Raw genomic sequence first — 62723 nt, forward strand, 5'->3', positions numbered from 1 at the left:
GGGAGCCAAGGAGATACTTTGGGAGTCTTGGGCAGTCCAAGGGAGATGAAGCGAGCCCTGGGAAGCCCTTTGGGGTGGGGGAGCCACACCCCAACTCCCACCCACCCTGTTGAAGGAGCCAGGGTGTGGGTCTGGGTGTGAGGGGTGGCAGCAGCACCCCAGGAAGGGGAAGGGCTAAAGTGGGGGGCGGTGCAGACGGGCTGGGAGAGCCATGGAGAGTGGGGGCTGCAGGCACTGAGTGATGGGGCCCATTGGGTGCCAGCGGTACACAGTGCTGCCCCACCACCCCAGGGAGGGCTCCCCATTGTCCCTGGGGGTTCCAGCCCCCCGGGGCATGTCCCCCACTGCCTCCTGTTACCTCAGCAGTGTCCCCCCTTGTCACTAAGGGGGGGTCCCCAGGAAAGGCATCACCGATCACCCTCAGGGGTGCCCCCCAATCACCAACAGGGGTGTCTCCCCCAGTGCCAGGTAGGGGGTGCCCCTCATCATGCCAGGGTGGTGCCCACATCACCTCAAGGGTCTCCTCCCCATGGAGGTGTCCCCACACCCTCCCCCACACTGCACCAAGACCCCCCACCAAATTTCCATCACTTTATTTTGCAAAAACAGAAAAATCCCATGTCCCTGACCCTGGGGTGAGGGGGGTGTGGGTGGCCTGTAAACTTGGCGAGGGGACAGCTTGGACCCTGGTGGAAACGCAGAGGAAAAGTAACAGGTGAAAAGTGCTGCACTGGGGGGGCCCCGTGTAGTGTAACAAGCCCCCTCCCCCAGAGGACTGTGCACCCCCCAAATGGGGGGAGAATTTGGAGCGGGCAGGGAGTCTCCTCTGTCTGTAACAGCCATTTTGGGGTTGGCAGTTACGTCGCAGGGGCAGTCGGGGTGTGACACCCCCCAAAGCTGCTGGAGGGGGTGTTGGGGGCAGGGAGGGTCACAGGGCAGGGCCCCCCCTCCCCAGCATTGAGATCGCTGTGACTATGGCTTGGAACCTCCCCTCCCAGCAAGAGAGGGGGGCTGGGGGGAGGAGGGTGTCACCTCATGTCCCCCGTCTTTGGTCTCTATAGTGTTCTGTGCAGTGGGGCAGGGAGTCAGCAGTGGGGGAGGAGGATTTTGGGGTGTCCCTGCACACCAACGGCATCAAAAAGCAAAACCTGCAACCAGCAACAACCCTCCTTCCCGCTTTATAAAGTTAACCAGCAAATAAATTTCCCCCCCGGCATGGAGGGGGGGTCACACGTTCACCTCAGCAGTGTCTGGTAGTGGGGGGATGGGGGTGCCCCCACTAAATCCACCCTGTTTCAAATACATAAAGTCCTGGACACCAGGATACTGCCCGGCTCAGCAAGGAGGGGGGAGTCCACGCCAGGGGTCCACCCCAGGGGCATCCGGGATTAATTGGAGGGGTAATTTCTGTCCTTGTTGCACCTTGTTGTGAGCTGCACCCCATGAACAGGCCCCTGCAAGCACCCCAAGACTCCCAAACTGTAGGGAACAATTATTTTGCAAATATTATAGGCCCAGGTGGAATTTCTCAGCCAAGCATATTTTAGTAACCATTTTGCAAGACCGGGTGTTCTACTTAAATGTAGGCACATAGAACAGGGCAAAAAGCCCCTGCTCACATCCCCCCAAAAATCCTGGCCACAAATTCCCTCTCCTGTTCCCCATTGGTTGGTACTGCAGGGTTTACAGACCACCCGACGCCTGCCTCAGTTTGCATATTTCATTCATCTAATTCTGACAACCCCTTTCCGTTTATCGATCTCTTTAAAATATGGGGGTTTGGCTCCTTGGCTAATCTTCCCCCTAGATTAACTTTTTGAAATACAGGAATCAGTGTGCATTCTGGGATTACTTTGAAGAGACTTTGATTTACAGTAAGGATTCATAGTCTGATGTCTCGTGCTCATTCCCCCAGCTGGGGTCAGGGGCCAGGTCCCCAGTTTTGTAAAAACAACCTTTCTTTGTTAAAAGTTCCTTACACCCCGCAAGCTTCCCCCTCTCCCTGCCTCGACCCTCCCCGCAGCAGCCCCCTACACCGCTGCCCACTGTGGCACGGCCATCACCTCCCTGCGGCTGGTGCCAAGAGCAATTAGATGCTTAAGGAGACTTGTAACAAGCAATAAATGGCTTCAGCTGGATTCACATTGGATCGTGTGGAGTCCGTGGTTTTCGCACTCGCAATACGGGACGGAGGGGGCCGTTTTGGGAGCCCCACGGGCTTCCTCCCCAGCCCTTTCTCATTGCTCCCTGGGACAGGGTGGGACACGAGACTTCGCGGGCCCAGGAAAGCTCCCAGCCCAGGGCAAACTGACACTGAGCAGGACTCCGGCCCATCCAACCGCTCCCCGGGAGCACCCCCCAGGCCACGGGGACCCAGAGGGGACACTCACTGCAGACAGGAAATGGAGCCGCGTCTCCTCACCAGCATGTCCCTCTCCTGCACGTCAACACAGAGCAAGGACACTTGTCAAGCAGTGCCACACAGTCGGGACAGCTGGAGTTGCACAGTGCCCCCGGCCTCTGCCTTGCACACGAGTATGGGCCACGCGTGGCTGTGAACTCCATGGAGCCCTCTCCCCAGGGGGACCCTCGCTGGCCGGGGCAGGGGCTGGCACAGGCTCTCCCCCTCAGCAGCTCTGCTTCCACCGCCTTCGGCAGCGCAGTCCCCGCTGCCTCTGCCCGCTCTGACCACTGCCGCCTCTGCAAAGCAAGCGGGACACATTGCAGGGAGCCACACTGGGAAAAGGCCTCCCCTCTCTGCTGTCCTCCGCTGGGCTGGCGGGTGTGCACCAGTGTTTTCACTGGGAAGTCTTTCATATCTTAGCTCATTTGCATGTGAGACAGGGGAGGGTCGTGGCTTTCTTCTTGTCTCCTCCCTCCGCTCGCTTCTCACCGTAATTGGGATACTTGTGCATTTGTTCCAGAAATGAGGCAGAGTCAGGTGGTTGTAAGCCCCCCTACCCATTGGGACTGCAGTAGGACCCCGCTTTTGCACAAGCATGGTTAATGCCTTTATTTCAATGATGTTGCCTTTGTTTAGCAAAGAAAGAGCTGGCCCCAGGGAAAAGGTACCGTTCTACCTCTGCAGCACTTATCCCTGTCGAGAGCCTCTGGGGAAGGATTAAGGGTCAGACAAATAAAGCGGATGTTGTTGTGGGTGTCCACTATAGGCCACCCAGCCAGGAGGATGACACTGATGAATTATTCTTTAAGGAACTAAGTGAAGCCACCAAATCATCTGCCCTCGTCCTTATGGGGACTTCAAATTGTGAGATGTCAACTGGGAATATCACACAGCCGGCACCAACAGGTCCAGAAGATTCCTGAAGCATCTGGACGATAACTGCTTGCTGCGGGTACTGAGGGAAATGACCAGGAAAGGTGCCTTCTGAGACCTGATTCTCACTAACAGAGAGGGTCTCGTGGGAGAAGTGGCGACTGGTGGCTCCCTTGGCCACAGCGACCATGAAGCAGTCAGGTGTAAAGTCTTTGCTCATGGGAGGAAGACTGCCAGCAAGACCTTAACACTAGATATGAGGAGAACAGGCTTCAGGTGGCTCAGAGAACTACTTAGTAAGATGCCCTGGGAAGACGCTTTTAAAGGCATTGGCGTCCATCAGTGTTGGTCATCTTTTAAACACCACCTACTAAAAGCACAGGACCAAGCAATTCCAAAATGCTGAAAATCTAGCAGGCGAGGCAAAAAGCCAGCTTGGTTCAGCAGGGATCTTCTTGAAATACAGCAAAAAAGAAAATTCTATGGTCCCTGGAAGCAGGTCAGGCAACATGGGAGGACTACAGAGATGCTGCTCGCCATTGTAGGGAGGAAATCAGCGCTGCCAAAGCTCAATTAGAATTGAGGCTGGCCAGTAATGTGAAGGACAATAAAAAAGGATTTTTAAATATATTAATGGCAAAAGGCGAATGAGAAATAACATTGGCCCATTACTTCATGACCATGGTCACCTTATTAACACGGACACAGACAAAGCCGAGAGCTTTAATGCTTGCTTTGCCTCGGTCTTCAACAGCGAAGATGGCCTCGGGGGCTTCCATAGCCCTGGGCTAGAGAACCATGGCTGCGTGAACAATAAACTCCCAATCAATCCGGGACTTGTACGGGATGTGCTCCTCCAGTAGATCCCTTCAAGTTGATGGGGCCTGATGGGGTTCATCCAAGGGTGCTTAAAGAGCTGGCTCGTGTCATAGGGAGACCTCTGCCTGTGATTTTTCATCGCTCCTGGGAATCTGGAGAGGTCCCGGAAGGCTGGAAGCTGCAAACATTGTCCCAGTCTACAAGAAAGGCAAGAGGGGTGACCCTGGCAACTACAGGCCCGTCAGCCTCACTTCTGTGCCTGGCAAAACCATGGAGATTATTCTGGGAGTTATTGAAAAACATCTGAACGACAACACAGTCATTGGTCCCAGCCAGCACAGGTTCATGAGGGGAAAGTCCTGCTTGACCAACTTAATTTCTTTCTACCCCAGGGTTACCCACCTAGCTGATCAAGAGAAGCACATTGGCGTGATCTTTTTGGATTTCAGTAAAGCTTTTGATAGTATCTCTCACAGTATCCTCCTGGACAAGATGTCCCGCACACGGCTGGATAAACACACAATACAGTGGGTGAGCAATTGGCCGACAGGCCGTGCTCCAAGGGTTCTAGTTAAATGGGGTCACGTCTGGCTGGCGACCAGTCACCAGCGGGTTCCACAGGGATCCATCTTAGGGCCAGGACTCTTTAATATCTTTATAAATGAGTTGAACTCATGACTTGAGGAAATAGTAAGTAAGTTCGTCGATGACACAAAATTGGGAGGAGCTGTTGACACTCTGGAGGGCAGAGAGGCCCTGCAGAGGCATCTGGACAAATCGGAGAATTGGGCAATCACCAACCACATGAAATTTAACAAGGGCAAGTGCCGGATTTTGCACCGGGGACAAGGTCTGTCTTTGTCGTGAGGTGATCCTGCCTCCTCTCTGGCCGCCATTCTGAGTCCTGAGGTGATCTTGGTGCCCCTGCTGCCACCATTTTCTGTTTTGAGGTGATCTTGGTGCCCCTGCTGCCAGCATTTTCTGTTTTGAGGTGATCTTGGTGCCCCTGCTGCCACCATTTTCTGTTTTGAGGTGATCCTGTGTGGCAGATGCACTCGACCCCCGCAGCCAAACCAGCAGCAGTTTGGTTCGGGCTCCAGAGGAGGGAAAGGCCTGGGCTGCAGCCGGGCCAAGAACTCCTTTGAGGACACCCACAAGGAAGCAGAACGGCGCACTGAACACCGATGAGTTGTGGGTGCAGGGAGTCTCGTCCGTACTTTTCCTACTCTAAGCAATTTGACTACAAGTCAACCACTTTATTCTATAAAAAGCACAGCCTGGGTGCGCCTACTTTGAGCACTCTCTGCTAAATAAGTGGGGGGGGTGGCAATGGTTTTATTACTCACAGATCAGTGGAGGAGCCCAATTTAAGTTTCGTATTAATCGTTTAGCTTAAGTAAACGCACAATAAATGTAATGAATCATTTAGAAGTATAAGGTTGTAGGATTTTTAATATACTCCTTTCTTCGCGTTCCTTAGTAAGCTGCATTTGCTAAAATCTTAAGCAGTAGAGTTCTGCTGATATTTCCCAAAAGCAACTACAAACTACACTGAACACTTGCAAGATAAGGTCTAGTTTGCACTTTGCTGGGAAGAACAGCACTGACTGAGGAAATATAACGGTTCCAAGGCTGACACGGAGACGTTACAGACATCTGCAAAACGGGGCCTGTTTTGCACTTCGCTGGGGAGAAAGGATTTATTCAGACCAAAGAGTACCTGCAAGGCTACGGACCATAAACAATGTCTACAGCTAAACAAAACAAAGGCCCCTCTGAGATCAGTGAAAAAGATCCAATGAGAAGCAAGAAGACCCCAGAGTGAAATATCGATATTGGAATGAATGATGGTATGAACGGTCTCTAAAATATAGAAGTCTGTGATAGCTTTTTATATTCAGGTTGGTCCTTGGCACAGGTACCCATCTTGAGCCAGCCCTCCTGCTATTCTACTCCATCTTTTTTTTTTAAATTTTTTAAAAATTTTTTTCCTGAAAATTTTATTTCCTCGAAGTCTGCTCTGCATATGGTTATCAGGCCTAGCCTGAAAGTTTGTCTCTGGAGCTCTAAAATATAGACTGTGGAGCGAATGTTTATCAGGGAAGGAAGATGCCTGAACGTTTGCTTCGTGAACGGGTACAGGCTCCAGGAGAGAAGGTCAGCAGCATCCGGCTTGGTACATTCCCCCAAGCAGTAAATAAGAGAGTGATCCGGCCAACAAACTGTTTTAAGTTGCACTTCTCCTTGAGAAATCTGAACATTGCTCTGCAAGAAGCAGAACCCTAAATTACTCCCTGGCAACATCCTGCCAGTCCTGGTGCCGCCATTTTGAGCCCTGAGGTGACCTTGGTGCCCCTGGGGCCGCCATATTGTGTGCTGAGGTGATCCTGAGCCCGCGACAGCGAAACCCTGGCCGTATATACAGACTGGGCAACGAGATCCTTGAGAGCAGTTCCGCGGAGACAGATCTCCAGGTTCTGTTCCACGGCAAGTTGAACACGAGCCAACAGTGTCCCTGGCAGGCAAGAGGCCAACGTGTCCTGGGTGCATCCGGCACAGCATTGCGAGCTGGGCAGGGAGGGGATTGTCCCGCTCTGCTCTGCACTGGTGCGGCCTCACGTGAGGCACTGGGGGCAGTTCTGGGTGCCAGAGGACAAAAAGGATCTAAAGCTACTGGAGAGTGCCCAGAGGAGGCCACAAAGTTGGTGAAGGGTTTGGAGGGGAAGCCGTATGAGGAGCGATTAAATCAGTGGGTTTGTTCAGCTTGGAGGAGACTGAGGCCTCATGGCGGCTACAGCTTCCTCACAAGGGGAGGAGGGGAGGCAGGCGCTGAGCTCTTCTCTCTGGCCACCAACGGTAGAACCCGAGAGAATGCAGGAACATGTGCCAGGGGAAGTTCAGCTTGGACATTAGGAAAAGGTTCTTCACGCAGAGGGGGGTGCAGCACTGGAACAGGCTCCCCAGGGAGGTGTCACAGCCCCAGGCCTGGCAGGATTCAAGAAGCGACTGCGCAGCGCCCTCAGACACACGGTGTTGATACAGGCCGCGGAGCAAAGGCAGCGCCCGAGGGCAGCCGGGAGGGGCCGGCGCGGAGCGGAGCGCTGCGGCTGGAGTGCGCGGGTGGCCTGCTGGCTGCTCCTCGTCCCCTCGTGTCCCACAGGAGCACTTGCAGGTGACCAGCGGGGAGGCTGGGGTGTGATGGGGGGTGCGGGGCAGGGAGGGAGGGGAACACACACGCAGGTGAACTTGCCCCGTCAATATGTGTCCACGGCGGAGGGACTGGGCCTCTGGAGATCCCCCGGGCTGTTGGCTGCGCTGCACAGGGAACCCTGATGTGGGTGTGCAGGCGCAGCAAGATGGCTTTGGGGAAGGGGGTGGGAGGAGTGACCGTCACTCGTGTGGCTGGGGCCACTGTGTGGGACAGGAACTCAGGCGTGGGCTGCGGGGGGAACACTGGGCGCTGTGACGTTGGGCCCTGGCCGGTGTCACCATGGGGGTTCTCCTCCAGCCCCTGGCCCTCCTGGAGCCGTTCCTGTTCCCTCTCCTCTTCCAGGCAGAGCTCTTTGAGGGGAAGGCAGAGGGAGGCACAGCAGTGTCCTGGGAAGAAGCAGCAGGAGCTGCAGGAAAGCATGGAGCAGCTCGGCATGGAGGTCAGTGTCCCCTCCTCTTCCCGTGTTGCCCCGGCTGTGGTGGCCGGGGCTGTGTCAGGGCCTCTGTGCCTCTGTGCGACTCCTCTTCCCTGAACCGTCCTGTTGTGCGCTGCTTAGAACACAACTGCCAGGAGCTTCAGCAGCTGGAGGGGCATCAATGGACGCCAGGTGACCGGTTGGAGGGAGGCGGCTGTTGCTTTCCTTCTAAGACGCTCTGCCTGTGCACCCGTACTTAGAGAGGACAGGTTCAGGGGAAGACGGGGAGCCACAACAACCACGCTCGCTTCCCATGGTATTCGCATCATGTGGAGCTACCTCACTCATGCCTCTGCGCGTAGTATTTTGGGAAGGCAGTGAGGGCCTGGATATAAATCTCTTCAGCATGAGAGCAGAGGAGTTTCCTTTGAATCAAAGAAGGGCTGAGACTGCCAGCTTGGGTGGCACGAAAAAGTTATTAAGGACATCCATGTTCAGCAGGACCACGATGAGGACGGGGATCTGCAGGAAGGCGAGGAACACAAGAAGTCTCCTGGGGGACAGGAGAGAGGGGTCAGGCAGAGCAGAGGGGCAAATTGGTCTCGAATCTTCCAACCACCCTCTCTGAACGGCACCATGGGACCTTGCACCGTGCTGGGCACAACGCTCCCTGCTCAGGACTGGGGTTCGGGGCATGGGCATCTCTCTCGGTTCTACTGTACGTCTGTCTGCTGGGCCCCAAAATCCCCCCTATGTGTCCCCCACGCTAGGGAGACAAAAACACAGAAACCTTTCACCCCAGACTAGTCCAGAGATACCTAATGCCCTTGGACCACAGGCATGGGCATCCCACTGCCTAGAGAAGAGTCCTGGCACCCCGAGCCCCTCAAGCAACCCACCTCAGCCAAGAAGTTCTCCGGTGCCACCTCGATGCCAGCTGCTCCTCCTACAGACCAAGGCTCAGCAGGGACATGTGTTGGGCTGTGCCAGGTGGGCTAGGTTTGGGGGCTCAGACCCCCTCCCTCATCCCCGCTGACACCCGCACCCCCATTCAATGTTCCCCGGACACCGTGCAGACCCTTCCCTGCCCATGGCCCGCAGCCCGGCTGTCTGTCCTACCAGCCGCACGGCCACCATCTCCTGTAGCAGCGCCTCATCTGGGTCGTTTCCCTGCGCCATCTTCCCTCTGCTACGGACACCACGGGGTTCTGGGCTGTGAGAAGAGACCTCGGCCGGTGTGACGACCTCCTGCTCGGCCAACAGGGAGCCAGGGTGCTGCCCAGCCTCCGCTTGGGGGTCATGTAGGAGAGCTTGGGAGCTACTCAGAGTTGTGCAGAGCTGCTTTTTGAGCAACTCCTGAGTTGCTAAGAAGAGGTTTGAGCCACTTAGGAGAAGACAAGGGCTCTCCAGAGCAGCCTGGAGGAGCATCCAGCAGCCAGAAAGCTGTCTGCAAGCAGCAGAGGTTTGCCCCAAGCTGCTCAGCACACCCCACCCCACTGCCCCCAGATTCACTCAGGGCTTCATGGCCACTCACAGAGCTGTTGGCTGTTGGACACATTCCGATCTCTCCTGGAGGTGCTGGAGCTTCCTCAGCAGCAGCTGTAGAAGCAAAAGGCCCTGTCAATCATCCATGTCCCCACAAATGTGTTGGGTCCCTGTCCCTCCTGTCCCCAGTACCTCCTTGACCTCAACCTGCTCCTGCACAGCTTCTCTCAGCTCTGACCACTGCGTCCTCTGCAATGAAGCGGGACACATTGTGGGGAGCCATGGTGGGAACAGGTCTTGCCAGTCAGTCCCAGGGCACTGGCAGGTGAGCCAGGGCCAGGGCGGCCGGCACCCGGGTGTCTTGGGGCCAGCACCATTGCTCCACAGCTCTGGCCACCAGCCATGGATTTCTGGTGAGCACTCTCCAAACTCCTGCCCAGCACCACGTCCAGTAGAAGCCTTGTTTATAATCATCAGGGCACCTGTGTCACAGGCCCAGGGGAAAAAAGGGGAACACTGGGAAGAACTGTGGAGCCAAAGCGAGCTGGAGGGAGGACTGAGGAGCTCTGAAGTGCCAAGGAGAGCTGTGGGGATGAGTGGGGAGCCCTGTGGAGCTGAGGCAAAGCCTGGGGAGGCCTGAGGGTCCAAGGTGAGGACTGGGCAGCCATAGTGAGCACTGGGGACCTGAAACAAGCCCAGAGGAGGACTGGGGAGCCGAGGCGAACCGTGAGGGAGACTGCAGAGCCCTGGGGAGGTCCTGAGCCAGGACCAGGGCAGCCGGCAGCCTGGTGAGCTGATGCGAGTCCTGGGAAAGACTGGTGAGGTCCAGGGAGCTGAGGTGAGGCCTCGGCAGAACTGGGGAGCTCAGCGCGATGAGCAAAGATCTGCAAACGACTGGGGTGCTCTGGGAAGGAACGTGAGGACTGGGAGCCTTGTGGAACTGAGGAGAGCCCAGGGGATCCAAGGGAAGTCCTGGGGAGGACTTGGATACCCTGGGGAGCCCAGTCAAAATCCATGGGAGGGCTGGGGAACCTTGGGGAGCCAAGGTGAGTCCTGATGAAGAACGAGGTGCCCTGGGGAGACGTACTCCTGTACCTTCTTGACCTCAACCTGCTCCTGAACAGCTTCTCTCAGCTGTGACCACTGCCTCCTCTGCATAGCAAGCGGGACACATTTTGGGGAGCCATGGTGGGAACAGGCCCCTCCAGTCAGTCCCAGGGCACTGGGAGGTGAGCCAGGGCCAGGGCAGCCGGCATTCTTGGGAGCTGATGCGAGTCCTGGAAAAGACTGGTGAGGTCCAGAGAGCTGAGGTGAGGCCTCGGCAGAACAGGGGAGCTGAGTGAGATATGCAAGAGATCTGCAAATGACTGGGGAGCCCAGATGAGCCCTAGAGTAGATTGGGGAGAAGTGGGAACCAAGGCGAGGACTGGGGAGCCCTGAGGATCTGAGGCGATGCCTTGGGAGTACGGGGGATCCCTGGGGTGTGGAGGAGAGCCCTAGGGAGGAGTGGGGAGCCCTGAGGAGCAGAGGCAGACCCTGGAGAGGACTTGAGAGCCTTGGGGAACCGAGCTGAGCCCTGGGGTTACCATGGAAGTCTTGGTGTACCCTGGGGAGCAGAGGGAAAATCCATGGGAGGGCTGGGGAACCTTGGGGAGCCAAGGTGAGTCCTGGTGAAGAATGAGGAGCCCTGGGGAGACGTACCCCTGTACCTTCTTGACCTCAACCTGCTCCTGAACAGCTTCTCTCAGCTGTGACCACTGCCTCCTCTGCATAGCAAGCGGGACACATTGCCTTGGGGAACTGAGCTGAGCCCTGGGGATCCCATGGAACTCCTGGGGTACCCTGAGGAGTAGAGGGAAAATCCTTGGGAAGGCTGGGGAACCTCGGGGAGCCAAGGTGAGTCCTGGTGAAGAATGGGGAGCCCTGGGGGAACGAAGCGGGGCCTGAGCTGCACTGGGGAGCCGAAGTGTTTCCTGGGCGACTTTGGGGCACAGAGTGAGCCCTGGGGACTGGGCAAACCTGGGGTGTCCTGGGGAGCCAAGGAGATACTTTGGGAGTCTTGGGCAGTCCAAAGGAGACGAAGCGAGCCCTGGGAAGCCCTTTGGGGTGGGGGAGCCACACCCCAACTCCCACCCACTCTGTTGAAGGAGCCAGGGTGTGGGTCAGGGTGTGAGGGGTGGCAGCAGCAGCCCAGGAAGGGGAAGGGCTAAAGTGGGGGGCGGTGCAGACGGGCTGGGAGAGCCATGGAGAGTGGGGGCTGCAGGCACTGAGTGATGGGGCCCATTGGGTGCCAGCGGTACACAGTGCTGCCCCACCACCCCAGGGAGGGCTCCCCATTGTCCCTGGGGGTTCCAGCCCCCCGGGCATGTCCCCCACTGCCTCCTGTTACCCCAGTAGTGTCCTCCCTTGTCACTAAGGGGGTGTCCCCAGGAAGGGCATCACCCATCACCCTCAGGGGTGCCCCCCAATCACCAACAGGGGTGTCTCCCCCAGTGCCAGGTAGGGGGTGCCCCTCATCATGCCAGGGTGGTGCCCACATCACCCCAAGGGTCTCCTCCCCATGGAGGTGTCCCCACACCCTCCCCCGCACTGCACCAAGACCCCCCACCAAATTTCCATCACTTTATTTTGCAAAAACAGAAAAATCCCGTGTCCCCGACCCTGGGGTTAGGGGGGTGTGGGTGGCCTGTAAACGTGACGAGGGGACAGCTTGGACCCTGGTGGAAACGCAAAGGAAAAATAACAGGTGAAAAGTGCTGCACTGGGGGGGCCCTGTGTAGTGTAACAAGCCCCCTCCCCCAGAGGGCTGTGCACCCCCAAAATGGGGCGAGAATTTGGAGCGGGCAGGGAGTCTCCTCTGTCTGTAACAGACATTTTGGGGTTGGCAGTTACGTCGCAGGGGCAGTCGGGGTGTGACACCCCCCAAAGCTGCTGGAGGGGGTGTTGGGGGCAGGGAGGGGCACAGGGCAGGGCCCCCCCTCCCCAGCATTGAGATCACTGTGACTATGGCTTGGAACCTCCCCTCCCAGCAAGAGAGGGGGGCTGGGGGGAGGAGGGTGTCGCCTCATGTCCCCCCATCTTTTGTCTCTATAGTGTTCTGTGCAGTGGGGCAGGGAGTCAGCAGTGGGGGAGGAGGATTTTGGGGTGTCCCTGCACACCAACGGCATCAGAAAGCAAAACCTGCAAGCAGCGACAAACCTCCTTCCCCCTTTATAAAGTTAACCAGGAAATAAATTTCCCCCCCCGGCATGGAGGGGGGGTCGCACCTTTGCCCCAGCAGTGTCTGGTGGGGGGGGAATGGGCCCCCTAAATCCACCCAGTTTCCAATAAATAAAGTCCTGGACACCAGGATACCCCCCGGCTCAGCAAGGAGGGGGGAATCCACTTCGGGAGGCCACCCTAGGGGCCTCAGGGATTAATGGGGGGGGCAATATTTGTCCTTGTTGCAAGGAGCCTTGTAACTAGCAATAAATGGCTTCAGCTGGACTCACATTGGATCGTGTGGATTCCGTGGTTTTCGTACTCGCAATATGGGACGGAGGGGGCTGTTTTGGGAGCCCCACAGGCTTCCTCCCCAGCCCTTTGTCATTGCTCCCTGGGGCAGGGTGGGACACGAGACTTGTACGGGATGTGCTCCTCCAGTAGATCCCTACAAGTTGATGCGGCCTAATGCATTGGATCACAGGCACGGGCATCCCACTGCCTAGGGAGGAGTCCTGGCACCCTGAGCCCCTCAAGCAACCCACCTCAGCCAAGAAGTGCTCTGGTGTCACCTCGATGCCAGCTGCTCCTCCTACAGGCCAAGGCACAGCAGGGACATGTGTTGGGTTGTGCCAGGTAGACGAAGTTTGGGGGCTCAGACCCCCTCCCTCATCCCCGCTGACACCCGTGTCCCCATTCAATGTTCCCTGGGCACCATGCAGACCCTTCCCTGCCCAAGGCCCGCAGCCGGGCTGTCTGTCCTACCAGCCGCACGGCCACCATCTCCTGTAGAAGCGCCTCGTCTGGGTCGTTTCCCTGCGCCATCTTCCCTCTGCTACGGACACCACGGGGTTCTGGGCTGTGAGAAGAGACCTCGGCCGGTGTGACGACCCCCTGCTTGGCCAACAGGGAGCCAGGGTGCTGCCCAGCCTCTGCTGGGGCTGGCACCAGGCACCCCCGGCATCCCAGCACTGCACAGACCCACCCCACCAGTCCTGCCCCTGGCTAGGGAGGCATGTAGGAGAGACTGGGAGCTGCTCAGAGTTGTGCAGAGCTGCTTCTTGAGCAACTCCTGAGTTGCTGAGAGGTGTTTTGAGCCACGCAGGAGAAGACAAAGGCTCTCCAGAGCAGGCTGGAGGAGCGGCCAGCAGCCAGAAAGCTGTCTGCAAGTAGCAGAGGTTTGCCCCAAACTGCTCAGCACACCCCACCCCACTGCCCCCACCCATCCCCACTGCCCCCAGATTCACTCAGGGCTCCATGGCCACTCACAGAGCTGTTGGCTCTTGGACACATTCCCATCTCTCCTGGAGGTGCTGGAGCTTCTTTGTCAGCAGCTGCACAAGCAAAATGCCCTGTGAAGAGTCCGTGCCCGCACAAACGTGTGGATCGTGTGGAGTCCGTGGTTTTCATACTCGCAATACGGGAAGGAGGGGGCTGTTTTGGGAGCCCCACAGGCTTCCTCCCCGGCCCTTTGTCATTGCTCCCTGGGGCAGGGTGGGACACGAGACTTGTACGGGATGTGCTCCTCCAGTTGATCCCTACTAGTTGATGGGGTCTAATGCATTGGACCACAGGCACGGGCATCCCACTGCCTAGGGAGGAGTCTTGGCACCCCGAGCCCCTCAAGCAACCCACCTCAGCCAAGAAGTGCTCCGGTGCCACCTCCAAGGGTTCTAGTTAAATGGGGTCACGTCTGGCTGGCAACCACTCACCAGCGGGTTCCACAGGGATCCATCTTAGGGCCAGGACTCTTTAATATCTTTATTAATGAGTTGAACTCATGACTTGAGGAAATAGTAAGTAAGTTCGTCGATGACACAAAATTGGGAGGAGCTGTTGACACTCTGGAGGGCAGAGAGGCCCTGCAGAGGCATCTGGACAAATCGGAGAATTGGGCAATCACCAACCACATGAAATTTAACAAGGGCAAGTGTCGGATTTTGCACCGGGGACAAGGTCTGTCTTTGTCGTGAGGTGATCCTGCCTCCTCTCTGGCCGCCATTCTGAGTCCTGAGGTCACCCCCTGGGGCCCCTGCTGCCAGCATTTTCTGTTTTGAGGTGATCCTGTGTGGCAGATGCACTCGACCCCCGCAGCCAAACCAGCAGCAGTTTGGTTCGGGCTCCAGAGGAGGGAAAGGCCGGAGCCACCCCGTGGCCAAAGGCATTGTGCATTGCTCCAGGGTGGAGACCCTGGCATGACAGATGAAGGATAGAAAAGGTGAGAGGAGAAGGGAAGAGTGAGAGTAGTGGATTTCACACATTGTTTATGTAGTCTTCATCTAGTCTAGCGGAGATATGAGCTGCACAGTCACGCATTCCACAATAGCAATGTCAAGCATCAAAACCAAGAAACAACAAATTAACATCGTAGTAATATCTAAAAGCCATTTTCACCAATCTGTGAGTCCCAATGATTCCAGAAGAGAGCTGAACCAAGGCCCAGGCCTCAAGCTGTGAAACACAGTGAATGACAGACAATCACTCCAGGGGTCCAATTCAATTATGAATTTTACTAAAAATACGTGTTGGAATACTGGTTACAGTGACTAGTGGCTTGGCAAAAGTATTTTATGATATCACAGAAGTTATCAACACATTAACAGCAAAAGTCCTTCTACAAGCAATGTATTGGCAACCATTAGTAGCTATAATATAAAACTTAACAAGAATCCAAGAGCAGAGCTTAAGATGATGTCACTCTTATATGTTCAAAAGGAAAAGAGAGAAAGAGAGTGATAGAGAGGGAAGGACAGCTAAGGTATAAGGAGAGACAAAGAAATAGGGATATAGAAAAAAGGAGAGAAGGAGAGAGCAGAGAGGAAAGAAGAAAGGAAAGGGTGAGGGATCCAGCCACTCTTACGACTCCGCAACGTGGTGTATGATGATGTGTGTCCTCCGGTGTCCCACGGCGAGGATGCTGGGGTTTGTAGTTCAGGAGCGCAGCGTCCTCCGTGTAAGGAACATTTAAGGAAGAACTGTTGTTTTTACGTAACTGAGGACCTGGCACCTGACCCCGGCACAGGGGGAAGGACCAAGAGACATTGGACTATGAATTCTGGATGTAAAACACAGTCTCTTCCCAGAATACATACTGATACCTGTATTTACAAGTTAATTTAGGGGGAAGGGTAGCCAAAGTGCCAGGAATCCATATTGATAAGGGGAAGGGTATTGTATGCTTCGGGGTAGTCTGTAAACCCTGAAGTACCCAACCAATGGGGAACAGGGGAGGGAAATTGCAGCCGGGAGTTTGGGGGGATATAAGCAGGGGCTTTTTGCCCTGTTAGGTGTGCCTACCTTTAGGTAGAACACCCGGTCTTGCAAAATCGTTACTAAAATACGCTTTGCTGAGAGATCCTGCTTGGGCCTCTTATATCTGCAAAATAACTGTTTCCTACAGGTCTGGGGGCTCGCCCGGGATTCGATGTCGTCATCTCGGGGGTCCCTATCGCCGAAGGACGGGAAGGCGCGCCCCGTTGATTTCAACGGTCCTGTGGATCATCGGCAGGGACTCCAGGAGAGACCGACAGAAATCCTGAGGCTGTATTGAAAAAGGCAGATCTCTGCAAACCATAGGGGAAAGGGTAAAGAAAAAGCGGTAGGCACAATACGAGCGACCAGGCAACTCTGTGCACGGACCAAGGTAAGCAAACAGACTGTTAAGTACTACCTTGGTGGTCGGGGGCATTCTGAGAGGAGGGATGAGGCGGAAGGAGAAGCCTTGGGACTCAGAATGGGAAATGTAAAGGAAAAATTCTAGGCCTAAGAAGGATAAATAGAAATTGATAAAGTATTGTGCTCTTGTCTGGACAAAAGAGCCCTTAATAGAGCAGAAGGTATTCCGGCCAAAATACGGATCCGGTTGACGATTGAATATGCCAAGATCTAAATTGGTAAAATTAAAAAAACTGTAGGGGGTTTAAATCTTCCTCCATACCAGGGTGGGTTCAAGTCCCTCCCTTGCTGCAGCATGTTTTTGAGTGCAAAGTGTGTGGCCTGATCAGTGTAAAGTGCACATAAAAGGAGCTTCAAGTCTCTCATGAGAATGGGAAAATATCCTTTAGACAGAAACCGTTGACCAAGTCTGAGACTAGGATTGGGCCCAGCCGCAGCTAAACTCCTCTCTGAAGGAGTTTAGAAAGCAAGGGGGTCCTTTCTGAACCTCGTGACTCAACGGGAGGGTCTTCCTGACTTTTTTAGTGATGGGGAAATAAAACTGGGCATAGAAAGGGGACGCTCTTGGCTGAGGTATTGCAAAATTGGGAAAATATTTATGGTACAGTAAGTCTGTCAAGAAAAGCACGCAATGACCTTATACTGAGAAGACTGGTGAATTGTAACTAAAAATCACCTAGAAAACAGATGTCCTGGACAAACGAATTACTGGTTATGTATAGGATGGTTTGGCATATGACCACCATAAAGAGGATGGTCAAAAACAAGTATAAAAACGTAGAGAAAGAATTTTAGCTCCAGTTGTGAGTAATTTAACTAAGGCGCTTGCAGAACTGGTCTCTGCAACACCCTACGCTCTGCTCTCTGTATCACCTCTTGATTGCCTCCCCAACTGTCTTTGTTGTCCTTACTGCTTTTGCTGGGCTTTACCCTGGGATTGCTAAAGTTATTTTGCAGAGCAGCCAGCAGCAGATGTGTGTGTGTGTGTGTGTGTAGGGGAAGAAGTGTGAGGGAGGGGGGAATGTGCGTGTGAATACCCTCCAGTGCATGGATGCACCTATCACCCCTGGGACCCTGGAGATTTGATTATGTGAGGAAACCAAAGAAAGTTAAGGGAAGATGGGGATCGATGTGCATCATTATTTTCTCTTTTTTTTTCTTGGGATATAATCCATCCTGAGCTGATGTTAAGCTGTTATTGAGAGAGTTGGTCTGTCCAGAAAGATCATTTAAAAGAATGTGGGGTTAACCCTACAGACAGGGGGAAACTGGACTGCCTGGCCCCAAGGTGATTCTAATTGAGGTTATAATAATCAAACAAATGGAGATAACTGCCAAACAGTGGTTAAAAATCTGAGCTTTTGAGGAGATAAGAGTAAACTGAACTGAAGTGCAGGAATGTAGACAGAAGCCAGCACCCACTGGGGAAGATTTTGATAGGCTTTGTAGCAAGTGTGTTTGTGGATCTATGGAAGTATTTCAAAGAGCATGTGCCAGGTTGGCAGGAAGAATTTGCAAAAATTCTGAGTGTGGTCATGTTTGCGTATGATGGTCGGGAAGAGAAGCAAAAAGTTGAAGGAGACTGATTTGTTAGCAGCAGCTTTAGCTAGGAATTTGCAAGTGAAAGATAAAGACTGGAAGGGGAAAAAAACTGCGGAGGAGTTAGATCGAAGTCAGTGATAAAAGTGAGAGAATGAGAGAAAATGGAATGCTATTATTGTGGAAATCCGGGATATTTACCCCTAGGGCAGCAACCATTCGAAATGACTAAAAGAAGAAAACTCAATACACTTTGGAAAATCAGAGGAGCTGGAAATGGTTTTGGTGGTGGTTTTTTTTATGTGGGGAAACTTGTTTAAATCGCAAAAGGGCATATAATTGGTAAAGCAGGAGGTCGTGCCCTTGGACCACAGGTACGGCCATCCCACTGCCTAGGGAAGAGTCCTGGCATCCCCAGCCCCTCGAGCAACCCACCTCAGCCAAGAAGTGCTCCGGTGCCACCTCGATGCCAGCTGCTCCTCCTACAGGCCAAGGCACAGCAGGGACATGTGTTGGGCTGTGCCAGGTGGGCGAGGTTTGGGGGCTCAGACCCCCTCCCTCATCCCCGCTGACATCTGCACCTCCTTTCTGTGTGCCCCGGGGCCCTATTAAAGGCGGCAGATCCCTGCAAACCATAGGGGTAAGGATACAGGAAAAAGTGGTAGGCACAATACAGGCGACCAGGTTGTGGTTTAGTCTGGACAAAGGAGCCCATAGTAGGGCAGAAGGTATTCTGGCCAAAATACGGATCCAATGACGATTGGCTATGCCAAGATCTAAATTTGTGTGTAATGCTTTTCTGGCGTTTCTTCTGTTTCTTGACAAGTCAATGAAGAGGGGATATTTGCTGTCCCGTCTCACTCAGTGGATAAGGGCAAGCTTAACTTTTTCACGCTGTCTGCCGTAACCAGCAGTAACGGCAATTACTCGAGAGGTTCAAGCAAATCACAAATTTACAGCCAATAGTGGCTGGTCAAAACTTGTAACTATACCCTCAAACTTAACAGAATTTCAGCGACAAAACTCATAATCTTATTACCCTTACGTGGGCAGAATGAAGATAGAAACACAGGGAGGAAGAGAAAGAGAGAAGAGAAGGTATCCCCACCCTGAGATCCAGCAACAGTCTCTGCTGTCCTCCGGAGCAGGGTGTGCACCGGCGGCCCGAGTGCACAGTCTGAAATATTTTAGTTCCTTTGCACGTCAGATACGGGAGGGTGGTGGTTTTCTTCTTGTCTCCTCCCTCCACTTGCTTCTCATGGTAATTAGGGTACTCGTGCATTTGTTCCCAAAATGAGTCCGTGGTCCTCTGGGAGTCTCTGGTGGTCGCAATTCCCCGTAGCCGTCATGACCGCAGTAGTACCCCACTTTTGCACAAGCATGGTTAGTGCCTTTATGTCCAAGATGTTGCCTTTGTTTTGCAAAGAAGTTGGCCCCAAGGAAAAGGCACCCTTCTGCCTCTGCAGCACTTACCTCTTCCTGCCTACCAGAGTTGTAAAGCAAGTCATTTGAGGCAAAACAGAGGACACATACTCTGTCTCTCAGTTTGCTACCTGTCTGCGGGTGGTCATTATGACTCCCCGTGTTCTCGTGAACCTGTACTGGGCACACAGAGGTGCACAGGCAGAGCCGTCCAGGGGAGAGCACAGGCAGCAGGGAAAGCAGCAGCCACCTCCCTCTGACCCGTCAGCTGACATGGGTTGACAAGATCACACACATGTCCTGCAATCACCAATTTCTTTATTCTCTTTCAAGATACATTTCCAAAGAATTGGGGATTTGCTGGGCGGCTCCCAAAGGCAGCCGCCAGCTTGGGTGGTAGGACAAAGTTATTAAGGACGTCCGTGTTCAGCAGGACCACGATGAGGACGGCGATCTGCAGGAATATGAGCAGGCGCTTTTTGCCCTGTACTGTGCGACACCCCCTGTTGGTGATTGGGGGGCACCCCTGAGGGTGATGGGTGATGCCCTTCCTGGGGACCCCCCCTTCGTGACAAGGGGGGACACTGCTGGGGTAACAGGAGGCAGTGGGGGACATGCCCGGGGGGCTGGAACCCCCAGGGACAATGGGGAGCCCTCCCTGGGGTGGTGGGTAGCACTGTGTACCGCTGGCACCCAATGGGCCCCATCACTCAGTGCCTGCAGCCCCCACCCTCCCTGGCTCTCCCAGCCCGTCTGCACCGCCCCCCACTTTAGCCCAAGGATTCCCCAGGGTTCACCTCAACTCCCCACAGCTCCCTATTCTTCTCCAGTGCTTCCAGAGCTCCCCAGTCCTCCCCAGGCACAGAAGTGTTGACGGAGCAGAACTCTCTGCATCACCTGAACCTCACCCAGGCTGCGACACTTGAATGCGCTGCATGGAATGTCCATGCACCAGGAGCGGGTGCTGAGAGTGATGCCCTGTTTCTCCGGTGGCCGTGGCTGGACCCCACATCAGCTCTTGGCACCAGCCCCAGGGAAGCAATGGCCATGTCACAGTGGGCAGCGGTGGCTATGTCACCATGATGTCACTGCGGACCTGTGACATGGGTGCCCTGGTGAGCATAAAGGGGGCTGCTCCCAGAGGTGGGGGAGCATTTGGAGTTCTCCTCCAAATGGTGCTGGTCAGGAGTTTGGAGAGTGCTCACCAGAAATCCGTGGCGGGTGGCCAGAGCTGCAGAGCAATGGTGCTGGCCCCAGGACACCCGGGTGCCGGCCGCCCTGGCCCTGGCTCACCTGCCAGTGCCCTGGGACTGACTGGAGGGGCCTGTTCCCACCATGGCTCCCCGCAATGTGTCCCGCTTGCTTTGCAGAGGAGGCAGTGGTCAGAGCTCAGAGAAGCTGTCCAGGAGCAGGTTGAAGTCAAGAAGGTACTGGGGACAGGAGGGATGGGGGTCCAACATGTTTGTGGGGGCACGGACTCTTCACAGGGCCCTTTGCTTCTGCAGCTGCTGACAAAGAAGCTCCAGCACCTCCAGGAGAGATGGGAACGTGTCCAACAGCCAACAGCTCTGTGAGTGGCTGTGGAGCCCTGAGTGAATCTGGGGGCGGTGGGGTGTGCTGAGCAGCTTGGGGCAAACCTCTGCTGCTTGCAGACAGCTTTCTGGCTGCTGGCCGACTGTCCAGCCTGCCCTGGAGAGCCTTTGTCTTCTCCTGCGTGGCTCAAAACACCTCTCAGCAACTCAGGAGTTGCTCAGGAAGCAGCTCTGCACAACTCTGAGCAGCTCCCAAGCTCTCCTACATGCCCCCCAAGCCAGGGGCAGGATGGGTGGGGTGGGTCTGTGCAGTGCTGGGATGCCGGGGGTGCCTGGTGCCAGCCCCAGCAGAGGCTGGGCAGCACCCTGGCTCCCTGTTGGCCAAGCAGGGGGTCGTCACGCCGGCCGAGGTCTCTTCTCACAGCCCAGAACCCCGTGGTGTCCGTAGCAGAGCGAAGATGGCGCAGGGAAACGACCCAGGCGAGGCGCTGCTAGAGGAGATGGTGTCCGTGCGGCTGGTAGGACAGACAGCCCGTCTGCGGGCCTTGGGCAGGGAAGGGGCTGCATGGTGCCAGGGGAACACTGAATGGGGGAGCGTGTGTCAGCGGGGATGAGGGAGGGGGTCTGAGCCCCCAAACCTCGCCCACCTGGCACAGCCCAACACATGTCCCTGCTGTGCCTTGGCCTGTAGGAGGAGCAGCTGGCATCGAGGTGGCACCGGAGCACTTCTTGGATGAGGTGGGTTGCTCGAGGGGCTCGGGGTGCCAGGACTCTTCCCTTCGCAGTGTGATGCCCGTGCCTGTGGTCCAAGGGTGTTGAGTAGCTCTGGACTAGTCTGGGGTGAAAGCTTTCTGTGGTTTTTCCTCCCTAGCATGGGTGACACATAGGGGGGATTTTGGGGCCCAGGAGACAGAAGTACAGTAGAACTGAGATGCCCATGCCCCGAACCCCAGTCCTGAGCAGGGAGCGTTGTGCCCAGCACGGTGCAAGGTCCCATGGTGCCGTTCAAAGAGGGTGGCTGGAAGAGCTGAGACCAATTTGCCCCTCTGCTCTGCCTGACCTCTCTCTCCTGTCCCCCAGGAGACTTCTTGTGTTCCTCGCCTTCCTGCAGATCGCCGTCCTCATCGTTGTCCTGCTGAACACGGACGTCCTTAATAACTTTGTCCTACCACCCAAGCTGGCAGTTGCCTTTGGGAGCCGCCCAGCAAATCCCCAATTCTTTGGAAATGTATCTTGAAAGAGAATAAAGAAATTGGTGATTGCAGGACATGTGTGTGATCTTGTCAACCCATGTCAGCTGACGGGTCGGAGGGAGGTGGCTGCTGCTTTCCCTGCTGCCTGTGCTCTCCCCTGGACGGCTCTGCCTGTGCACCTCTGTGTGCCCAGTACAGGTTCACGAGAAGACGGGGAGTCATAATGACCACCCGCAGACAGGTAGCAAACTGAGAGACAGAGTATGTGGCTTTTGTTATGCCTCAAATGACTTGCTTTACAGCTCTGGCAGGCAGGAAGAGATAAGTGCTGCAGAGGCAGAAGGGTGCCTTTTCCTTGGGGCCAACTTCTTTGCAAAACAAAGGCAACATCTTGGACATAAATGCATTAACCATGCTTGTGCAAAAGTGGGGTACTACTGCGGTCACGACGGCTACGGGGAATTGCCACCACCAGAGACTCCCAGAGGACCACGGACTCATTTTTGGAACAAATGCACGAGTACCCTAATTACCATGAGAAGCAAGCGGAGGGAGGAGACAAGAAGAAAACCACCACCCTCCCATATCTGACATGCAAAGGAACTAAAATATTTCAGACTGTGCACTCGGGCCGCTGGTGTGCACCCACCTCCAGAGGACAGCAGAGACCATTGTTGGATCTCTGCAAGGTGATACCTTCTCTTCTCTCTCTCTTTTCCCCTCTGTGTTTCTACCTTTATTCTGAGCATCAAAGTGTAATAAGATTATGAGTTTTGTGGCTGAAGTTTTGTTAATTTTAGGATATTGTGACAAGTTTTGCCAAGTATTCCAGTAGATAAGTTGCATCCCTGGTTCCGGCCCCCGCAAGAAATGCGAGGCGAAGACTTAGGGAGACAGGAAAGTCTTTGGGGGCACTGCTGACATCCCTGGAAGGAGAGACTGCCTTGGAGATGTGCCAGGCGGTAAAAGCCATTGGCCAGATCTGCTCATGCAGCCGGCTGATTGCGTGGCCCCGAGATCCTTGGAAAGCCCCGACCTACCCTGACTGTGGGGAGTCCTCCCCAGGAGGAGAGCGTGGTGCAAGACTTTGGGGGGACAAGGGCCAGCAGGAGCCCGAGGTGGCAGCACTGGCTCTGCCCATTCTCCCCAGGTACCCATCATGCTGAGGGGGTGTGTGTGGGTGTCTTGGGGGTGAGACTGGGACTGGGGGACCTCAGGATGGGGGAGTGTGTGGGAACCCTGGGGTCAGGGAAAGAGCCTGTGAGTGGGTCTGGGAGACTTGTGGGGACAGGGGTGTTTCTCTGAAGGCTGGAAATACCATGTTGGGGTTGAGACTGGGGGGAAATGTCCTGGGGTGGTGGTGGGGTACCTGGGGAGGCGGAGGTGCATCTGCTTATACTAGTGAGAAAAGCAAGGATGTTCAGTGCCACTGGACCTGCTACTTTGCTAGTCTGGCTTTACCACAACAGATTAAAACTGACAGCAGTCGTGGCTACACTTCCAGATCCACGCAATATTTTTTATTTCAGTGGGGTGTTTTGCATGTCACAGGTATTCCGCATTCTCCCAGTGGACAGGCTATTATTGAATGGGCACACTCCACACTGAAACAGATATTAAAACCATAAAGAGGGAATATGATGCCTCAGGAACAATTAGACAATGCAACACATACTTTAAACTTTTTGAATCACATTGTGCCTCCCTCCTCTATCACAGCTGTGTTCCAGATTCACTGTCTCCAAGACCAAAGAGCAATGGGGCAGTTGATGGCTTTTTAGCACCTTTTGTACCCCACTGCACCTGCCCCCAGTATACACCAGGGTGGAACCAAGGTGCTGACAGTCACATCCTCCCCTGCCCCGGGGCAGGGTGACTTTTCCTCCACCAGCTGGTGGGGCGGGAGGGATGGGACGCTCAGTCAATTGACAGGGTCCTCAACAAAGGAGGTGCCCAGAGTAGCTGTGAAGTTTCTGGACTATGTTGTAATGCCCACTGCCAGACCTGAGAAGACTATAAACCAGGGCTCCTGCTGAAGACACCCTTTGAGTGGTCTTTTCGGAGCTGCGGGTCTGTGAACTGGAGCTCTCTCCTTAGACTGGGACGCCGTCTAAGGAGACTTCCTGGGATTGAGAGCGCCTCAGCTCCTCGTTTGGTGAGTGGTAATTTACTGGATATACCCTTGAATGAGTCCTTGCCTAAACCAGGGAAGTGTGAGCCCTCGCCTAACCCAGGCAAGTGATTATTTCTTGTGGGTACCCTGGAGTCAGAGGGCTCTGGTTTTGTTTCTTGTGAGTGAATACGTGCACGTTGTGGATCCTCATTATTCTTATGTTGTTACACCCCAATAACCTCCTCAACTGAAATCCGAACCTGTATTTCATGTTGTCGGAGTGCTAAATAATTGTACAAACCCTGTTTCTAGTCGGTTTATTTGCTACACTTTTCCAGCTAGAATAAAGTCTGTTTTGGAAGTTGTTGTCCACCTAAAACTGACTTTGGAGTGCCTCTATGACACAGATAAAGAAGGAGTCAAACTTCTTTCTGTAAAGACAACTTCTGCTGAGACTGAAGAGCAGTCATCTCAGGGGAAGAATAAAACTCAATAACTATTCACACCTCTGCAATAAATATATGTGAACCAGCCCTGTTGCGGATAGGAGATGGACAGAACACTTTGGCTACCAGAATAAAACTGCATTGTGATTGGGAATATACTCAAGAGAATTTATGTGTAACACCATTGAAATGGAATTATAGTGTTTATGACTGGAATCAAGTGAAACAACATCTCCAGAAAGCATTTTCAGCTAAGGCCGTGCAAGGCCTGGTTCAGGATTTAGCCAGTGCAAAAACAATTGCATGATTTGCAAGAATTAACACTGCAAGACAAGATGGACGACATTTTCTAATAGTATAAAGTGGTTAGACCCCAAACCATGGTTTTCAGGCCTCAATCTGCATATATGGGGTTTTGTGGGAAGTGGATGTGCTTGTGTAATATTTTTCCTTGTAGTCCTCCGAATCATCTAGAGAATGATACAGAATGTAAAGAAGAATAAAGCCAGGGTCCTTGCTGCGCTCACTGTGAACCCAATGTTCCAAGACAAAAAGGGAGGAGATGTGGGAAGGGCAGGATGTGCGGTTCCAGCTAAAGGGCCTTGGACAGGTTATACAGAAGTATGTTTTTTATGAGTGTAAGGAGTGACAGCCCAGATCAGTGAGAATGATATCTTGGGCTGGAAAACTGCTCCCATATATACGATGTGTGAATGTCGGGCCTGGGCGTGTAAATGAGTGGGTCAAACACCGCCCACAAGATATGCATGTGAACGTGACTGAAAACAGTCACAACGTGAGTGTGGTGTGTTTGGAATAACATTTTTGGAAAAAACATCCCGTCTAGCCTCTTGGTCCAGGCCCATATCTGTAAACCTATAAATTGAGAACTGTTAATAGAAGTCAGCTCAGCATAGCTCAGCTCTGCTCTGCTCTGCCTGGCTCTGCGCTCACTGCTAACAAGAACTCTTTGTCTGTGCGTTTCTGTCTGCGTCTGTGTGCGTTGTTCTCGTTGCTACACAGGATACCAGCCTGCAAATCCAGGGAGTATGAAATTGTGAGCCCTGGGATGAGTGGCCAAGGTGCCCAGCCCACTGCTGCCCCTTGTCATGCAGCCACTGACCCTGCTGCCGCTCTCGCCTCCACACTGGCAGCTCCCCCCCCGATATGGCTCCTAAGCCCTTGCACTGGGTTGGCAGGCAATGCCAGCAGCAGTCCAAGGCACAGGGATGTGGGTGATTGTGGTCTGCGCATAGGGCAAACCTAAGATTTTTGTCTCTCTCCCCTCTCCTCCTAACCTTGCTCTTTCTCACCTCTGGGAAGCACAGGAGGAAAGAACCTGTCCACTGGCCACCCTGACAGTAGGATCTGCCTGCAGCAGTTTGCTGCTGTCTCCAGCCCAACTGGACAGCCTGCCACAGGAGAGAGCGCCTGCATGAGCGAGAAGCTGGAGGAGTTGCTGCGGACAGGGCATGATGTGGTAGCTGACATCTAGGGGGTAAAACTGGCACCACCTGTTGCTGAACATTCGCTTCCCTCCCAGCCATGAAATTGGTTCTTGCAGTTTGAGCAGGTCCTGGACACCGTGCGGGTAATAGCTGTTGCTCTTGGAGAACACAGTGCTGATAGTGGAGGTGGGTCCCACCAGCACCCACTGAAGTGCATGGGATAGGGTCCCCATCCTGCCCTGCCCTGCTCACCCTCCTTTCCCTCTCACTCTCCTACAGATCACAGACGGAATAATGAAAATACTGGCCACAGTGGAAAACAAGTTGGTGCACACAGAAGCCTGCATAAAGCTGATGCAGAGGTGCGAGCCCCCCAGAGACCCTCAGGAATCCCTGTTCCCATCAGGCCCGAGAAGCCCCTAGGAATTCTCCTCCCCTCCATTCCCACCCAGCCAGGATCTCTGTGCCTTCCCCATATCTGAATTTACATCAATAGACAGCCCAGATCAAAGCATGTCTACATTGGCATCTCCTTAGTGCAGGAGCAGGGCCCATCCACCAAGTTTAGCGTGTATCTTTGAATGGTGTATAAAGCCCCACAGGCCCCAGCAGCCTCCTCATTGCACTAAATCCAATCGCCCTGTTGGAAACCTGCAAGCCATGGGGGAATGTCTCCTTGCTGCTGCCCATGGGGCACGGGGTTGTGTGTGTATGTAGGGATGCGGATGAACCCAAGTGGGTGGGAACAGCCTAAGGCAGGGGCACACAGACCCCCCCGCCCCGCCTGGGGGGCACAGATTAATATTGCTGATATGGGGGAGATGGGAAGTGAAGAACCTCATTTTTGGTGAGAACCTCATGCTAGACTAATCCTGAGTGCATCTGGCCCCAGTGCTGAAACACCACCCAGCTGGAGGTAACTGGGGGGCAGCGGCCCCCCCGTGGCAGGGAGGGCCCCCGCAGGTGCCTCCTAGTACCAACCTGTCCTCCCAGCGTGGGAGCTTCCCTGCGGGGCAGGGGCACCGTTGAACCATCCCATGTGGAAAATGGACTCAGAAGTGTTTCAAATGGGGACGGGGCTGTTGCCCTGTGCTTGGAATAACCCTCCACTGCAGTGAAGCCTCTTCCCTGCCACTGCTGGGGGGACCCAGGTGACTGGGACATGCCTGCAGCCAAGACAACATGTGCTGAGGGTGCCTGTGGCCTGCAGCGGTGTGGGAGGGGCTGTGACCCCCCCCCCCAGTCCACAGGTGGGTGCTGGGGCCCTGACCCTGGCACTGTCACATGAGCAGCTTCCTCTGGTGGTTCTCGACAGGGCACCCAGGCCACAGGAGCAAAGCCACAGGCAGGTCCACCTGGGTGACAGGTTATGAAGGAGGTGGACACTTGTGTCTCCCCCACCCCTCCCCCAGTCTCTCTTCCTCTCTTGTTCCCCCCCATTCCTACCCTCTTGGTGTCCCTGTCCCCACTTAAGGTGGGGCCAGCCCCTGGGTTGGCACTGAGTCCTGTTGCGGTGTCTCCAGGTGGGCACTGTGCCAGGAGATGCCACAAAGACCTCTAGGTCAGGTGGGTTGAGGGGATGTGGCAGGGATCCCCATGTCCCCTGTGCTCACCTGGCCTTCCTCCTCCGGCCCCAGCAGAATGGGCGCAGATGCAGAGAGCTCCCCTGTGTGAGAAGGGGATCAGCACGGGGGTCCCCAGTGCCTCCCAGTCCAACCAGTGCCTCCCTACAGTTCCCATGGTTCTGGCTTCACCTATTCCCAGTGCCCTCCCAGTTGCCCTCCACAGGGTTCCCCAATGTCCTCAGTGGGTCCCAGTATCTCTATTACTCCCCCACGGTATGCCCCGCCCCAGCACTCCTAGTGCCCCCTAGTGACACACAATGGCTCCCAGTATATCCACAATAGCACCCAAATGTTGTGCCCAGTGCCTTCCAGTATATCCCCACTGGCACCCAGAGGGTCCTTATATCCAACCCAAGGGCTGCCAGTAACACCCCAGCAAGATCCAGTATTCCTCAATAGCTCCCAGTAGGGCCCAGTAGCTCGATCTTCTCCACTCTGAGCTGCTGCTCAGCAGCCAGCATGTCGCTGTTGCAGCACCGGGCAGGGCAGAGGGCCAAGGGGGATGTGGAAAAAAGTCTCTTCTTACCCCTGTCACCCACCTGCCTGTTGAAGCAGCACTGAGTGCCCCAGACCCCCAGCCAACCCCATGTTGGGGCCTCTACATGCCAGGGAGCCCACAAAGGGACAGTGTCTCCCTGTTGAGCTCCTCAGCCTGCTGACGTTCCTGTTTCGGGGGGAAATGTGAGGTGGGGCACCCCCCCCTATGTCTGGAGCTTCCTAGCTCAGCCTGACAGGGCACAGGGGGCTCTAAGGCACTTGGGGTGCCCTTGCAGAGGCCAGGAGATACAGAGGGGCTGGGGGAGGCTCCAGTAGTGGGACCTAATGGTGTCACTGACTTCTCAGGAGAGCCAAACCTGGGACCCAGCTGTCAAAGGGCAGTGAAGGTCAGCAAATCCCCCATGTGTCCCCCACAACCCTCCTTGTCCCATACAACTCCCATACCTTCCTTCCTGCCCAGCTCATATCTGTGTGTACCCTCCCTGCACTCCCATGTTTTTCTATTCCTTTGTGTCTCCATATCGCCCCCAGGGCCATTATGTCATACAAGCTTCCAAAGCACCCCACCCTCCCAACACCCCTTGACTTCACACGGTCCCCAAGTCCCTCCATTACCCCCTCCAACAACCTTAGCCTTCCCACCATCCTTTCCTGCGTCCTCCTATACCCCTCACAAACTACCGCTCCTGGTCCCACCACCCCCACATCCCCCCAAAAATCCCAGGGCCCCTCCAACCCTCCTGGTCCCTCATGCCGCTGCCCCAGCAGTCCACCTGCAGGCTCTGGAGCAGGCCAGCCAGGGGGCTGGCAGTGTCATGGGGGGAGCCCAGCAATAGTCCCAGGTAAGGCAGTGTGGGAGGCAGCAGTGGCTGATTCTGGAGCCAGCAGGTTGCCTGGGGGGGACGAGGGAGAGATAGGCTGTTACCTGGCTTCCAGGGGTACACCCTGGGCCCCTGGCATGCAGCATGCCCCCATGCACCCCGGAGCACCCAGCACCCTTCATCCAAGCAGTCCTTCCACGAATGCCCAGGGTGCCCCCAAGATGCCCAGTCCCATGGCCCCACTCACCCAGCAGCGTGGTGCTGAGCAAGGAGCTGCCCAGATGGGGCTCTAGCAGGTTGAGATGCTCTGGTGTGTGCTGGGGCTGTCAGGGGCCTGGCCATCCACACACGGGGAATCAGTAGTTGCGGGGCAGGGTGGGGACAGTTAAGGTAGGTGCCACAGAGGGGCTGGCAAGGCTGGACTGCTGGCAAGAGGGGCAAATTGGCGGCACACCCAAGACAGACAGAGACATCCCCAGGCCCCACTGCCAAGGCAAAACCAACCCGTCCTCCTCATCCTCTTCCCATGCCCTGGGGGAAAGCACCCTCCTGAGCTCTCCTCCCCAGGGGCACATAAATATCCCCACCTTTATCCCCAGGGGCAGCTACTTCTCCTCTACCCCAGTCTGGGTGCTAATACCTTCCACCAGCCTCCTCCCTGGGGCACACACCCTCCCTTAGCCTCATCCCTTCTGCAAGTGCCCTGGGGATGATGTTCCCCTGCTACTGCACTGCGGGCAAATATGCTCCTTCCTCTTCCCCAGGATTAAATACACACCCAATACCAGACATCTGTGTGAACAAATCCCACCAGGTACCATCAATCATGACCATGAGCCAGCACTGTGCCCTTGTGGCCAGGAAGGCCAATGGCATCCTGGGGTTTATTAGAAGGGGGGTGGTTAGTAGGTTGAGAAAGGTTCTCCTGCCCCTCTACTCTGCCCTGGTGAGGCCGCATCTGGAATATTGTGTCCAGTTCTGGGCCCCTCAGTTCCAGAAGGACAGGGAACTGCTGGAGAGAGTCCAGCGCAGCCACGAAGATGCTGAAGGGAGTGGAGCATCTCCCGTGTGAGGAAAGGCTGAGGGAGCTGGGGCTCTTGAGCTTGGAGAAGAGGAGACTGAGAGGTGACCTCATTAATGTTTATAAATATGTAAAGGGTGAGTGTCACGAGGATGGAGCCAGGCTCTTCTCGGTGACAACCAATGATAAGACAAGGGGCAGTGGGTACAAACTGGAACACAGGAGGTTCCACCTAAATATGAGAAGAAACTTCTTCATGGTGAGGGTGCCAGAGCCTGGCCCAGGCTGCCCAGGGAGGTTGTGGAGTCTCCTTCTCTGCAGACATCCAAAACCCACCTGGACACCTTCCTGTGTAACCTCACCTAGGTGTTCCTGCTCCGGAGGGGGGATTGGACTGGATGATCTTTTGAGGTCCCTTCCAATCCCTAACACTCCATGATTCTGTGATCCTCCCTGCTAGAGGAGGGAAATAGCTTCACCCATTGCATTCCTCCCTTATTAGGGGGAAAACTCCCCCTCATCACACTCCTCTCTGCAAGGGACAAATAAAACCCCCCATGACTCTCCTCCCTACCCTGAGGTAACCCCCCTGTTCCCAGGGAGCAAAGGGGCTGCTCTCACCAGGGGTCGGCAGGGGCAGGCTCAGGGTGGCCCAGCCCGGTGGCCAGCAGTGTGGGGTGGAGGGTGAGACAGGCAGCGCAGAGAATAGCAGGGGCTGGTTGAGCAGCACCATGCAGCTCTCAGGGTCAGGGGCTGATGCCTCAAGACCCCTCTCCCCTGGCTCGGGAGGCAGAGGCAGCAGGGTGGACAGCAGGATCTGTGGCGAGGGAAGCCAGTTCAGTGTGGGCAGGGAGATGCCAAGGGGCAGCAGGGGCAGTGAGGCCACCAGCAGGGAGAGCAGGCTGGGCCCCTCAGGATCGCCCCCACAGGCTGGTGGGTGCTGGCCCGTGACTACTGAGAAGGGCAGCGTGCCCAGGAGGAGGCCTGATGGCAGGGAGCCTTCCCAGTGCCAGTGCCTGCTCCTGCCCCACAAAGGCTACAGGCTCGGTTTCAGGGGCCAGTGAGCAGCCCACAACCCCCCAGTACCTCCCTCCCCATTACTACCAATCCCTGGGGTCACGACACCTTTGGGGACACCTGGAGAAGCTGCAGCACCTGCAGGGGATGGGTCTGAGCACAGGGCTGCCACAGCCACATACGCTGCAGCCCCATGGATGCAACCCACCGGGTTGCCAGACCCATAGTCATATCCCATCAAACACCAGAATGAACTCAGGGCCAGGTCCCACCACATCCTGCAAGACCCATAGCCACATCCCACCACCCCCAGCATGAGTCCATGGCCACATCCCACTGCATCCCACCACATCCCTTAAGATCCAGGACCACATCCTACCAGGTGTCACCATCCGCAGCACAGGCCCACAGTCCCACTGCCTCGCCCCTGGCTCCACAGCAACAAGGGGCTCCCTGGGGGCAGGAACACCCCCAGCACCACTGCTGCAGCCACCCCAGGGCAGGGTCCATCCCTGGTTGATTGAGAGACATCTGCCACAGCCCTGCTCCCCACTAGCTGTCCAGCCCCACAGGCACTGCCCCACATACCCGGGCCACCATTATGGCCAAAGGCTTTTGACTGCAGGGAAGTCCCTGAGGTAGGTTTGGAAGATGCTGCCAGCTGCCCGAAGACACCCAGGAGCTGCCCGCTGAAGTCCTGGCCAGTGGGCAGGAGACCAGTGCCGGGGCAGGGCAAACTGTTGGTGGCAGGCAGGGGTCCCAGGGGGAGGCTGGACCCTCTCAGGCCTCCCTCCCCATGGCAGCCCTGAGTACCCGGCAGGCTCAGCAGGGCTGCGAGAGGCTGCCCGGTCACTGGGGGGTGCGTCCCTTTGGGGTGCTGGGGCCATCGGGCCCCCCTGCCCGGGGCTTGTTCACTCATGAGAAAGAGCAGCACACTGCGGGGGAGCAAGCAAGGGGGTAAAGTCCTCGGAGAAGGCGCAGGGCTGCCCAGCTGGGCCTTGGCAGCCAAGCTCAGCAGGCTGCTGGCAGGGAAGGGGGTGTTTGCTGGCAGGGAAGAGGGTGTTTGCTGGCAGGGAAGGGGGTGTTTGCTGGCAGCAACACCAAAAAGACCCTGCCCTTGGGGACAGCATCTAAGGACACTGGCAGGTTCTTGATGCTTTGTCTGGTCAAGGCATTGCTGACAGAAGAATCGACTTTGCCTTCCTGTGGGGCACTGGTGGTGGCTGGCAGGCACAGCCATGGCTCTGGCCACGCCAGTTATGGGCTTTCTCCAGTTGCCCCCCTGTGATGGGGCTGCTCAGCCGCTAGACCTGCCTGTAGGGTGCTGGCTCTGAGTGCCCGCAGTGAGAGGCACCCACACGTGACCTGGGGGAGGGGTTCACCACATCTGATGGGGGCAAGCAGAGGCCAAAGCAGGGGTTAGCAGGTGGGCAACTCCTGGGGCTGCCGTTGGCCCCAGAGACAATGTCATGGGACTGCAGAAAGGGTGGGGCCGTGAGACAGGTCCCTGTGAGGGCAGACGTGGCCTTCAGAGTTTTCACCCCCAAGCCTTCCACATCCTGGTGGGGTCACATGCCCCCAGAGCAGGTGCTGCGGGAGGGTTGTGCAAAGGGCCTGGCACAAGACGAGGGCTCCGTGTCCCCCTGCGGTGGGGCGGGGGATGAGCCCTGGCACCAGCCATACGGGGTGGCACGACCGGCGGGTGGGCACTGCCAGAGTGGCCCGTGGGGCAGGGGGTGGGGGGCTGCGCGGCTGGGGAGCCCACGCGGGTGCGTGTCCAGGGCGGCGGGCAAGAGGCTGTGCACCCCGCGGGGGGAGCGAGGGGACAGGGCGTCCCGGCCCGCCCACACCCACCTGTGTTGGTGGCGGCGGGGGCTGCGCTGGGCGCGGCGGCAGCGCTGCTGGGTCCCAGGTTCCCGCTCCGGCCCGGCCCCGCCAGGAACAGACGTGTCAGTGACAGAACCAACCCCGCGCCTGCGCACAGCGGCGGGGGAGCCGATCCCGGCGCGTCTCGCGTGGGGGAGCGCTGGGAATGACCCAGCGATGCTCTGGGAAGCGCCGGGGCCGCACCGAAGCTCTGGCCCAGGGGCTCTGAGGTGGGCCGGGGGCCGTGTGAAACTCGCCGCGGCGCTGCGGGCTCTTTAAGGCGGGGCGGGGCCAGTTTCCAGCCGTTGCATCATCCGCCCGCGTGACTCACCCCTGGGCACGCGACCCTCTGGGGCCGCTCCAGCTGGGTGGGTGGTGGCGCTCCTGACCCCTCCCGCCCGCTCCCATTGGCTCGCACCGCCCTGTGCGTCACGGCGCGGTGGGCTCCCGTTGGCTACGGCCCGCGCGAGCATTGCGTCAGGCAGAGACCCTTAAAAGGGGCGCGGGCGGCCGCGCAAGTGAGACTGGAGCGGCGAGGGACGATGCGGACAAGGATGAGCTGGGGAGAACGTTTGGGCCGGAGCCGCGGGGAACCGGGGCCGCCCAGGAAGGTGCGTGAGGGGGACGCTGGGGAGCCGGCCCGAGTGCGGCCGGGAAGAGGCAGGCGATGACGGAGACGTTCCGTTCGGTCCTGGGAGAGACGCCTGGGTCCCTGGGGAAGCGGGGTATCCACAGGCCGCTCTCGGGGTGCACACCTTCCCCCCGCCAAGCGCGGGGCTGGTGGGACGCTCCTGTGTCCCGGTACGTTGCCCCGCCTCCCATCCCCGAGCCGGTGGCACCACCGGGAGCGGAGTGGGCGCTGGGTACCCGGCACTCGCCGCGCGGTGGTGGTGGGGGCAAAGTGTGACCCTGTTCCTCTCCATCCTCAGGCACTCAGGAGAAAGTGCATTCTTGTCGACCACCACACTTGAGAACAGGTAAGGGGGGGAATGGTGCCCTGAGGCTGCTGGGCCCGGCCCCCGCCCCCCCCGCAGGGAGCAAGACCCGGAGCTGAAGGTCCCGGCCCGACTCGCCCCCTCTTTTCCCCACCCACACAGCGCGGCATTGGCCCGGAGGAATGGCAGCTGAGGGGCTGTCTGCGGGAGGATCCACCAGTGCCCGACCTGGCTGGGAGCTGGAAGCCTGGTACCAGGACTTACAGGAGGTGCTGGCAGCGGCAGAGCCCAGCGGACCCTCCCCACCCTGGGAGGCTGAGCAGGTGAGGGGCCAGCAATGCCCCTGGCAGGGGGGGAACAGGGCAGGTGGCACCTGTCACCTCGAGGCTGGCTCCTCTTCTCTCCCAGCAGGTAGAGCTGTTTCAGCTGTGGGGCACAGAGGGGGCTGGTGGTGGTCCAGAGGGCTGTGAGCTGGATGCTGCCTTGGCTGCTGACCTGCTGAAGCTGCTGGAGCCAGTGAGTACAGCTGGCACAGAGCCAGTGGGACCACCAGGCTCAGCCTCCCACAAGACCTCCCCACCCCAGCTGGGCAGTAAGGAAGATGAGGCAGGGGCCGCTGCAGGGCGTGGGGTAAAGAGGAAGAGGTGCAGCGGCGGGGTGGCAAACAGGGAGCTGGCCAAGCGCCAGGAACAGGCCAACGAGCAGCGGGTGCTGGAGCTGACGGCCCACAATGAGCAGCTCCGGGAAGAGATTCGTCGACTCAGCATGGAGGTGGAGCACACACGGGCAGCCCTCATTGAACGCATTGTGAACCTCCGCCAGGCTTAGGTCCCAGTGCTGCCCTGCAGCCAGTGGGGCAAGGACTCTGTGGCTCCTGTGGACCTGGGTGGCAGCCATGAACTGGAGGGGCACTGCCCCACTGGCACAGACTGACCCCATGGGGAGGGCACTGCTTCTATATGCAAGTGTATAGTTTTTGCATTTTTATTACATCCATATAACCAACAGCCAGCGCGGCCTGGCCTGGTCTTTGGGTAGCACTGGGGCTGCTTCCTCAACACAGAGGAACCAGGTGCTACTTCTTCCGCTTCCCTTTGAACAAAGGGACTTCAGGGCTTTTGCCCTCAGCTAGTAACAGCTGCTTCTTCAACTCCAGTAGCGTGGCTACCTCTGTGTCAACCTGTGCTTTCTCTGCCTTGTTGGCCTTCAGCTGCCGAACATAGTTGCCCTGAGGCAGGCAGGGGTGTTGATAAGGGCTTGGGCAGTAAAGGCAAGACAGAGCCAGTCTTGCCCCACACTGCTCACCTGCTTGGCCACCTTCTCTGTCAGCTCCTGGATCAGCTGGGGGTCACCTGGTGCCATGAGGGTTGCTGGGGCTGGATGTGTCTGTTTGGCCTGTGGAAGGACAGAAATAGGTCCCAATCTCCAGGGCTACAGCTCTGTACCATACCCTGTCCTGCTGGAGAGGGGCAGGTTGCTGCAGCACCCTGAGGCAGCACTATGAAGTTACCTGGGGCTCTACAGCAAGATCTTCAGTCTGGGAAAGGAGAGACAGCAAGTGAGGAGGGACAGAAAGCAGAAGCGGAGAGGCTAGGAGGTGCTCCAGATAGAGGAGCTGTGGGGACAGTGCAGCCCCTACTTACCTGTCCTCCCCCAAAGCGTTTGCGCAGGGCTTCAACCTGGTCATTCTCCAGCTTCTGGAAAAGTGGGCTCACCTGGAGCCAGGAAGAAAAGGGGTCACCCCTGCAGGGCAAATACCCCTGATCCCACCCATGTACTGCCTGGGGGAGGGGCACAGCTTGCCTTCCCCTCCCACCCTCCCCAGCACCTACAGTGCCCACACAATGCCCAGCAGGCAGGGTGCAGGTGAAGTTGTGGCTCAGGATGAAGCAGTCTGGGGGGATGCGGAGCTGCTCCTGGATGGCCAGGCTGACACTAGGCATATAAGGCTGTAACATGACGGCCAGCATGGAAGCCATGTTCACTGCAACACCAGTCACTGTACCAGCACGCTGCCTGTGGGGCACAAAACCATCCATAGCTGGCAGCCACCAGCCCTACCCAACCCCCATCCTCCCCATTCCTCCCTACCTGTCCTTTTCATCACCCTTTATCCGCTTCCAGGGCTCATTCACCTGGATGTACTGATTGCCATGGCGAGAGATGCTAAGGATACATCTCAGGGCATCGCGGATGCTGGGTAGGGGATAGAGAGAGGCTGAGTGCCTGCTGCAGGTCAGGTGTCTGCCCTCCCACTCTCATGATAATTCAGCCCTGTGCCAGTCCTAGGGTTTCAGCTACCCACCGGACTTTCTCCAGCAGTTGGTGGTACTGGCGTAGCTCCAGGGTGACACGGGCCAAAAGCCGCTTGTCATCCAGTGTCAGGACCATGTTGGGGACAGTGCCACCAAAGAACTTGCACACGAACATGCCAGCTCTGGGGACAGAGGTAGAGCAGGCATGAGCACAGCTTGGGGACAGAGACAGCCCCTGCCACTCAATGCCAGGGTGTCCCAGAACCTGTTGATGAAGTTGCCCAGGTTGTTCAGCAGCTCTGAGTTGTTCTTGAGCATGAGGTCACTCCAGGAGAAGGCACTGTCCTGCCCTTCGGGCCGCAGGTACAGCAGGTAGAAGCGCCAGATGTCCGCAGGGATGCCTGTGTCCTTGGCCATGTCCCCAAACACTCCCACACCCCGGCTCTTGGAAAACTTCCCATCCTCATAGTTCAGGTACTCTGAGGCAGGCAGAAGAGACCCCACCATAGAGCCAAGCATGGATCCAGCCCTCTCCCAGGCAGGGAACAGCCCCACAATACAGGGAGACACCGTTAGAGTGTTCATGGGCTCACACTGAGCTCCAAGGGACTTTCGAGTCCAGGAGGGCAAATGCACTTTTGTGCCTGTGCAGAACAGACTGGACCGTTGCCCCTACTGAGGGAAAGTGGGGAAGCATGGAGATCCACAATCCCTGGTGACCCCCCAGTACCTGTAGCAATGAGGTGGTTCACCAGGGTGTAGTTGTCATCAGCACCCAGGAGTGAGGAGGGGAATATGACGCTGTGGAACGGGACATTGTCCTTGGCCATGAAATTGTAGAGCTCAACCTGACAGGTAGTAGTGGGAGGCAAGGGAGGACATCAGTGGGACCCTGGCACCCAGCTCTGTCCCTACCTCTGTCCTGCAGCTGCACCAGGCTCCTACCTGCTGTGGGTTCTTCCACCACCTCTCCCACTGATCAGTGTAGTTGGCTGTAATGGACAAGTAGCCAATGGGAGCATCAAACCACACATAAAAAACCTGAGGGGAGAATGATACATGAGCAGGGCATCCCCAAGGCAGGGCACCTGGGAACAGATGCTGCAACCGAGGGGCCAGGTGGGACCCACCTTGTCGCGGAAGCCATCAAGAGGCACAGGTGTGCCCCACTTCAGGTCACGAGTGATGCAGCGGGGTTTGAGGCCATCCCGAATCCAGGAGCGAGTGATGTAGCGAGCATTGGCTGTCCAGTCCCCTGTGGCGAAGGACTGCTCCAGCCAGGCCTCCAGTCGCTCCTCCAGCTGTGGGGGAACACACAGGGGTGGTCAGTGGTACCAGGGTGTGACCATGCCCTCCCCACTCCCCCAGGGATGAAGCTCACCTTGGGTAGGTCCAGGAAGAGGTGCTGGGTGGTTTTCACCACAGGGATACCCCTGCAGAGCTTGCACTGTGGATTCTGTAAGGAGGAAAAATGTGGTTTAGAGGGAGCCCAGGACAAGGCTAGGGGTCCTAAGCATAGCAAGATGGGTGGGTTTTGGGATGGGGTGGTCCCCAAAGAGATCCTGTCCCACCTTCAGCTCTACAGCATTTATGAGTTTGCCACATTTATCACACTGGTCCCCCCGGGCCTCCTCGTAATTGCAGAAGGGACAGATGCCCTCTACAAAGCGGTCAGCCAGGAACCGCTGGCAGTCTTCACATCGCAGCTGCTCCACAGTGTCTTGCAGTAGGAAACCACGCGCCAGCAGGCGCTGGAAGATATCCTGGGCAATCCTGAGACAGGAGACGAAGAGGAGGGGAACAGCCCCAATAAGCCAGGGAACCCTGGAGAGCCATAGAGCACCCTCAGCCAGGCATGCTGAGGTTCCTCCCAACATTCCCGAGCAGCAGTCCCTCCATATGAGGCCCTGGGGGACATAGCTGCTCACGTGGTCTGGTGTGATGTGGTGGTGCGGCCAAAGTAATCGAAGGAGATGTCAAACCAGCGGTAGATCTCAGCATGGATGGCATTGTACTTGTTGCAGATCTCCTGAGGCGTCAGCCCCTCTTCCATTGCTTTGGTCTCAGTGGCGGTGCCATATTCATCTGTGCCACACACATACAGCGTGTTCCAGTTCCGCAGGCGGCAGTACCTGCAGGAAAGGGCCTGTGACACCCATGTAGGTGTTAGGGGCAGTACAGCCCCTCACAATGATCCCTTGGCCCCAGGCAGCTTTCCCACAGCCAGGTCTCACCTGGCAAAGGTGTCAGCACTGAGCACACAGCCAATGATGTTGCCGAGGTGGGGCACGTTGTTCACGTAGGGCAGAGCGCTAGTAATCAGGACATTCCTCATGCCTTCCACGGGCAGCCTGGTATGGACAGGAACAGTAAGAGCAGGCACTAAGAGGGACCCTACCCGCAAACAATGTGGCATCAGCCTGGGAGCCCTTGCCAGGCCCCTTGCAGGTCTGGGACAGCCAGCCCTAGTGTCCTCTTGGGACTCACACAGGCTTCTGAGGTCGCCAGGGTTTGGGCAGTGCTGCAACACCACGGGCCCAGGCATCCACAGCAGCTGTGATTTCCTCCTCTGTCAGGGCATGCTCAGAACCATCTTCCTCCTGTGGGGAAGACTGGTCCCAGTGAGGGTCTGCATGCCTGTCACCACCAGCCCCACGGTGGCCCATCCCTGGGCCAGGGCTGCACCTCAGGCTCATTGCTGGTGGCTTTCTCCGTGGCCAGGCAGGGTGGAGGATGCTTCTGCAGGTAAGACTTGAACTCCAGCAGTGCTTTGGGCATCAAAACCGAGTCAGCAGCTTTCCTGCAGGCCTCCGAAAGTGTCATGCTCTGGAACCAGGTCCTTAGCGCTTGCAGCTCACCTTGCAGGGCAAGATAGAGTGAGCAGCATGATTCTTACAGCCATAGGAACACAAGGAATGCTCTCCCTTGGCACTCCTATTTCACTCTTACTTGGCAGGCTGGTCTCATCCTGAAGGACAGGGAACAAGGCACCCCACACAACCACATCAGCCACTGACTTGGTATCCTAGACCACAGAAGCAGACAGGCCTTGAAGCAGCCACAACCCAGGCTCAGGGCTCTGCTTCAGGGCAGGCAGCAGTGAGCTCAGCTCTCCAGGAAGAAGGGCCCAGCAGCCTCCCCCAGGGAGCGGGGCACCCCACATCTTGCGGTCCCACTCACCCCCGCAAGGTAGGCAGTGCCTCTCCTGGTCAAGTTCTGCTCTATGTGGTCCAGCAACTGCCCCAGGGCCTCCACTGTCTCCTGCCCCTTCTTGCCGTGCACCAGCTGAGCATACAGGGCAGCTGAGGCAGCCGGCTGGGAGCAGACAGAGACAGAAAGGGTCAGGTAGGCTGGGCCCAGTGGCAGGGGGAGGGGCAGGGATTCCAGGGTCCCCAGTGGCACTGTGAGCTGGGGGACAGGGGCAGTGGGGGGGCAGAAGCACAGGGAGGCAGCATGGTGGGAGGAGGCTGGAGAGGAGGTAGGATGAGGTGGCACAGGGTGGGGTGTCAAGGCACAGATGGATAATGGGGGGCACTGGGAAGGATAAGGGGGGATACCAGGGAGGGCCTGGGGTGTGCACCCCACATTGCCCCCCCACTGCAGGTGAGCCATGGCTGGACCCTTGCCCACCCAAGGATCCCCACAGTTTAGGATCTTTAGGGAAGCTGCCACACCCCCGGGGCCCCCACCTGCAGCTCAGTGGCCTCCCACTCCAGCCACTGGTTGGTGAGGTCGGTGGGCTCCTCCCCGCGCGCGAGGAAGAAGAACCTGGGGGGTTCGAAGGAGGTTGAGCTGGGAGCCGCGCGGCCGCGCCCCCACCCCCCAGTACTCACTGGCAGATGGCGTTGGGGGAGAAGAGGACGGTGCCGCTGTCCAGCTCCAGGGCGGGCACCCACGGGGGGCTCAGCGAGGCGAGGGGCCGCTCTGCAGGAGGAAGCGGCCCTGTCAGGCCCGGCGGTCCCCGCCGAGGGCTGCGGATCACCGAGGCCGGTGCTAGGGGGGCCCTGCTGGGGAGGGAAGCAGCCACCGCCGGGGCAGCCATCTCACCTAATGGGTCACCCCAGACGAGCCGCACCGGGGCAGCGGCGGCCCCGGCAGCCGCCAGCACCTTCAGCGCGGCGGGGCCGCCCGGCGCCACTCGCAGCCGCATCGCCGCCCGCTGATGCAACGGGCCCGCGCGAGGCACGCCGGGAGCCGCGCACTACAGCCCCCACAATACTCCGCGCAGCGGCGGCCGGCGCCGCCCCAACTCTCGCGAGAGCACCGGCCGCGCGGTCGCCATGGCGACACGGGAGCCGGCCCGCCGGGGTTGCCATGGCCACCGGTCGGGGCCGCCACCGCCCGCAGCATCCGCCGCTCCCGCCGCGGAGGGGGGCCGTGGTGTCACGGGACAGCGCTGTGGCGGCGTGGCGCGGTGCCGAAGCTGCCCGGCAGCACGGCGCTCCACGTCACACGATTCCCCCGCGACCCTCCTATGTATAACAAGGGCAAGTGTAGAGTCTTGCATCTGGGCAGGAACAAGCCCAGGTTCCAGTATAAGTTGGGGAACGACCTGTTGGAGAGCAGTGTAGGGGAAAGGGACCTGGGGGTCCTGGGGACAGCAGGGTGACCATGAGCTGGCACTGGGCCCTTGTGGCCAGGAAGGCCAATGGTACCTGGGCGGGATTAGAAGGAGACTGGTTAGTAAGTCGAGAGAGGTTCTCCTGCCCCTGTGCTCTGCCCTGGTGAGGCCGCATCTGGAATATTGTGTCCAGTTCTGGGCCCCTCAGTTCCAGAAGGACAGGGAACTGCTGGAGAGAGCCCAGCGCAGCCACGAAGATGCTGAAGGGAATGGAGCATCTCCCGTGTGAGGAAAGGCTGAGGGAGCTGGGGCTCTTGGGCTTGGAGAAGAAGAGACTGAGAGGTGACCTCATTAATGTTTATAAATATGTAAAGGGTGAGTGTCAGGAGGATGGAGCCAGGCTCTTCTCGGTGACAACCAATGATAAGACAAGGGGCAGTGGGTACAAACTGGAACACAGGAGGTTCCACCTAAATATGAGAAGAAACTCCTTCATGGTGAGGGTGCCAGAGCCTGGCCCAGGCTGCCCAGGGAGGTTGTGGAGTCTCCTTCTCTGCAGACATTCAAAACCCGCCTGGACGCCTTCCTGTGTAACCTCATCTGGGTGTTCCTGCTCCGGAGTGGGGATTGGACTGGACGATCTTTTGAGGTCCCTTCCACGCCCTGACATTCTGTGATTCTGTGATCCTGTGTCGTGCCTCTCCTCCAGGGCGTGGACCCAGGGGTGGACAGAGGCGCCCCCCGCCCCTGCCCGCACCGCCTCCCGGGGCCGAGGGCAGGGACTCGAGCGCCCTGTGCCCTGGTCCTGGAACACTCCCAACTCGTCCCGCCAGCAGGCCCCCACCCCGCCGCGGGACCCGGGCGTCCTAGTGCCCGCTCCCGCTTTCCAGCCGGGACACTGCTGATTCCCGTCCCAGGAGCCGGGAGGACACCCCGCTCCCCGTCCCTTCCCGCCGCGGGGCGTGGACCCAGGCGTCCCGTCTCGTCCTGTCACATGGCCTGGGGAGGGCCATGAGCACATCCCTGCTGCCCCCGCTACGGGCGGACCTGACCCGCCACTCCGGCAGCACCAGGTGGGTGGGGGACACCGGGGGGTCGCGCCGGGAGTTCGCGGGCCTAAACGGAGGATCCGTGCAGGGACAACCAGACGAGCGGCCCCTCCCAGTCCCGCCGGCCCGTTCGCCGGCCCGTTCGCCGGCCCGCCCTCCCGGTGCCCCAGGAACCGGTGATGCAGAAAGAGCGAAGTGGAGCAGAGTCGGGTGTCAGGAACGGGGTGGGACAGAACCGGCCTGCGGTCCTCCCCTGAAGCAAAGCTGATTTGCCCCGCCGGGGCAGTGCAATTACCCCAGTTGCCCTGCCTTCTCCCCCACCCTGACCCCACTGTGTGGGCAGAGCTGAAAGGTCCTTAGGTTCAAGCAGGGCCGTAGGCTCTGATCCCCACACCCCATGGGTGCTCAGCTGGCTGCATGCAAGCAGGACACCAGGGTTCTCCACCTACACCCCATGGCAGCCCCCGTCATCACCTGGCCTTGCATCAGATCCTGCCCACTGGCCCCATAGTGGTACTTCCAGAGATGGTGAGTACATCTCCAGCTGGGGGGCCAGGCTTGGGGGCTGTAGAGCCATGGAGCTGGGGAGTCTGCAGGTCTGGGAGCCTAAGGCTGTAGGGCAGGGGACCAGGGAATGTGGGATGGGATGCTGGGGGAACCCTGGGACAGGAGCCAAGAGACTGGGAGCCACAGGCCTGTAGGGCTGTGGGATTGGGACCACGGGCTGGGAAGGATGCAGTGCCATGGGATGAGGACCAGAGGCCATGGGGCCATGGACCGGGGGCCCCCAGCACCACCCCCAGCCCCATGCCGTGCAGCAGAAGGAAACCGCAGCCTTGCTGCTTCCTGCTGCAGCAGCTGCTAGGTTTCCTGCACGTCCCTGAGCCCTGGCTGCCCCAGCACTCCCAGTCCCTCTGGTCCTTCTGGTCTCCTCAGCCTCCCATACCCCAGGGCCAGGCATCGGCTCCCCTGGCACCAGGAACTGAGGCAGCACGTGGTCCCTCCACTGCTTGTGGACAGTTTTGCTGTGGGGCGTTGCCATGGGTTGGAGGGCATTGCTATGTCCATGGGGCACATTCTGTCTGTGGGTCACAGCCTGGCCATGGGGCATTGCCATGGCTAAGGGCCACAGCCTGGCCATGGGGCACAACTTTGTCTGTTGAGTCCTGGCCCTGCAGTCAGAGTCCCTGCTGCCACCCATGGCGCCACTCAGCCCGATTCCACCACAGCCATACCAGCCATGGGGCACATCTGCTCTGACCCCCAGTTCTGTGTCCTGCAGATGGCAGGGACCAGGCTGCAGTGTGCCCAGGCACCCTGAGCAGGATGAGGATGCTGGCAGGACGGTGGCGCCTGGAGGGGTGGCAGTGGCGGCGTGCCGAGCCGGCCGTGGTGCTCCGTGCTCTGTACAACTATGCATACCGTGCTGAGGATGGGCGGCATGTGGCCATGGCTGCTGGTGAGCAGTTCCTGCTGCTCCACAAAGCCAACGAGGACTGGTGGCAGGTGAGACGGGCTGGCGAGCCCCCCTGGGCTCGACCCTTCTTTGTCCCTGCTACCTATGTGGCTGAGCTGGACTCTGGTGACATTGGGAGATGGAGTACGCAGCCCCCCAGCCAGCCAGCAGGCACAGGTGAGTGGGGCAGGGGGGCAGGGCTGGTGCTGTGAGGCAGGGAGACACAGGACGGCAGAACATTGGGAGAAAGGAGCCATGGGGAACTGAGGCGATGGCAAGGGGGCATTAGGGGCATAGGATGCAGGAACGTTGGGAGTACAAGGGCTGGAGGCACACCACTGGAAGTCCTGGGATGTGAGTCTGGATGCACAAGGCTGGAGGAAGAATGAGGCTGCAGGGCTTGGGGCACTAAGGGCACAGGATAAGGGGTCACCTAGAGTACAGGGCTGGAGGACCCATTGACAGCACAGGGCTTGGAGACACCTGTGAGGGATGATGTGGGCCAAAGGGCTGGGAGTGCAGAAGGTAGAAAGGGCGCAAGGCTGCAGGCACTGGAAAACACCAGAGATGGGGGCTGGGGGTGCTGGAGGCAGGGGGACACTGGGAAAAACAGGGTTGGGGGCCAGGGGTGAAGGTCACTGCCCCCCACCTGCAACCTGGAGCATCATTTTGGGTTCGTGGCTACTGTCCTCTCATCCAGGCCTGCGACAGCATTACTGCTCACTTGAGGACCTGTGTGACCCACCCCTGCCTCCCACCCAGGAGGCCAGGCTGACCCCCACCAGCCTCACAGGCCGCTGCATCAGCACCAGCCAGCTGGCAGAAGGGGCCGTGCCCGCCCACCCCTCAGCCCTGCCACGGTGCCAGTCCCTGCAAGAGCCGCTGGCCAAGGGCACCGGAGTGAGTGGGGCCAGGTGGCCCCCAGAGGACACCCTGTGCCCCCAGCCCTGTTCGCCTCTGAGGCCTTGCAGCCTTGCCAGTGCTCCCTATCCGTGCACACCTCCAGCATTAGCACCCTCCTTCCCTCATCCCACAACCTGCATCTCCAACCTGCATCCTCTCCCTGCACCCCTCCACGCCTTGTACCCTCAACCTCACCCACCTGCACCCCCAACCCTGCTCCGCACCCCCAACCTCACCCCCTGCATCACCTACCTGTACCCCTCTACGCCCCCAGCCTCACCCCCCTGCATTGCCCACCTGCACTCCCCTAACCCTACCCCTCTTGCATCACCCACTTGCACCCTGTGCAACTCTCAGCTTACTTTCTCTGCATTGCCCACCTTCATCCCCTGCAGCCTCCAACTTCTCACCCCTGCTCCACTCCCTACACACCCCCACCCCCTGCACCCCAGCACCCTCCAACCCCGCCTTCGCTGCCGCCGCTTCCTCGTCACCGTGGGGCAGCAGAGGAAGTGCGGGAGGGCGGTGGGACCGTGCAGCCCGCAGTGGAGTCGGGGAGTGCCGAGAGGGGCCGGTGCTGCGCGGCCGCGGGCAGCGCTGGGGAGCGAGGTGCCGGGCCCGGGCCGGGGGAGCACTGAGGGGGGCGCGGATGCCGGACGGGCGGGTGGGGGCGGCAAACGGCTACGGGGAAGCGATTGCAAAACCCTGATCCGGGCTGGACAGGGCGCCGGGGAAATGCGGGGGCTCGAGAGCAGGGCAAGGTGGCACAGCGGGGGGCTGGGGGCGGGCAGGGAATGAAACTGGGAGCAGGGCATGGGAGGCACAGCGTGGGGCTGGGGATACGCTCTGGACACTGGCCATATGCCCCCACCCGCCCAGTTTAGGATCTGTTTTCCCAGGTGCCCCCACAGGGAGCCACCATGATCTACTGCAACCTTGAAGAGCTGCAGAGAGTGGGGGGCCAGGCTGAGCCCCCCGTGCCAGCCAGCCCCCCCATCCAGGTTTTGGGGGCCTGGGAGCGTCACCTGGACCCCAGCAGTGGTCGCTGCTTCTTCTACAACCGTCAGACGGGCACGACCTCCTGGAAACCCCCCAGACAGCACCGGGAGGCGGTGGGCATGGAGGGCAGAAGGGGAAAGTACTGGGGCCCTGACAGCTGGGTTTACACACTCCCATTCCTCCTTGCCTTCTCCATGCCCTCACTCTTCCCCATCAGCATCTACCCCGCTGAGCCATACTCCTCATGTATCCCAACTGATGCCTGTGCATCATGCCCCTATGTCCCCCAATGTCCACTCTATCTTCCTCATGCCTTCCCCTTTTTGCCCCCGTGACTCCTTGATTCTTCCAAATTGTGTCCCCAATACCTTCCCACCACCTCTGTGTGCCCCAGCACTGCTCCCTCTGATTCCCCCAGTGCCCTCCAGGTCCTGGGGGACACTGTCCTGCCCTTGTCCCTGGCACAGCCCTGAGGGGCTGCTGGCAATTTGTCCTGGGGGGACTCTGGCCATGCCGTTCACTGAGGCTGATCCATGTCCCTTATGTCCCCTGCAGAACCTGACCTCCCCTGCCGAGCCCCCCAGGACCACGGAACACTGGAGCTGCAGGGATTCCAGGGTCCCCAGTGGCACTGTGAGCTGGGGGACAGGAGCAGTGCCGGGGGCAGAGGCACAGGGAGGCAGCATGGTGGGAGGGGGCTGGAGACGAGGTAGGATGGGGTGGCACGGGGCGGGGTGTCAAGGCATAGATGGATAATGGGGGCACTGGGAAGGATATGGAGGGAGACCAGGGAGGGCCTGGGGTGTGCACCCCACGTTGCCCCCCCCCACTTCAGGTGAGCCATGGCTGGACCCTTGCCCACCCAAGGCTGGAGGACCAGGCAGCTGCCCCGCAGCCCTCCCTGGCCTCAGCTGAGCCACCACACTGTGCTCCTGCCCTGCCCACTGTGAGTTACCCTGGGGCCAGAGGGTGCTGGGGGAGCCAGGGGCAGCACTGACTCTGTCCTTGCAGGAGGTGCAGAGGGCCGGGCAGCTCAACAAGACCAAGATTGCTGAGGGAGGAAGGAAGCTCAGGTGGGAGCTGGAGTGGGGAGGGTGCTGTGCTGGGCTGGGGTCCCAAGAGGGGTCCTGGTGCAGGGGAATGTGCCAAGCTGGTGTCCTGGTCAGGGCTGTGCCTGGCTTGGAGAGGTCCATATTGAAGTACGGGCTCTCTGCTAGTGTGGGGGTCCATGCCAGGTTGGGGCTGGGGTCTGCACTCGAGCAGAGGATTTCTGCCAAGCTAGGGGGGCCATGACAGCCTGTGGGGGGTGGGGGAGTTTATACCTGGAGGGCTGTACCAGCTGGGGTTTGGCATTCCAGCCTGGAGGGGCTGTGCCAGCCTGACCCACAGCTCTTCACAGCTGAGAAGCTCCAGACAAACCATGTCTCTGGCACACAAAGGTGCTTTAGGCTCTGCCAGGCTGGGGGTGAGGGGATGTGCCCAAAAAGTGCCTGGGGCCTGTGTGGGGCTCTGCTGGAGTCAGTGGCACCGAAGCCTGCCCCCAACCCTGGCTAGGCAGAGGTTGGGGGCGCCCCTCATCTTCTGCCCTCAGGAAGAGCTGGGGGGTCTCCTGGGTGGTGCTGGCCGGGAACAGCCTCATCTTCTACAAGGAGCCCAAGGGGCCGGCACCCACTGCCTGGGTGAGTGGGGGGCACAGGGGTGGGCTGGGACGGTGAGGGAGTGCTGGAGTATTGGGAAATATGGTGAGCACAGTGGGGACAGTGAGGGGAGAGGGCTGTGGGGGAATATGGTGTGCTGTGGAGACACAAGGCGGACAGGACACCCATGATGCCTGGTGCACCCCCAGTGCCCTACCAGCAGCCGCCCCGAGAGCAGCGTGGACTTGAGGGGGGCTACCCTGGATTGGGCCCGTGACCTCTCCAGCAAGAAGAATGTTATCCATGTGAGTGGGGTTGGGACTCCAGGCTGGGAATGTGGGGATGCCTAAAGTGCACAGCTCAGGGGACATGGGGCTCTCCATAACAGTCTGGGCATCACAGGGGTCCCTCTAAATACAGCCCATAGAGAAGAGGACCCCACAGCCCAGGACATACAGGAACTGCCAAACTAGGACAAAAGGGTGCCACTTGTGTACTCCCCTAGGGGAGGGGGCTGTAGGGACCCCCCTTGGGTTAGGGGCACCCACAGAAGCCTTCCTTTGCGGGGGGCGAGCAGGGCACCTCTGGAGTGCCTGGGTCTCCCTGGCTGCTGTAGGGGTTCCTGGGGGTTCATGCCCCCTCCCCCATCCTGCTACCTCTCCTGCCAGCTCCGCACTGTGACGGGTAATGAGTTTCTGCTGCAGTCAGACCAGGAGGCCACCATCCAGGAGTGGGCCCTGGCCATTGTGGGGGTCATCCACCGGCTGGTGAGTGGGGGGGCAGGTGGGGCTGGAGTGGGGGCAGGTGTTGCCCCATGGCTGCCCCCAGCCCCACCAGCACACCCAACTGGTCCTGTCCGCTCTCTCCCCACCTCCAGGACCTGGAGAACCCTGTGGATGCACCTGTGTGTTGTCTGCACCGCAGAGATGTTTGGAACCTGCTGGAGCTCAGTGGGGATGAGGATGAGGCACCATGGGTCACTGAGGGTGCCCGGGCTCCAGGTGGGGTTGGGGGACCAAGTGGGGAGAGCAGGCCTCAGGGCTGGTGTGGCTGTGACCGTATCCTGGGACCACTGTTCCCCCAGGTGTCCCCCACAATCCCAACGCTTCAGAGAAGCAGCGGGTAAAGAGCAAGCTGAGGCGCTTCATCATCAAGCGGCCCCCACTCCAGAGCCTGCAGGAGAAGGGGCTTATTCGAGGTGGGGCTCCCCAGCTACAGGACCTCCCCCCAAATCCTGCCATGCCCTTGGAATCGTCCCAAACCCACCCACATCTTCCCTCTGCCCCCAAAGTGGGAGAGGAAAAGGATGCCCGAGTACATCATTGAACCTTAGTTGCCTGTCGCCAGTGGGTCACGGTGTCCCCCCAACCCAGCATTCCTGTCTTGAGTCCCTGTGTATCCATTGGTCCCAGTGTCCCTCCTGGTCCCTGTTTCCCTCCTGATCCCAGTGTCTGTCCTCCCCCCTCCTTCCCCAGTCCCAGAACGCCCTCTCAGTCCTTGTGTACCCCCTGGTCCCAGTGTTTCCTCCAGTCCAGCATCCCTTCCTGGTCCCAGTGTCTTCTCCCAGTCCTAGTGTCCCTGCGTTCACCACCAGCCTCACAGTCCCCAGCATTCTCTCCTGGTCCCTGTACCCCACGCCCCAGTCTCATTTGTCTCCCACTAAGTCCCAGTGCTCCCCCATCCCAGTTTGACCCAGCGCTGCCCTCTCCCAGACCAGGTGTTCGGGTGCCGCCTGGATGCCCTGTGCCAGCGGGAGAGCACCACCGTGCCCCGCTTCGTTCGGCTCTGCGTGGAGGCTGTTGAGCAGAGAGGTGGGCTTCTCCTAGCCAGTATGCCCCACTTAGCTGGCATGGACTTCCCCCATCATGTTTCACTCTCCTCACTGTCCCCAGGCCTTGACGTTGATGGGATCTACCGGGTCAATGGGAACCTATCTGTGATCCAGAAGCTACGTTTTGCTGTGGACCGGGGTGAGGAGACTGGAGAGGGGCACGGAATGGGGGTGGTGGGGAGGGGACATGGGAACTACGTTGGAGCACATACCCAGGGATGGGGGAAGGTGGCTTCTTCCCCCATGAACTCTCTTTCATCCTCACAGAGCGAGCTGTGACCTCGGATGGGCGCTATGTCTTCCCCGAGCAGCTGTGCCAAGGTCAGCTGGGGTGACTGGGCAGGGGATGGCCCTGGCGGTGCTGGGGCCTTGCAGGACCCAAGGGCAAACTGACCTCTCCCATTCTTTCCCAGAGGAGCGGGTCAGCCTGGCGGACCCTGAGTGGAGTGATGTCCATGTGGTGGCTGGTGCCCTCAAGCTTTTCTTCCGGGAGCTGCCTGAGCCCCTAGTGCCTTACAGGCTCTTTGACCCCTTCATTGAAGCTATCAGTAAGTGCCTCCCTGCAGTGCTCTCTGTAGTTGTCCCCAGGCTATGTGTGCTGGGGCAGGGCACCGTGTCTGACCCCTGTGTCGCCCCGCTAGAGCTACCAGACCGCCAGGAGCAGATAAAGCAGGTGGCTGAGCTGGTGCAGAGCCTGCCGCCTGCCAACTATGCCACCCTGCGCTACCTCCTGGCTCACCTCTGCCGGTAAGGGGAGGGCTGCTCCTGGGGTGGGGGCAGGTGTGGGGTGGGCTTAGAGCTGCCCCAAAGGTGGATGGGCTGTGGGGTAGAATGGGGTAGCTGGGGTGGGTATCTGGTTGCCCTGGTACACGAGGGGAGGGGCAGGGAGGACTAGGGCCTGCCGGAGTGATGGAACCCTGACACGTGGACCCCCTGGGGTGATGGATGGAGAACCAGAGCTGGATGTGGTGCATGGGACCACCCCCCAACCCTGTTCATCCCCAGGGTGATGGAACGGGCAGATGTTAACCGCATGACATGCCAGAACATCGGCATTGTGTTCGGGCCGACACTGTTGCGGCCAGAGCGGGAGCCGGGGAGCCTGGCAGCAGACATGACCCAGCAGAACCAGGCCGTGGAGCTGCTGCTGGCACACTTTGACTGCATCTTCCCCACACTCCCCTGAGACTGGCCCCCCTGACAGTCAGGAATGGGTACTCTGGCTGCCAGTGCCCCTTCCTACCTCACCAGTCCTTGCTGTGCCATGTACCTTCGACTCTGCAGTAAACAGGCACCTTCCCTGGGACCGCAAGCAACACCTGCTCTGACCAGGGTTGGGGGGGTCTGCGGCACCAAAAGGCACCCACCTCCCACTGCCTCCTTAGAGAGCATCATCATCCAGGCATATGGTAGCCCCCAAATGCCCTTCCTCCTGCCCCTGTCATGCCCCATACCTCTCTCCGAAACCTTTACAGTGCTGATTTATCTTTTATTAAATACATATCCATTGCTGTCAGACTTTACCCCCAGGAAAGGCCCCCGGCTCTGCTGGCACAGCCAGTGCCAGGGCAGGATCTGGCCATACCAGGGCTGGGGCTCTCTCTGTTGGGTTCCCACACCCTGCTGCAGCCAGCAGACCTCAGGGTGGTGGGTACCACCAAGACTCCTGCCTGCAGGATGCAACGGTCAGTGGATATGGGAGCTGTCACAGCGCCCTGTCAGGGTCACCATCCCTCTGGGTCTCCCAGTGGGCCCCAGCCCTTCCCAGCACCCTCTCTGTGCCCCCCAGTTCCCATCCCAGTGTGCTCCCAGGACCTAGTGCCACCACTTGCTGCTTCTGCATCCTCCCAGTGCCCACCTAGCTTTCCAGTGCCCCCGGACTCCTGCTCACCAGTTGCACCAACCACTCCCAGTTCCCAGGCAGCAGTGTCCACTGAATCTGTTCTTGGCCCAAGGCGGGCAGGAGATGGAGGGCAGGCAGAGGCCCAAGAGCTCTGGGAAAGGAGGGGCAGAAGTGGGGACACAGGAGACTTGGGAGGCACAGGGCCCTAGGCGTCACAGCTGGATCCTGGGGGCTCCCAGGGAGGCACCAGCGCTGCTTTGAGCAGCAACCGATCCAGAAGCTCGTCAGGATCTGGGAGGGACACACTGATGCCAAGGGGGTCCACTGGCCTGGCTCCGAGTGGTGGCTGGTGCTTGTGCCGTGCAGCCTAAGGCACCCCCAGGCATCTGGGTGCCAGGGTCCCATTCTGGGCTGGGTGGGGGTCCCAGAGGGTGGAGAGTGTCCCAGGAGACAGGTGGGTATTGTAGGAGCTACAGCAGGACAAGCATTTCTGGCAGCCAGCGCAACAGTAGGACTGCTTGCTTGGGGAAGAGGCACCAGGCGGGGGGGCTGGGGAGTGCCCAGGGGCAGCAAAGGGTGTTGGGGATGGGCTTTTTAGAGAATGAGGGCCCCATGTTACAAGGCTTAGACAGGCTCAGAGTGATGGGAGGATACAGAGGTAATGGATGCATGATGTTGGGGGGGGGGTGATGTGGGTTTACCACTGTGGATGTGCAGATGGTGCCAGGACATGAAGGCCAGCCACAGAGGAAGCATTGCCCTGTCCTCCCCTCCCCTGCTCCCTACCTGCAATGAGACAGCAGCTCAGGGTCCCTTCCATCCCCCACACAGCTCCCCTAGCCCTGAACTTCCCAGAACACCTGGCTGGGCAGGGCCCTCCCTGGCACCCCTTCCTCATAGACCTGGGGTGGAGAGCAGGCCTCTGCCCAAGGCAGTTTGGGCTGCTAGGAGGCCCATGACCTTGCTTGGCCCATTCTGGACAAGATGTCCAGCACACGGCTGGGTAAACACACAATGCAGTGGGTGAGCAATTGGCTGATAGGCCGGGCTCCAAGGGTTCTAGTTAAATGGGGTCATGTCTGGCTGGCGACCAGTCACCAGTGGGTTCCACAGGGATCCATCTTAGGGCCAGGACTCTTCAATGTCTTTATTAATGAGTTGGACTCTGGACTTGGGGGAATAATAAGTATGTTCGCCGATGACACAAAATTGGGAGGAGCTGTTGACACTCTGGAGGGCAGAGAGGCCCTGCAGAGGGATCTGGACAAATTGGAGAACTGGGCAATCACCAAGCACATGAAAGCACATGAAAGCACAAGGGCAAGTGCCGGATTTTGCACCTGGGACGTGGCAACCCTGGCTGTACATACAGAGTAGGGGATGAGACTCTGGAAAGCAGCTTTGTGGAGAGGGATCTGGGGGTTCTAGTTGATGGGAAGTTGAACATGAGTCAACCGTGTCCTGGGTGCATCCGGCACAGCATTGCGAGCCGGGCAGGGAGGGGATTGTCCCGCTCTGCTCTGCACTGGTGCGGCCTCACGTGAGGCACTGGGGGCAGTTCTGGGTGCCAGAGGACAAAAAGGATCTGAAGCTACTGGAGAGTGCCCAGAGGAGGCCACAAAGTTGGTGAAGGGTTTGGAGGGGAAGCCGTATGAGGAGCGATTAAATCAGTGGGTTTGTTCAGCTTGGAGGAGACTGAGGCCTCATGGCGGCTACAGCTTCCTCACAAGGGGAGGAGGGGAGGCAGGCGCTGAGCTCTTCTCTCTGGCCACCAACGGTAGAACCCGAGAGAATGCAGGAACATGTGCCAGGGGAAGTTCAGCTTGGACATTAGGAAAAGGTTCTTCACCCAGAGGGTGGTGCAGCACTGGAACAGGCTCCCCAGGGAGGTGTAACGGCCCCAAGCCTGACAGGATTCAAGAAGCGACTGCACAGCGCCCTCAGACACATGGTGTGAACTGTGGCATTGTCCTCTGCACAGACAGGAGTTGGACTCGATGATCCAACTCCGGACATTCTATGATTCTCTGTGGTGTTGTCAGGAGCCAGAGCTGGAGGAGGAAAAAGAACCAGGTGGTCAGAGGTGGTGATGGTGGAGATGAACAGAGAGCCTGAATCCCCAGCACCTAAATCTGTGGGCATCTCTGGATACCTCCTACCCCCGCTGCCTCACCCTCCTCCCAGGGAGGAGTACCCCTGGATCCTCCCAGGCAACAGGGTGCACAGGTAGAGCTCAGCTCCTATATACAGCCCTTGCCTGCCTCAGACTCCCCATCTGCAGGTGAGAAAACACCCAAGAGCAGTGCCTCCCACCACCAGGGAACCCCACCCTGCAGGGGTCACACCTTGGGTCAGGCAGGTGCAGCGGTGCCCCCTCAGGCCCACAGCCAAAGGGAACCCCAGGGACTTGGACCTTGGATGGGGGGATAGCCTGGGACACTGAAGCATGTGAAAGAGGTTGGGAGCCCTCACTGCACTCACAAGATGCTGTCTGCCTCCAGGGACGCTCAAGGACATGTGCAAATGTGCCCTAGTACTCTGCTCACACACGTCTGCTGTGCGTGCCTGTACACACGCCTGCTCCCCAGTGTAAGCACAGACCCAGGTGTGCCCACACGTGTGTACTCCCATGCTGCTTGGTGCAGGCACATGTGTGTACTAGTGCCCCCCAACTCCCACTGCCTTGTCTGCACGTGCCCTCTCACACACACACCCATGCACACATGCACTCTTGCGTGCATGCTCTTGGACACACACCCTTGTGCAAGTGCCTGCTCTCCCCAAGTACAAGTTCCCTCCCGGGAGACCGGCTGCTCTGCACCACACATCCGCTGAGATGGGGGAGAAAATAGGAAGTGTAAAATTGCAGAGACTCATGGGTTGAGATAAAGACACTTTAATAAGAAGTAAACAAAAAAGAGGGAGGGGCGAGGAGAGGAGAAGAGAGGAGAGGAGAGGAGAAGAGGGGAGGGGAGGGGAGGAGAGGAGACGGAGAGGGAGAGGAGAGAAGAGGAGAGGGAGAGGAGAGGGAGAGGAGAGGGAGAGGAGAGGGCGAGGAGAGGAGGATCAACTGTGGGACCCTGCCAACGTGACCCCTGATGTCATGCCTCAGTCCCCCTGGCCTGATACCTAGAACAACCCCAGGACCCCCCTGGTTGGATGCTGCCAGCATGACCCCCGGGGTCGTTCTGGTACTCCACCTCCATGATTCGAGGCAATCCCAGGACGCTCCCGGAACCCTGCTGGCGTGACCCCAAGTCTTACCTCAACCCTACTTCCGTGATGCTGGGGTCAACCCTGGGACCTCCCTCCAGGACCCCGCCTATATGAACCCGGGGTCATGCTGGGACCCAACCAGCGTGATGCCAAGGTCAACTCTGGGACACCCCTGGGGCTCTGCAGGCAAGACCTGGGGGTCATGCCTCGAACGCCCCAGTGTGATTTTGGGGTCTACCCTGGACACCTGTGGGGCCCTGCTGGAATGATCCCAGGATCATTCTTTTACGCCCCTGGCGTGATGCCAGGCTCTACCTTGGGACACTGCCCTGACCCTGGGGGACCTCGCCAGCAAGATGCTGTGGTTAACCCCAGGATCCCCCTGGGACCCTGCCGGCATGACCTTGGGGTTATGCTGGGACCCCCCTGGTGTGATGCCAGGGTCAACTGCAGGAACCACCTGGGATCCTGCCAGCATGACCCTTGGGTCATGCCTCGACCCCCCCAACTTGATGCTGGGGTCAACCCCCCAGCATTGACCCCAGCATCACTATGGAGGGGTCCAGGCATGACCTGGGGTCATGCTGCCGGGGTCCCATGGGGTTGCCAGATTTGATCCCGATGTCACGCTGGGGGAGTCAAAGTATGACTCCAAGGTCATGACACCAGGGTCTTGGTAGGGTCCCCAACGGCATGACTGTGAAGACACACCTCAACCCCCGGTGTGGTACCAAGGTCAACGCTGGGACCCCCCCAGGACCTGCCAGTATGATCCCGAGGTCATGCCTCGACTCCTCCAGCAAGATCTTGCAGTCAGCACTGGAACCCCTGCGGTAGCTCACTGGCATGATTCTGGGGTCATGCCTTGACCCCTCCAGCATGCTGTTGTGGTCAGTCCCAGAACGACCCTAGCACCACACTGGCATGACCCCTAGCCATGCTTCGACCCTCCCTGTGTGATGCCGGGTTCAAGCCCTGAACGCTCCGGGGATCCCATAGCCATGACCCCGGGGTCATGCTCAGACCACCCTGGCATGATGCTGGGGTTAACCCTGGGACCCCCTTGGGACCCCGCTGGTATGATTCTGGAACTTCGGCTACTTCCTGCCAACAAGGAAGGGCTTCCATCCTCAGCACCTCTTCTTCCTTATTTCTCCTTTAGACCACACTCTGTTCATTCTTCTTTCCCTTACGATTGCCTGGAATGTGCCTGTACTCCCCTCCCTTCCAACCCCTCTCATCAGCACTTCTGGGATACGGTTGGAAGGAGCTCTGCACACACGCAGTACGTTTTGGCCCCCACACACAGAGTCCTCCTATGCCTCCCATCAGAGAGCATACTGCACCAGCGTAGAGCAGTTTCAGTACTCACACGTGTGTGACCAGCATAGCTGGAGTGGGGAAAGGATGAGGATGCTGCGAATCTCTTGTCCGTGCAGTCTCTCCTTGGAGTAAGGAGGGCTAGGGAAGACAGCCATAGAAAGGATCTTAGCCTTCTTTATTTCCTGTGCTTCTTGTTCTCAGGATAGGAGTTGCTATGACGAGGGATTGGTTTATTCTCTGTGTGTGCATGTGTGCACTAGACAGGTTTGTGTGACCATGGGATTTTGTGGCTCTGTCTATATGTGTAGCAAATAGTATGTGTATAATGGTGTGTGATCACAACTGTGCATCTGTGTTCAAGAAGTGTGTTCAGCTTGATTTGTGATTTCAAGTATGAAATGAATGTGTACGAAACCTTATAAATGTACAGGAATATGTATAGTATGTACAGGAGTGTGCGCCATGATGTGTAACCAACAGTGTGCATGTGCAATGACGTGAGTACATAGACATCCACACATGAGTTTTTGAGTGTGTACATCTTTCCTTTTTCTCCTCATACCCAAACATGGTTTCCCAGCTACTTCTTTTCCTCTCGCAGACGTGCTGCAGGAAGCGTTTTGCAACAGGTTCAGAGCGTTGGATTGAGATTCCTTTATCTGGAGACCAGGAATCCTGGATTTTTCAGGGAAATGGGTAGTGGAGATGTTGTTGCTGAAGTGAGAGTCCATTCCCAGTGTGCAATGAACCAGTCTTAGAAACAGAGATGAGATATTCTTCGTTTCAGAGTTGCATGAGTCTAGATGCTAGAAAGCCAAGCATGCCAGCAACAAAAGTCACAGTCATTATATACCAAATCTTATGGCTACGTTGACACCCTCAGGGCAGTCATAAAGAGCCAACTAGTCACACATTTGCTTATTGGTTACACAATAATTTTAGTACTATGCATGTTCACTGGGGAGGGGTCTCATGTCTCATGCTGGGTTGGCATCTTCAGTCGTGTGGGTGTGCTTTTTAGTATTATAATGAGCAAAGTTCATCTAAAGGACACCATCTTACAATGTCGAGATATATGTTAAACAACTCATCGCTCAGGCTTCAAGATGTCTAAGGTGGAAAGAGCAGACTGACCTGAAACTGGTCAATTGCTGACAGGATTCACATACCTTTAGGTTAGCAGTTGCCCACAGGATTCATTCTTCAAGTGGTAATGACTACAGAAGGATAGGAGAAGAGAATCATTGTCAATGCTTTACCAGGTTCAGGGTGGAGAAGAACCTGCCTAGCTCTGGATGGCCACATATAATGCTCAGGGAAAAGGATTTCTCATTTCTGGCACTGTCTGGCCCACTTTTGAACACTCTACAGGTGGAGGGAGCTGAGTGCCTAAATGCTGGGGTCCTTTTCCCATCTGTAGGGAGATTTCAGGACTTAGTGAAATAGAAGTGAGGGAATTGGGGAAGGAGCAATGCACTAGAGGGATTAAATACCCATGTGTGAGGAATTAAAAGGTTTGCTTTTGTGATAATTGTGCCCGTCTTACAGATGTGGAGGGTGTTTTGCTGATATCCAAAGAGGTACCCTGGCAAAACAAAGGTATGAACTTAAGAGCAAAGTCTGTACTCTTAAGCAGGCATTCTTTCATTTAACAACACTGAGTATTATCCTCCATAAGTGCTCCAAAGACTGGACGCTCTTGCGCTGCTTATATTCACACAATTATTGCATATTCATTACAATTTGGGGGAATTTTTAACATAAAATACATGTATACTAAGAAATAATTGCATAAAGCTGGGTTAGCCTGAAGTTAGTTATTTCCCGGTCTTTGCTGCCATCTAGCGTCTTTTGACAGGGCATGCAGTCTGTTTCGGCGGGGCTTCTGAGTGTCTTTTCGTGTGTCCGCTGATCGACCTCTCCACGTTGGCAGCTCCCCTCGGAAGCGCAACTAGTGCACACTTACATAAGTAATTGATTAGTTTCTTACTTACAATACATCTATTAATTTCTAGTCAAATATAACCTAAGCAGCCTGCTTCTAGACAACTTAATTTTCTGTCTCCAGCTTGTCATGCAGGAGGAACTAAAATTTGAAAACTATCCCCTCATTTTTCAGGTGGTTAGAAAGCATTTATCATGTCGTTGGTTAACCTGCAAGGAAACAAATACAACCCCAAACCACAATCATACCAGATCACACAGCTAAAACACACCACTCATTCACCTACCAACACTCAAACTGCTGCCATTCTCCCCTCTGTGCCATCGCCCCTCGGGAACGCTGTTCCCAGGAGCCTCAAAACTCACCCTGCTCTAAGAGTCCGTCTGAAGAACAGTTTCTGACTGAACATCGCCATCAGGGACTTGGAGAACAGATGGACTGATAGAAAGAATTGAACAATGATTTGGAGAGAGACCTGAAGCAAGGAATTGTGTTGTGCAGGTCTCTCCGACCTGGGGGCTACAGGTAACAATGGCTGCTGTATGGACTCCACCTGCTGCCTGAGCCAAACTTGCCCCCACCTCCTGAGAGGAATTGTGTTATGAAGGCCTCTCCGACCTGGGGACAATAACTGCTGTCCAGAAGATGGATTTTCACCTGTTGCTTGAGCCAGACTTGCCCCCCACCTCCTCCCTGTAACAAAGGCCAACGAAGAAGAACATGCGCAGAGGCTCGCCAAGGGTCTTGAGGTCACCCAACGGACCAGCAAGAGACCCCTGAACTGAGGCACCACAGGCGCAGACAGGTTCTGGCAAGCGAAGCAAGGACTTTTTGGGCCTGCGCAGTTAAGCCTGGATTACGCAACAAAGGCGGAGATTGGCCTTGATCTGTGAGAGTGAACGGGGGGTGAAGAAGCATAAAAGACAACTCCTGACGGGACATCATGGAGATCTCCCCACCGAAGGATCCTGGACCACGACGGAGGACCGGCAGGACTCTTCTCACGGGACCTGAGACTAGAGGGACACCTTTGGGACTCGTTCGGTGGTAGCTATTGTCCTCATTCCACCTTTTCTTTTTACCTTTCCTTTTGCTCTACTCTCTCTATCGCGTGCCGCTTTATGGGCAAATAATAAAGCAACACTGCTTGATTGAATTATAACCCCTTGGCATTTTGGTTGCCTTAATTTTGCGCCTCGAGATCAAGGTAAACGAACCATCACGAGTCCATCACCGAAAGGACCATGACACCTGCCTGTGAAAACCCCAGTCCCAGCGTGACCTCTGTCCAAACATTGGCGATGAACATCGCCTCGCAGAGTGGCCGGGACCAGGGAAACCCAGCTGGGGGAAAAAAATCCCCCGGCTGGCTTTTTAAAATTATTTTTAAAATTTCAAACTACCTCAAAAGGAAAAAACATTAACCTGCAAGGACAAACACACACAACCCCAAACCACAATCACTCAAAGTTTCATGCTGTCCAAACACACTGCTCATCAGCTACCGCACTGACGCCCCCGTGCTCCTGGCATGGCCACTCCATTGCCTGCCCCCACGATGGGTCCTGGGTCTGTGGCTCTTCTGGAAACGCTGCTCCCGGGGATGCTCGAACACGGCCCTGTCTGTGAAAACCCTGGCCTGACACTGACCTCCAAACAAACATTAGCGATGAACATTGTCCTGCAGAGTGGCTGGGACTGGGGAATAAAAACAAACAGCTGTGCAGAAATAAATATTCCACTGGTTGAGCTTTTTTTTATTATACCTTAAAAGTTCTATCTCAGCATTACATGCAAACTGGAAAAAAAAAAACCCACCACCCATTCAAGTTCAGGCACATTCTGAAACTAACACTCATTCAACATCCACTCAATTCCAACCCTCACAACATCATCATTTAACTACCCAACTGCCTGGACAGAGATCGCCCTGATTCCAAGGCCTCCCCTGGAACCGCCTGACTGTGCACCTTGCGACGACATTGCTGCTCCATCCCTTTCAAAAGCCGAGGAAGATGCTTCGCTACGGGTGTCGCTCCTTTGCCTCGGTGTGTGCATTCTGACAAACCTCGTTCCTCTTCTTGGTGGCTTCGGCACTGCGTATTTGATTGAAGCAGTATTGGGATATCCGTGTCTGCTCTTTGATGTGTTTCTTGAACACTGGCAGCTTTTCTAATGTCTGGAGGAAGCTCATTGATAGATCTTATGGGGCTCGTGGAGGGTTCATCCAGTTCCACCGCTTCTACTCCTCAGGCCTGATAAGCTCCTTGGCCGGTGATAGACTGGCAGTCACTGGCTGGCTGGCTCCTAAATTTAAAAACTCCTAGACCCCAAAAGCCATTTGCTTCACTTCCGGTGAGCAGTATTTGATTGCTACCGCTTAGGGAGACTGGCAGCAAATAGTCCATTTCGGCTTCACCTGCTCTTCTCCTGTACCTTTCTTGTACATTTTTCAGATTTCACCCGGTTTTCTGCTGAATTTTCCAGGTAAACTCTCCAATTCTGGCAGATCCCTGGGAGCGATTCCCATATGGTACCCTGCAGCGGCGGCACATGGAGGTTCTTGAGACTGTTCTGTTTTAATGATGGGTCTGGCTGCATATTCAGGGGGATCTGAGAAATACGATGAATTGTCCTTCCCTGGTTTGCTGTCACCGGGTCACCCCATGTGTTTCTCTGCCATCCTTCAAGGAATGCAATTGGTTTCCTAATGGGTACAATGTCAGGAGGATGATGAGTCTGCCTAAATGTCACTTCATTTTTTCCCTCTAGCTTTTGTTTCTTTTCTTCCTGTAAAGGTTTCTGCAGCAGCTCAATTTTCAATGACAATAATAGTTCGGCAGGTTTTGTGCCCATTTCCTCCCTCAGATTTTGCTTTTCTCTGTTCGGCATTTTCCTCTTCTGACAACTGGGTTGTAGGCAGGTACTTAACAGTTTGCAATTAATTCCTTTTCCATCGTTCATATGGCTCTTGGCCATGGTGAGTTGTTCTTCCACAGCTTCCCAATCATGGCAATTACCACAAGCTCATTCGTCGACTCAGTCAGACTCAGTCGTCGAGATCAGCTGATCGGGACCAGCTCGGCCGGAGCCGTCAGAGCGATCTTGAGGTAAGGAGAAGCGTGGGGGTGGGTTTCGGTTTCGGGACCCGGCAGCCCCCCGCAGCCCTTGCGAGAGCAGCTGACGTGGCGTGGGCGTTACCACGGTGACGGCGATCACACCCCCGCCCCTCGCCTTGAAAAAGCTTCAGGGAGGGCAGTGACACGTCGCTGCCCACCAGGCGCTGGGAGAGGCAACCAGCTTGTGGCGCGGGTGAGTATCACCTACACTGTGCTGCAGCGGCAGGTGGAGTAGCTCGTGCAGTAGGGTGCAGAGACTATCACTCCTCGCTTGTTAGACCCTCTCTCCTACTGCCAGTGTCCCTGACCGTTGCTGACCACGGTGTCCTCCAGGAAGAGGGCTTGCCTAAAGAAGACCCCTCAGGCCCCTAGGGTGAAATCGGTGTACTCGGCTCGCTCCCTGAAGTGCCTGTATACCAATGCGCGCAGCATGGGGAATAAGCACGAGGAGTTAGAAACCTGCGTTCGGTCAGGAGATTATGATCTGGTGGCATTAACAGAGACATGGTGGGACAGCTCACATGACTGGAATGTGGTCATGGATGGCTATGTCCTTTTCAGGAAAGAAAGGCCAGCGAAGCGTGGTGGTGGAGTTGCTCTTTATGTGAGAGAGCAACTACAATTTATAGAGTACTGTCCAGGTGCAGTTGAGGAGCAAGTTGAGAGTCTGTGGGTGAGAATTAAGGGGCAGGCTGGCAGGGGTGACACTGTTGTGGGTGTCTATTACAGGCCACCAGATCAGAGTGAGGATGTTGATGAGGCCTTCTACGGGCAGCTGAGCGTGGCCTCACAGTCACAGGCTCTGGTTGTTATGGGGGACTTTAACTACCCTGATGTTTGCTGGAAGGACTACTCAGCCAGCCAGCCTCAGTCTAGGAGGTTCCTCCAGTGCATTGACGATAACTTTCTGATGCAAATGGTGGGGGAGTCGACTAGGAGAGGTGCGCTGCTGGATCTCGTCCTCGCTAACAAGGAGGGTCTGGTTGAAGCAGTAAAGGTGGGGGGCTGCCTTGGTTGCAGTGACCATGAGATGGTGGAATTCAGAATCTCCTGTGGTGGGAGCAGAATACCGAGCAGAATTGCAACCCTGGACTTCAGCAGGGCTGACTTTGGCCTTTTCAAACAATTGCTGGAGGAAATCCCGTGGGCAAGGCTGCTTGAAGGTAAAGGGGCCGAAGATAGTTGGTTAACGTTCAGGGACTGCTTCTACCAAGCTCAAGATCAGTGCATCCCGACGCGCAGGAAGTCAAGGAGACGTGCAAGAAAGACAAGGAGCCAGGAGACCTGCGTGGTTAAACAGGGAACTGCTGGGCAAACTCAAGTGGAAGAGGAGGGTTTACAAATCATGGAAGGAGGGGCTGGCCACTTGGGAAGAATATAAGGCTGTTGTTAGAGGATGTAGAGAGGCAGCTAGGAAAGCTAAGGCCTCCTTAGAGTTAAACCTGGTGAGAGGGGTCAAGGACAACAGGAAGAGCTTCTTCAAATACATGGCAGATAAAACTAACACCAGAGGCAATGTAGGCCCACTGATGAATGGGGTGGGTGCCCTGGTGACAGAAGATGCAGAGAAGGCAGAATTACTGAATGCCTTCTTTGTCTCTGTCTACTCTGCCGGAGGCTGTCCTGAGGAGCCCCGTACCCCTGAGGCCCCAGAGGAAGGCAGGGCAATGGGGGAGTTTGCCTCAGTTGATGAGGACTGGGTTAGGGACCAGTTAAGCAATCTGGACATCCACAAATCCATGGGTCCAGATGGGATGCACACGCGGGTGCTGAGGGAGCTGGCTGAAGTCATTGCTGGACCGCTCTCCATCATCTTTGCCAAGTCTTGGGAAATGGGAGAGGTGCCTGAGGACTGGAGGAAAGCAAATGTCACTCCGGTCTTCAAAAAGGGCAAGAAGGAGGACCCGGGCAACTATAGACCCGTCAGCCTCACCTCCATCCCTGGGAAAGTGATGGAACACCTTATCCTTGGGGCCATCTTAAGACATATCAAGGATAAGAGGGTCATCAGGGACAGTCAACATGGCTTCACCAAGGGGAAGTCGTGTTTGACCAACCTCATAGCCTTTTATGAAGACGTAACAAGGTGGATTGACGATGGCAGAGCAGTGGATGTGGTCTACCTTGACTTCAGCAAAGCATTTGACACCGTCTCCCACAGCATCCATACGGCAAAACTGAGGAAGTGTGGACTGGATGATCGGGTAGTGAGGTGGACCGCAAACTGGCTGAAGGAGAGAAGCCAGAGAGTCATGATCAATGGGGCAGAGTCTGGTTGGAGGCCTGTATCTAGTGGAGTGCCGCAAGGGTCGGTACTGGGACCAATACTGTTCAATATATTCATCAACGTCTTGGATGAGGGAATTGAGTGTACTATCAGCAAGTTTGCTGATGACACCAAGCTGGGAGGAGTGGCTGACACGCCAGAGGGCTGTGCTGCCATCCAGCGAGATCTGGACAGGCTAGAGAGTTGGGCGGGGAAAAATTTAATGAAATATAACAAGGGAAAATGTAGAGTCTTGCATATGGGCAGGAACAACCCCAGGTTCCAGTACAGGTTGGGGAATGACCTATTAGGGAGCAGTGTAGGGGAAAGGGACCTGGGGGTCCTGGTGGACAGCAGGATGACCATGAGCCAGCACTGTGCCCTTGTGGCCAAGAAGGCCAATGGCATCCTGGGGTGTATTAGAAGGGGGGTGGTTAGTAGGTCCAGAGAGGTTCTCCTTCCCCTCTACTCTGCCCTGGTGAGACCTCATCTGGAATATTGTGTCCAGTTCTGGGCCCCTCAGCTCAAGAAGGACAGGGAACTGCTGGAGAGAGTCCAGCGCAGGGCCACAAAGATGATTAAGGGAGTGGAGCATCTCCCTTATGAGGAAAGGCTGAGGGAGCTGGGTCTCTTTAGCTTGGAGAAGAGGAGACTGAGGGGTGACCTTATCAATGTTTATAAATATATAAAGGGTGGGTGTCACGAGGATGGAGCCAGGCTCTTCTCGGTGACAACCAACAGTAAGACAAGGGGTAATGGGT

General features: G+C 57.1%; 3 protein-coding genes across 9 annotated transcripts; 2 read left to right on the forward strand and 1 right to left on the reverse strand.

Moving 5' to 3' along the window:
* Positions 1-33133: 33133 nt before the first annotated feature.
* On the forward strand, positions 33134-34599 carry DDIT3 (DNA damage inducible transcript 3). Of its 2 annotated transcripts, none has more exons than XM_065654515.1 (4): positions 33134-33235; positions 33554-33601; positions 33722-33882; positions 33971-34599. In XM_065654515.1, the coding sequence occupies exons 3-4, from the start codon at positions 33742-33744 to the stop codon at positions 34385-34387; spliced, it is 558 nt and encodes a 185-aa protein (XP_065510587.1). In that variant the 5' UTR covers positions 33134-33235; positions 33554-33601; positions 33722-33741; the 3' UTR covers positions 34388-34599. The 2 variants fall into 2 exon arrangements, with proteins under 2 accessions (XP_065510587.1, XP_065510586.1); XM_065654514.1 differs by having other exon boundaries at positions 33968-34598.
* MARS1 (methionyl-tRNA synthetase 1) lies at positions 34530-39986 on the reverse strand. 4 transcript variants are annotated; one of them, XM_065654511.1, is made up of 22 exons: positions 39862-39986; positions 39648-39738; positions 39504-39582; positions 38995-39129; positions 38764-38839; positions 38500-38672; positions 38302-38414; positions 38049-38165; positions 37743-37946; positions 37386-37587; positions 37196-37270; positions 36945-37115; positions 36760-36855; positions 36545-36662; positions 36080-36293; positions 35865-35996; positions 35651-35755; positions 35392-35575; positions 35203-35274; positions 35070-35096; positions 34865-34954; positions 34530-34787 (listed from the first exon to the last, which is right to left on the reverse strand). In XM_065654511.1, exons 1-22 carry the CDS (start codon positions 39962-39964, stop codon positions 34635-34637), a joined length of 2730 nt encoding a protein of 909 aa, XP_065510583.1. In that variant the 5' UTR covers positions 39965-39986; the 3' UTR covers positions 34530-34634. The 4 variants fall into 4 exon arrangements, with proteins under 4 accessions (XP_065510583.1, XP_065510582.1, XP_065510585.1 ...); XM_065654510.1 differs by having other exon boundaries at positions 38302-38426; XM_065654513.1 differs by lacking the exon at positions 35070-35096.
* Positions 39987-41407: 1421 nt separating this feature from the next.
* On the forward strand, positions 41408-57025 carry ARHGAP9 (Rho GTPase activating protein 9). Of its 3 annotated transcripts, none has more exons than XM_065654353.1 (19): positions 41414-41448; positions 41513-41952; positions 42707-43057; positions 43581-43780; positions 44683-44895; positions 45338-45415; positions 45618-45728; positions 45794-45855; positions 46374-46461; positions 46629-46724; positions 47088-47186; positions 47297-47420; positions 47504-47617; positions 48132-48230; positions 48312-48389; positions 48518-48571; positions 48664-48798; positions 48892-48997; positions 49256-49723. In XM_065654353.1, the coding sequence occupies exons 3-19, from the start codon at positions 42751-42753 to the stop codon at positions 49434-49436; spliced, it is 2145 nt and encodes a 714-aa protein (XP_065510425.1). In that variant the 5' UTR covers positions 41414-41448; positions 41513-41952; positions 42707-42750; the 3' UTR covers positions 49437-49723. The 3 variants fall into 3 exon arrangements, 2 of the variants coding, with proteins under 2 accessions (XP_065510426.1, XP_065510425.1); XR_010607735.1 differs by lacking the exon at positions 49256-49723 and adding exons at positions 56491-56602; positions 56752-57025 and having other exon boundaries at positions 41415-41952; XM_065654354.1 differs by lacking the exon at positions 41513-41952 and having other exon boundaries at positions 41408-41448.
* The last annotated feature ends 5698 nt before the right edge of the window (positions 57026-62723 follow it).

The sequence above is a fragment of the Caloenas nicobarica genome, chromosome 33 (assembly GCF_036013445.1).
Source record: "Caloenas nicobarica isolate bCalNic1 chromosome 33, bCalNic1.hap1, whole genome shotgun sequence".
In the NCBI taxonomy this organism is placed as follows: Eukaryota; Metazoa; Chordata; class Aves; order Columbiformes; family Columbidae; genus Caloenas; species Caloenas nicobarica.

What these genes read in the sequence shown, in the direction of transcription:
- DDIT3 (XM_065654514.1), top strand. Translation starts at nt 33,742, where the DNA reads ATGGCAGCTGAGGGGCTGTCTGCGGGAGGATCCACCAGTGCCCGACCT. An exon ending in CACCCTGGGAGGCTGAGCAG is followed by an intron (nt 33,883 to 33,967) that starts GTGAGGGGCCAG and finishes CTTCTCTCCCAG; the next exon opens with CAGGTAGAGCTGTTTCAGCT.
- MARS1 (XM_065654510.1), bottom strand. Translation starts at nt 39,964, where the DNA reads ATGCGGCTGCGAGTGGCGCCGGGCGGCCCCGCCGCGCTGAAGGTGCTG. An exon ending in GGGAGGCCACTGAGCTGCAG is followed by an intron (nt 39,130 to 39,503) that starts GTGGGGGCCCCG and finishes GTCTGCTCCCAG; the next exon opens with CCGGCTGCCTCAGCTGCCCT. An exon ending in CTGGGCATTGTGTGGGCACT is followed by an intron (nt 35,275 to 35,391) that starts GTAGGTGCTGGG and finishes TCCTGGCTCCAG; the next exon opens with GTGAGCCCACTTTTCCAGAA.
- ARHGAP9 (XM_065654354.1), top strand. Translation starts at nt 42,751, where the DNA reads ATGAGGATGCTGGCAGGACGGTGGCGCCTGGAGGGGTGGCAGTGGCGG. An exon ending in TGGGGGTCATCCACCGGCTG is followed by an intron (nt 47,187 to 47,296) that starts GTGAGTGGGGGG and finishes CCCCACCTCCAG; the next exon opens with GACCTGGAGAACCCTGTGGA. An exon ending in TGAGGGTGCCCGGGCTCCAG is followed by an intron (nt 47,421 to 47,503) that starts GTGGGGTTGGGG and finishes CTGTTCCCCCAG; the next exon opens with GTGTCCCCCACAATCCCAAC.